The sequence below is a fragment of the Tachyglossus aculeatus genome, chromosome X1 (genome assembly GCF_015852505.1).
Source record: "Tachyglossus aculeatus isolate mTacAcu1 chromosome X1, mTacAcu1.pri, whole genome shotgun sequence".
Classification (NCBI taxonomy): Eukaryota; Metazoa; Chordata; class Mammalia; order Monotremata; family Tachyglossidae; genus Tachyglossus; species Tachyglossus aculeatus.
In genome coordinates this window covers 17,364,982-17,437,070 of record NC_052101.1, presented here as the reverse complement: position 1 = coordinate 17,437,070, position 72,089 = coordinate 17,364,982, and the positions used below count along the sequence as shown (strand labels likewise).

Here is a 72,089-nt window from a genome sequence, read left to right as displayed (position 1 = left end):
CCATCTGGTATCATAATCCTCTCCACAGAATCATTGCGGACTGAAGACATTCTTTTGCACTAAGATAGGAAATTATTAAAATAGCTCCTGCAGGCACTCATTCCTTTGACAATTATCAGATTCTGTCCAGTCAACAGAATTTTTCACCTCACACTATGAAGTCATTCGGGAACCACTCAAGAAGTTCCCAGGAGAGCCTATGAAAGAGTTTACCTATGGCTTTGGGCTGGCCTACCTTAGCTTTCTGATTAATTTTTAAAGAGTAATAGTTTCAGAAAAACTTGAAGTGAGCCTGCTATATTCTAAAATAGCAGCAGGAGCTGAATTTTCCATGCAATTTTGAATCCTCCTTCTACCCAGAAGTACACAAATGCCCCCTAGTATTTATTAAGAACCTTTTTATGTTCACAGCACTGGGAAGAAGAGTGGCCTAGTGGAAAGAGTACAAGCCTAGGAGTCAGAGGACCTTGTTCTAAAACAGGCTCTGCCATTTATCTTCTGTGTGACCTTAGGCAAGTCATTAACATTCTCTGTACCTCAGTTACCTCGTCTGTGAGCCCTATATGGGACAGGGACTTTGTTCATCCTGATTATGCTTTATGTACTCCAGCAATACAGTGTGTGGCACATAAAAAGTGCTTAACAAATACCATTTTTTAAAAAGCACATGGATGAAAATAAGGCAAAGTCCCTGGCCCTCTAGAAGCTCACAATCTAAGGTTAAGAGGGATAGCGGATCCACAATAAACACTCGGAATGCTGTAACAATAACAACAAAAAAGCTCATCAAAAGACAAAGATGAGAATAAATAGCTTGGATTTTACAGCTTCATGCTCCTCACAGGGAGGGCTGTTCAGTGTCCAACACTCCCAACAGCTACTGCCACAAGTACCCTGGCCCCCATGTCCTAAAAGTTCAGAAGGCCTCAGGCTGCTGGTTGGTCCTTATCCTGCCACAGTGGAAAGTTCAGGGAGGGGTCTGATACTGGGGGAAATGGAGGCTTCAGGGTGTCTTCTGAGCAACAAGGTTTGCAGTCCAGTATTAGAGAAGCAGGGAGGTCTTGAGCTGCCCAAAATTTGACCAAAGTTTACATGTCCTGAGGGATGCTCTGACTTTTCTTCCTTTGGCTTTGAACTTTTCTTTAAAAGCTCCCTTGAATATATTCCTTTTTCCCCCTTGTGTTGTATTACAGGGTATAATATCATGAATTTACATAACATCTAAATTCATGAAGAATCTTTCTTCCAAAAAGCCCAGGTGCATTTCTGTTTGCCTATTTTCCACATTAAGTCCTCTCCGAACACAAACTATAAATCAATAAATCTCATGACAACTCACTTCACTGGTAATGATCTATCAGTGCTAAGAAATAATCTTGGTTTTCTCTCAGGAAGAAAGCATATATTCTTTAGAGTTCACTTGTGATCCACAGATTTCATTGCAGTAAAAATTAATTGAAGTAGAAGCAGAACTCTATTCCTCTAGACTGTAAGCTCCCTGTGGGCAGAGAATATACTTAACAATTTTGTTGTACTATACTCATCCAAGCACTTAGTAAGTGCTCACAGTAAGTGCTCAATAAATACCATTGATTGATGACTGATTCAGCTGGCACATAACCTCCACTCACAGATCTCAAAATCCTACGATAAATATTGAGTCCCTGTGAGTATATGGATAGTTTAGGTCATCCCTTTTTTTTAATGATGGATAAACTAAGACATGAAGAATAGAAAACTCTTGTCCAGTTCAGTACTCAGACAACAATGGAACTTAAGATTCAGGTCTTCCAGGTCTCAGGTTTACACTCCACCAGACAAACCAGCTGAAGGGATCTCTGCTTTGAATGAATCTATTTTGGAGACAGCTGCATTCCTCCAATCCAGTTCCGCAATTTCCCCTTCTTAAAACTCTGTCTCAGTTTGTCTTTGAAATAGTTTCAATATTAAAATTCAATTCAGTCTTTGCCTTTCTCTGAACAGCAGTTCATAATTATTCGCCACCCCTGAAACGCCTAGAACGTCTGCATGTATAATGTATCGTGCATGTGCTTTTTGGAATATGTTTTTCACCATAGAGAAAGCCTTGGAAATATGACAGTCTTCAAGTTTCTATGACTGAATTTTAAGTACAGTATCTTTTTTGTACATTAACTATTGACCTCGGGCATCTACTCTAGCTTTAAAGTCTACAAAATTATTATTCAATTTACATTCTGAGGGCTGCGGTAAAGTCATTCCTCCCCAGTGCTGGGGCCGACTTGTCCTGGGATACCCATTTTGCTTACAAAGTTAGTCAGCTGAGACTCCTAAAGTTCATGATTTTCATTAACCTTTTGACTGTCAAATTTCACAGAAACACTGATCTGTCAGAACCTGCAATCTGTGGACTGTGGACAGTCACCTGAATTGCTGAAACTGCTTTGTTTAGTGTTTTTTTTTTTCAATGGGGAGAGCTCTAGATGGAGGAGAACTTATCACAATAATAGTACACTAGGAAGTTATTTGCAAAAAAAATATTACCAAATAAATACACAGAATGGCTATCAGGTGGATTATCCCTGCATACAATTTAAAGAAGGAAAACTACTTTGTAATAAGAAAATTATTTTTATATCTCTGATCTCACCTGCTGCATTTTCCTTCCTTTCTGCTGATAATTTCAACAGATTTTTATGAAGAGCAATTCCAGACCTCATTATTGTTCCAAGCACTGACATTCTAGTAGGAAATGAAAAATGGCCATAACCTTCCTTCCCGCTCATAAAGTCCAAGAAGTAGGTGGAACAGATCAGAGAATCTTTTGACAAAGTATTTTTTTATTCTTTTCCATAAATCTTCCAAGCGAGAATAAGGAAGGAGTATTTCAAACTCAATTCCGAAAATATTTCAGTTGGAAAACCTCCGCATGAAGAATGAAGAGTTTGTCAATTAATGTATTTGGAGGCATTTAGATGATTCTGCAAAGCTGTTATTGATAATAATAATAATTATTAAGCACTTACTATGTGCCAAGCACTGTTCTAAGCTCTGGGGTAGATATAAGGTAATCACGTTGTCCCACGTGGGGCTCAGTCTTAATCCCCATTTAACAGATGAGGTAACTGAGGCACAGAGAAGTTAAGTGGCTTGCCCAAGGTCACACAGCAAACAATTGGTGGAGCTGGGATTAGAACCCTTGTCCTCTGACTCCCAAGCCTGTGCTCTTGCCACTTAAATACTGGATTAATGGGGATCCCAACTATAATAATAATAATTAATAATTATGGGTCTTTTTAAGCACTTAATTTTGTCAAACACTGTTCAAAGTTCTGGAGTACAAATGAATCAGGTTGTACATAGTTCTTGTCCCACTTGGGGCTCACAGTCTAAGTAGGAGGAATAACAGGTATTGAATCTCCATATTATAGTTGAGGAAACTGAGGCACAAATAAGTTAAGTGACTTATCCAAGGTCAAACAGCAAGTAAATGGCAAGCAAGCAAGAGTCAAGGTTAGAATCCAGGTCCTCCTGTTTTCCTATTAGGCCACACTGCTTGCCACCTTAGGGAAACATATCTGAGTAGGAAAATCAAAGATAAAAGAGGATCTTTATTACCATTCCTTATATTTTCTTCCAAAGTAGTACAAAAACACTAAACATTAAAGAAATAATTAATCCTCAGAGCATGGTTTGGCTTTTGTTGGAGCTTAATAGCTTAAAGAGTTGCAGCTCTTCTCTTCTAGGAGTTTGAAGAGCTTTAGATATCATTCATTAATGCTATCATAATCTCTAGAAGAATAAACTCTATCAGCTCCATTTTTCAGAGGAAGAGAAATTGTAGAGCTAAAGTCAAAAAACTACCATCTTTCTACTTAATTGTGTTTTTTATTAAGTGCTATGTGTCAATCACTGTAACAAGCACTGAAGTAGATACAAAATCATCAGGTCCTGTGTGGGGCTTCTCACTATCTTTCAACTCTTACATTCAAGCCACTGCTAAATCCTGCCAATTCTTACTACACAATGTTTCCTATATTTACATATTCTTCTCCACCAGGGTTGCTACAAACCTGGTCCAGGCTCTCGTCATAATACATGGGTGTGATTTAGTGGAATGTGCACAGGGCTGGGAATCAGAGACCCTGAGTTTTAATCTCCCCACCACCACTTTCCTGCTGTGTGATCTCGGGCAGGTCACAACTTCTCTGTGCCCCATTCCCTCATCTGCAAATTGGGGATTCAACATCTGCTCTCTCTCCTACATACTCCATGAGCCTCATGTGGGACCTGATTATCCTGTGTCTTTTTCAGTGCTTAGTACAGTGCTTGGTATATAGTAAGCACTTAATTACCACTGTTATTATTATTATTATTATTACAGACATCCCTAAAGCCACAATTGCTCACTTTTGTGTACTTCTCTGACTCCCAACAAAATATTCTTTGATGGTACTGCAGTTGATAGGGGACTTTGTTCCTCTCAAGTCAACCTACTCACTGTCTCCTTGTCCCTCTGGCTCCTGACCTCTCACTCACACCCTCTTAATTGGAATTCTCTCCCCCTGCACATCTGACAGACCACTGCCCTCCCAATCTTCAAGACCCTTCTGAAATCACATCACTTCCAGGAAACCTTCCCTGATTGAGCTTTCATTCCCCTACCCTCTAAACTCACCCACTCCCAACTGCCACTTCAACACTTCTGCAACACTTGGGTTCTTGCCCCCATTCCATCTCTCCTATATACCTGTTTCTGCACAGTATTATTCACTCCTACCTGTAATTTATTTTAATGTCAGTCTCCTCCCACTAGATTGTAAACTCCTTGAGGGCAGAAATCATGCAAGCTAATTTAATTATACTCTCCCAAACCTTGAAAATGGTTCCCTGCACACACTAGGTGTTTATTAAATACAACTGATTCACTGATTGAATGGGTACATACCTTGCCACCATTATTTTTAAAAATGCAATCTTCAATGTGGTGGCAAAAATATTGCTGCTGCTTCTGCACACAACAATCCCAGAATAAACAATCCCATAATGCTAGTGTAACCCAACACTAAAAGACAACCTGAAGTTCTGAAAACTTTGAATAATTTTAACCTGATTCATGCTTTCAAATTATGTGATAATCTGTACATCTAATTGTTTCCCAGTTTACCCTTACTGACAGGTTTAAGAGGCTGCATTATTTGGATTCTGGTAACTATTGAAATGCTGCTTAAACACAAATGGTGTTTATTTTAATTATTATTTTAATAATAGCCTTTTTTATTTTAGCACCAAATAAAAAGCAATTATTGGCCTGATTCTTAAAAAAAAACACACACACATACACCTCAAACAAATCCTAATAAGGTTTATAGCACATTGGGAAATTAGGATTCATCGCTATCAACCGACTAATAATGAATAAATAGGGTCCACTAATTTTCATTGTTCTTTCTGGATAACAGACCACGAAGGCTTTTGTGCTTGAAAATTAGCACCTGCCAATATTGTAGGATATGTAGAGATGGCTAAAGGAAAAGGGATTCAGCATTCCCCTGCAGTCCCTCTTCTAAATACTTTTACCCATTGTTAAATGTACAATTTTTTTTTGTTTGTCTTATGCTGTCAAGTTATTTCCAACCCATAGTGACTTTATGGGCACATCTCTTCCAGAATGCCCCACTTCCACCTGCTAACATTCTGGTGGTGTTATCCATAGAGTTTTCTTAGTAAAAATACAGAAGTGGTTTACCATTACCTTCTTCAGCATGGTAATCTTGATTCTCCACCCTTGTCTCTCTCCCACACTGCTACTGCCCAGCACAGGTGAGTTTTGATTTGTAGCATATGGCCTTCCACTTGCTAGCCACTGCCCAAGCTGGGAATGGAATGGGTAGGCCTCTGCATCTCCCTCTCACAGTCGAGACTGGTAGAGTAATGGAAACTTTCCACCTGCGATCCTGAGAGGAGAAATGCACAGTACCAACTAAAAATTAGAAAAGAGCTTACAGACAGAAAGGCCTGACAAGTATTACAGACAGCATTTAACTTTTTATACTCAGCATATTGGAAGGCGAGGAGCTGGCTGTGTAGATGGGACCTACGTTTTGTCAGGCTCCTTGCAGTTTACAGTGCACAGTCACAGCTGCGGCCACAGCAGTAGTCATGAGTCTTTCTGAGGTTCTGTGAAGGAGGCACACCAGAGGCTACAGGTCCATAGTTTGAAAATTTTCAACTTACTCCATAAGATGTCCCAGAAAACCTTGGATGAATGACTGTTTTTTACTAGGCATTACCCTTGCCTTTGGGAAATGCTCCTAGGGTAGAGACATGGAACAAACAAGATGAGTCACCAGAAGGGTCTGGCATTTAGCAGGAATGATACAGATGGAGAAACAGTTTCAAGTGAAGTCATCATCTCACAATCATATTTACACAACTTGGTGATTTATTCTGTGTAACAGTACTGTGAGACGTGCCTGATGTGCCTGATGCCATTTTTACATCCAGGTGCCCAAGGAGACCCAGTGTCCAGCCATTGTCATCAGGAGGCTAGTGCCATTGTCACGGCTAGAAACTTGATATCCTGGCCTCCGTCCATCAGTTAAGTCCACAAAACAGCGATCTCTCCAAATCATAGAGCTATTGGGATCCTTGGGAGGATAAGAGTTGAAAACAAAAACCGCATCAGGCACTGCAAGCATCAAACGCTTCATCACTTTCTAGACTGTGAGCCTGTTGTTGGGTAGGGACTGCCTCTATATGTTGCCGATTTGTACTTCTCAAGAGCTTAGTACAGTGCTCTGCACGCAGTAAGCGCTCAATAAATATGATTTAATCAATGAATTTATGTAATAATAATAATAACTATTATTATTAAGAGCTTGCTATTTGGAAAATATTAGGATAAATACAATATAAGCTAATCAGCCACAATCACTATGCAACAGAGAACTAGAGGTAGAGAGAATAAGTATCTTATCCCTATTTCGTAGATGAGGAAACTGAGGTCCAGAGAGGCTTAGTGTCTGCCTAAAGTCACACAGCAGGCCAGAGGCAAAACTGGGACTAGAACCCGGGTTTCCTCATCCCCAGTTCCATGCTCTTTCCACTAAACCATACTGCCAATTCTCTGCCCCTGACAAATTATCACAGACTGTTGGAAATGTCACTCCATAGCACTTACATACCTATCCATATACTCTGATGCTTCCCATATCTAATTTATTTTAACGTCAGTCTCCCCTACTAGATTCTAAAGTCCTTGAGGACAGGGGTCATGTCTACCCACTATATTGTATTTTCAGTCTCCCAAGTGGTTAATACAGTGTTCTGCCCACGGTAAGTGTTCAATACCATTGATTGATTGATCCATGGTTCATTTATCTCAATAAAAGATTTTCCTTTATAATTTTTCCTCTTTACTTATTAGAGGACTGTATTTGTGTGTGCTTGTGGTGCTGAAAAGGTTAATAGGCACAAAGTATCTATGAGTTTGTGTTCGAAATGTGTGTTATGAATTTCAGGGAAGTTCATGGTTGCTGAAGACTTCCTTTGGTAATTCTAGAAATATATACAAATAGCCCACAAAATTAGAACTCTCTCAGCTAACCTACTCGACATACCCTGCTACCAACCTCTAGCTTCTTTCACTTGAAATGCTTAAAAGTAGATGACTAGGCCAGAGCATGCTTCCCAAAGCATTCTGGGATTTGTAGTACAGCTATTCCCCTATATGGGGAATTTTACCTCACGGTACTCAACTCTCCTGTGTTTTAGAATTGCTGAGAGGGAAAGGAAAGCTACACAAGCTTGGAATGGTATCCCAGTGTTATGGTTTTTAATCAAAATAATGTGGTCAGCTTAATTCCAAGTCTCTGAAAAGTGAGGATATTTTTGCCCCTACTTGGTACATCAAGATCTATTTGGGGTAAGGACATTATTAGTAATTAAAATAACTTACTTAAGTACCCTTTTAGTGACTACTAACTCTTCAGTTCAGCTAACTCAGGAGTTCTGTCTCAAAGACTCTTTTCCCATTGGCCCTAAGATTCTCCACTAGGTCTCTCCCTCTCTTGATCCCCTATTTCTCTGCTCATACTCTTGCTACTCCCAAGTTTGCTCTTTTGTAACTCGCCTTCATTTTGCCCATTTCTGACCTCTTTCTCATGTTGATTACAGGATCTGTAGCTTTCTTCCCCTCCATTTCTGCCAGATCTCAGTCCTCCTCCTCCTTATTAATATCCCACCACTTCCAACAAGCCCTACCCAGTTAATCATCAGTATCTCCGATTCTTCAGCTCCCTCTTATACACAAGTACTCATTTATAATGCTCATCTTCAACAATTTGTGTATATGCTTATTTGATATTTACGTATATATCTCCCCTGTTAGAGTGAAACTTTCTTGTAGGCAAGAAGCATATCCTGCACTTCTGTTGTATATTCCAAGTAGTATAGCATATTGCAATTCAGTACATGCTTCCTGAGTACCATTACTACTACTCTTACTACTACTTATGACTAAATGTAAAATGTTCCTGTACTTAAGGATGAAATTGTCACACATTTTCTGCAAAATTGTGAATCAATAAAATTTGTTCAACATCGTTTCCAATCAGCCCTTCTCCTCTCTGAAACGAATACTCAAAATGCAGAGCCTGGATTGCATTTACTTTTATGTGGTGTCTCCATGTCACGAGTGATACTCAGCAAATTTACTGAGAACAGTATGGATTTTGACTTCAAAGAAGCAGCACGTTCCAGTATAATCATTAACGGACTTCCGGTGCCCAAATTCTGAACAGATTGACAAGGAACAATGTCTTGTCCCAAAGAAAAGATGCTAACTGCATTTCGGTGAATGGGTAAATGGATAATTTCCTCATGACAGGCTTTTCCAGATTCTACTAGGACTGCTGCTGCATATGCTATCACCATCCAGATTCCCATTGTCTCATAACATTCCTGCCCAAGATCAACCATTTTTCCATACCTTCTCACCAAACAGATCAGAAGAAAGCTCACGATTTATTAAATGGATCTAGTAATTTGATTGAAAATGGATTTAAAAGCTCCCATCGTGGCTCCCAGAAACTTTAATAAGCATACAGAAGTAGCCAGCTGGCTAATCCCAGGGAAATCCCTCCTCCCCTTCATTTTATAGAAAGATCCTGTGGTCAGGAAATATAAAGCTCTCAACACATTGACCACAACGAGGATTATAGCCTCATATGGTGTCGCTTTTCCCACTGTCTCTCTTACATGTTGTGCAACCTGCAGCCAGTCTATCAATACATCTGAAGTCACCTTCAGCCTCCGCTCACCAGGGAGAACATCAAGATTGACTGGACTAATGAGGTAGTCTAGAATTGAGACATTACACGTAAATCCATGAGTGTAATTAAGCTTAGCATGCATTCAAGTTTCAAAGAGCTCCATGGATTCATATTTTTATGGCTTTTGGCACCCTCATGAAAGGGCATGGGGAAACACTGAATTTCTGTTCTATGGTCACAGATGGACTTACGGCACAGTATAAGAAGTTAAAAAATATTTATAGGCTGTCCAGATGGCAAAGCGTAGGTTAAATTTTGTAGTTCCTCTTAAAAGGAAATGATGCTGACAGTGTTACCCTGGATTAAGTCACCACAGAGTGGCAATTGGAGCTGTTCTTCAATAGGAAGGCTTGGGTTAAACTCCCCTTCTCCCACAACTGGGCTCCTGGAGCCTCTGATAAAAGTGGCACTCCAGATTCCCCAATTCCAAACTTGAGCTCTGATCTCTGGAATCTGACTTCCCTTCCCCATCACAAAAAATCATTAAACTCCTTTCTCTGCCATTTTATTTGGTTGCATTCATCAAGCTGATGCTGGGTAGCCATACTGAGGAATGGACATTTTAAGCCATTTGGGTTAATGAACATTCTTGACTGAATTTTTCCCCTCTAATCAATCAATTGTATTTATTGAGCGCTTACTATGTGCAGAGCACTGTACTAAGCACTTAGTACTCTACTTGGAGAACTCTCCTTTCTGGAGAGTCCCCTGCTAATTCAGAGGTCAGCGCTTAGAACAGTGCTTTGCACGTAGTAAGTGCTTAATAAATGTCATCATTATTATAAAGGACTCTGTGGACTCAGAAACAACCCTGAAGAGAGAATGTATAGAAATATTGCATTAGGCTCTCCCCATCAAACAGAGGAACTGAGTCTCGGAACGAAATGTTCTTAGAAACTAAATTTTCTATGTGCCCTTTCATCATCAGCTCCTAAATCATTCTCCCTCCCTGTGGGCCAATATGAATTTTAACAGAAATTGAAGCCATATGTTTCTAATTAATTCACACTTAAACCATGAAAACATTGATCGTTGGGAGTTATTTCATTTCCTAAGAACCTATTTCTCCTGACCTGGGTTTTTCCCCCTGACTAAAGAACCAGAGGTGGCATTTGTACCAAAGGTTTAAGGTCTCAGACAGGTCCAGGTTTCCAAATTTTAACCTCAGGAATTTGGAGTAAGAGCTAACCAAGGCCCAAACAATTCTCCCAGCCCTGGAATGAATGACAGCTGGGGAGGTTCTAGTAATTGGATCAAGGATACAAATTCTCATTATCTACTGGAGTTAGAACCTGGGTGACAGGAGCTATGAGCTTTCATCATTTCTCCAACATTCTCACATGCCTTCCCCTCAGCCAGCTCAATACTCCTGTATGCTCATCTGTTCATTTATGTGGTTGACTTATTTAGCCATGTTATAGTATTTTTACTTAGTCTCACATTATTTTACCCATTTAACATTTATCTATTTATATATGTTTGCCTTTTCCATTAATAATAGTAATAATGATGGCATTTGTTAAGTGCCTGTTATGTGCAAAGGGCTATTCTAAGCACTGAGGGTGATACAAGGTGATCACATTGTCCCATGTGGGGCTCACAGTTTTAATTCCCATTTTACAGATGAGGTAACTGAGGCTCAGAGAAGTTAAGTGACTTGCACAAGGTCACACAGCAGACATGTGGGGGAGCAGGGATTAGAACTCATGACCTCTGACTCCCAAGCCCGTGCTCTTTCCACTGAGCCACACTGCTTCTCATTGGATAGCAAAAATAGGAAAGGCTCACATTTTGCTTTAGAAACATGGTTGATTGTGATCATCATAGCAATAATTAAACTCTCAAAGGATCCCACACATTTTTGAAAACATGGGCTCTCTACATTCTGCTCATAGTTAAGTTGCCTAGTGAGAAGAGCATGGGCCCGAGAATCAGAGGACATGGGGTGCAATCCCAGCTCTACCACTTGTCTGCTGTGTGACACTGGGCAAGTCACTTAACTCCTCTGTGCCCCAATTACCTCATTTATAAAATGGGCATTAAATCTTCCTCCCTCCAATTTAGACAATGAGCTCCACTTGGGACAGGGACTGTGTCCACTCTGATTATCTTGTATCTACTCCAGGGCTTAGTACAGTGCCTGATACATAGTAAGCACTTAACAAGTATCATTAAAAAAATGGTACCTGAGAAGTATGCAAGGCACAGAATATTTCCAGAAATGACGAGGTGAAAATTCCCAGGAAGAGAAACTGAATCAGGCTAAACTAATAATAATAATAATGATAATGGCATTTATTAAGCACTTACTATGTGTAAACCACTGTTCTAAGTGCTGGGGAGGTTACAAGGTGATCAGGTTGTCCCACGGGGGGCTCACAGTCTTAATTCCCATTTTACAGATGTGGTAACTGAGGCATAGAGAAGTTAATTGACTTGCCCAAAGTCACACAGCTGACAAAATTCAGAGCAGGACTTGAACCCATGACCTCTGACTCCAGAGCTCATGCTCTTTCCACTGAGCCACGCTGCTTCTCTAATTAACACCTCCCCAAATTCTTTGGGCATATGTGTCCAATCCCATGTGAGGATCAGGATGCAGGTGAAAATAAAAAGTTAAAGAACTTCACTACAGTACCATATTCAGTCAAACTCATAAACAGGGGCCTTATTGTGTACACACTATGACAGAGAAACACACACAGATGGAGACCATCACACTTAGTCATTCCATCAGGTAGTCTGTTGTGACCCTTTCTGAGGATGATTCCTGGATTTAACACCAAAGACTGTTGTTAAATTGTTGTTTACAGTCAGAACTCGGACACTCTAAGGACATCCAACTTGGACATCTGGAAAAGATGTCCTCATAGATTATGGCCACCAACCCATGTCTTTTAGATTTGATCCCCCTGAAAGGCACTGGGAGCATTTAGTGTTCAGTCAACTGGCCCTGAACTCATGGGGCCAGGTGCAGTTGGAAGGGATTTCCCCCTCTCTCTGATAGCAAGTCTCTCCAACCTAGTGGGTTCACCTCAAACAGACTACCCAGGCACTCCCTCTGGTTATGAACAGATATCCATTATCTTATTTGTGTAGAGATTTTAACAGAAATATATGTGTGTATGTGTGTAATATAATTTATAAACTAGAGAGGGGAATGAAAGCACTTGGTTCCAGTTTTTAAACTCATTCATAACCTAAATCTTGCAGTTGGTAACCTCTCCATGCCCAAAAACTTGTTTTACTCCCTTAACAGAACCATCAAGGCCTCACCATCAAAGCCCCGTAGACATTCAGTTTGTTAACCATAGTGTCTTTGTGAACAACCAGTTGCTAACTTGTTTCCCCTCCCAAAAACAGATAAGTTCTGACCCTTACATCCTTTCCAAAGCCTCTTTTATAAACTTTTCTGCTAACTCCTGCCTGATTCCTCCCCTATAATTTGATGTGCTCCAGATAATAATAATAATAGCAATAATAATAATAATAATAGCATTTATTAAATGATTACTATGTGCAAAGCACTGTTCTAAGCACTGGGGAGGTTACAAGGTCATCAGGTTGTCACACGGGGGGCTCACAGTCTTAATCCCCATTTTACAGATGAGGTACCTGAGGCCCAGAGAAGTTAAGTGACTTGCCCAAAGTCACGCAGCTGACAATTGGTGGAGCCAGGATTTGAACCCATGACCTCTGACTCACAAGCTCGTGCTCTTTCCACTGAGGCCACACTGGGGGAGTGACATCTTATGTACTATAGCTAGGCTGGGTCTTTAGGAGTGAGCAGTGTGCCATTCTAGAAGCTTCCCAAAATCCCTCCCTAGGTAACTGAGGATATGGGCTAGCCAGCCTGAAACATCCATTCATTCATTCAATCGCATTTACTGAGCACTTACTGTGTGCACCGACATTGTCCTTCTTTCCTCTTCTTCCTTCCCAATCACCCTCTTCTGTATGTTTCAACCCCACTTCTCAGTAGCGGTGTGGCTTAGTAGAGAAGTGGTGTGGCTTAGTGGAAAGAGCATGGGCTTGGGAGTCAGAGGTCATGAGTTCTAATCCTGACTCTGCCACTTATCAGCCGTGTGACTTTGAGAAAGTCACTTCACTTCTCTGTGCCTCAGTAACCTCACCTGGAAAATGGGGATTAAAACTGTGAGCCCCACGTGGGACAACCTGATTACCTTGTATCTACCCCAGTGCTTAGAACAGTGCTTGGCACATAGTGAGCACCTAACAAATACCATCATTATTATTATTACATTCGCATCAATTTGTGACTGTTATATTGTATTCTCCCAAGCACTTAGTACAGTATTCTGCATACAGTAAGTGCTCAATAAATACAATTGATTGATTGAAATTTAACTCTATTAAATTGTCATTGACTTCTATTTACACTGAGTTGTTTTCAGAATATCCACTCCCAATTGCCATTCCTCCCCTATATTCACATTCTTCTGAGCTGACAAGGTGGATCCTATCCATGTAAATCTCTTCTTGAAATTACTTGGTCTCCACAACTACTACCCTGCCCAGTTGCCTTTTGATATTAACATGGAAATATGAAGCCTAGGGTAAGATTCTCCTCAGTATCTATTCACTTCTTGGCAGAGTTGGACTATTACAGGAGAAAATTATAGTTTTCCAGTGGCCCACAAAGTAGCCAGCATTTTCCTGAAGGAGAGGAGAGGACCCAGTTGCTTAAAGGCTACCTCTGCCCTGATTCTCACCTTCATCTTTGTTACTCTTATTACCATTATTGTTATTATGGTATTCAAGTGTTTACTATGTGTCAAACATTGTTCTGAGCACTGTGGAGAAATTCCAGTTAATCAGGTTGGACACAGTTCCTGTTCCACATGGGGTTTACAGTCTAAGTAGGAAGGAGAAAATGTATTTAATCCCCATTTTACAGATGAAGAAAATTGAGGCACAAAGAATTCAAGTGACTTGTTCGAGGTCACAGTGCATGCAAGTGGCATATCCAGGATTAGAACCCAGATCCTCTGACTTCCCAGGACCATGCTCTTTCCACTGAGTCACACTCTCAATTATGATAGATAAGGAACACTGCCCACTCATTAATAATAATAGCAATTATAATGGTGCTCTTTAAGTGTTTATTATGTGCCAAACACTGTGTTAAATGCAGGGGTGGGCATGTCAGATCATACATAGTCCCTGTCCTACATGGGGCTCACAGTCTAACTCACTTGACACAATGAGCATTTTCTTGGAGGTTGCATGGAAGTAGCCCAACTCTGTTCCCCGGACACCTGTCTTTCTTTAAGATTAGCAGAGAGGCGATTTAAGTCTGCACAGCAAAAAAAAATTTAGGTAAGAACAGTGTCCAGAAGAGGAGCTAGTGATGGAGGCTGGGTAGAAGGAGGAAACAGAGCTGGGGAACAGATACTGAACAGAATCTTCTGTTAAGCAAGAAACCAGCTTAGTGGCTGGTGGTGCCAGCCTGTAGGCCAGAGGTGGGAGGGATGAGGGGAAGAAGGTATGGGTTTCAGTTCTAGATTTTCTTTGGATTTAGCAGTAAATGGATAAATTAGGGAGAAGAGTCTGTGTGAAAAAAAAGCAAATGGAATTGAAGAAGTGAAGATAAAGATGCTTTCAAAGGCCCCCAAAATACTTTGGGAATGTTTGAAAAAGACTATGCAATCACACACATACCCCACCCACTACGTGACCTCCATCCAGCTTTTAAATCCATCCAGATGACTTACCTTATTGCTTTTGGACCCACATCATTCCCACCCTACCCCTTTCATACAATCTCCATTCATATTCAGCCCCAGTTACCCACTTCCACAGATCTCATCTCCAACCTCAAGTCCCTTCCAAGGTTAAACCTGCACCAGTGACTCAACAACCACTCTAGAGCAGAACAATTCTCCCCAGAGCTATCAACTGCCCAAGGTTAGTCCCCAGTCAATCAATCAATCACATTTATTCAACACTTATTGTGTGCAAAGCACTGTATTAAGCACTTGGGGGAGTGCAGTGTAACAGCATTGATAGATATGTTCTCTGTCCACAGCAAGTTTATACCCCAGGGTGTTTTTCCCTATTACTGGCTGTTCCAACGTGAGACAATGGACTCAGAGATACTGCTCAGGACCAGAATCTGATTAACAGTTATTCTGCCCTGTAATTCCAAAGTTCTATATTCAAATCCTTTCTGACTTTCTCTTTAGTTGAGTTTTGTCCAGCAGGGTAATAACAGTTATGGTATTTGTTAAGCATTTACTATGTGCCAAGTGGTAGTCTTGTGGCTTAGCCTCCTCCTGTCTCCTATTTAGTGTTGAAAAAGGGACAAGGGCCTGTTACCTTGTCTCATTCTCATCTCTCATTGTTGACCCCTTTGCTCAATCTTCCCTTCTCCCCCATTATATCTGACAATCTACTATGCTCCCCACCTTCAAAGCACTTCTAAAATTACATGCTCTCCAGGAGGCCTTCCCTGATTAGTCTCATCTTCCCACATTATATCCCCCTACAACTACCACTTCAATATTTCTGCATCACCTACTCTTTTAGGCCCTCAAAACCTTAAGCACGTGGGCACTCACCCCACACCGATAGCACCAAAGTGCCTATCTTTAAATGCTGTTGCTATCCCCTACCTGTAATTGATTTTAATGTCTGCCACTCCCCTGTTAAATTGTAAATCCTTAAGGACAGGGATTGCATTTAATAACTCTATTGTGTTCTTCCAAATACTTAGTGCAGTGCTCTGCACAGAGAAAGCACTCAATAAATACTACTAATTGATTATCTAGTATTTCCAGCACATAAACCTTTGGCCAAGAGATCAACTCTAGAATCATAGAGCTGGAGGCCTGGGGATGAATGTTGAACCCTTCATCTGGTAGATCATGTCATATGACGACGATGATGATGATGATGTCATTTATTAAGTGCTTACCATGTGCAAAGCACTGTTCTAAACGCTGGGGGGATACAAGTTGATCAGGTTGTCCCACTGGGGGCTCACAGTCAATCCCCATTTTACAGATGAGGTACTGAGGCACAGAGAAGTTAAGTGCCACACAGCTGACAATTGGCAGATCCGGGATTTGAACCCATGACCACTGACTCCAAAGCCCGTGCTCTTTCCACTGAGCCGCGCTGTTTCTCTATGAAATGGACATGAACAGCATATGATTTGGTTTTTATAAACCTACCCCCAGTAGTTGGGATTTCAATAGTCTCATCTAATAGTCCAGGAGCCCACAGAGATGTGGAGATCTGGCAAACACCATCCCGGTTCTTAGATCCAAAAGAATGTTTGCAAGTTTTGTCTGTGAGGTATGTTTCCTCACGCCAGATAGGTTTGCTACCAAGTTCATCCATGGTGGTTTGAAAGGGTGCAAGCAGCTGAAACAAGCATCTCCGTCTTTGAGATTTTTTTTTAATTGAAAACAATGTAGGGATATAAATGTCTGTGCCCACAGCCAGGATAAAAAATGCAAAGCCCTAGCCACCTTGCCTTTAATTTTCTAACTGCTGTTTTGTAAGGCTGTGTCATGCTTCTCAGTTCAAACACGCTTTGCTCTTTATTATTCATGGATCTTTTTTCTCAGTCAGTGGTGTTGAATAATAAAACAGCCCAGGATCAAATGGGCCAATTCTCCACGCCTGACACCAACTGCTACTGTTCGCTGGGCTCTGCCAGGCGTTGCCTCTGATAATGAGTGGGATTTGGTTAAACAGTAAATTAATGAATAATGAAATATCCAGGTTGATCAGTTAGAGAGCACGCTTGCTTTGCCCCTGGCTAAATGCTTGGAGCAGAAATTACTCTCAAACGGCACTTGCCTGTCTGCTGGTCTGGATAACTATTTTACAGCCTATTGCTTGACAGAATGCTGGGGAGGGAGGTTGGAAGTATTAACAAAAAATGAGAAGAGCAAGAAGGACAATCTAGTTATCACCTTGTAGGTTACTAAGTAGTGTATGTAAGAACACTGTCACAAATATAATCTGGGGAAATGAGTTCCAAAGTTCCAAACACATGTTTAACATCAAGGAAAAATGATGAATGAATTTATGTGTACTGCCGGGAAGTGTGCATGCATGTGGGTTGGTGCATGCCCACTCACACGCACATACACATACCCACATCAGGCATATGTTGCAAATGGAGACTAGTTCGGTACATATTCAGGAATATATAAATTATATATTACAGTGGTACCTCACAAAAATCAGTCTCTCTATTGCCAATTTCGCACCTGAATGATTTACTTTTTACCACCCCAAATTTGCAAATACCAAGGAGGATTTACCAACAAACAGTTGAAGAAGAAAAAAATCAAAAGAATGAACAACTTAAAAAAATGACAAAGAATTGAAGTTTACTGACCATATACATCCATATCCATCATGTACTTTAAGCTGAAAAGCAAGAGACTGTGGGGTGAATGTGAAAACACCAGTTACCATGTGGAGACTGAATCATGTGTTTTCAAGAAGACCGTTTTTACTTTACAGAATTTGGGCATACAGCACCCCAAAACACAAATGAAGGGACATCCCTTATTTTCAGATGAAGTGCCAAAAGCATGGTCTAGAGGAAAGAATGTGCACTTGGGAGTCAGAGGTTGTGGGTTCTAATCCTGACTCTGCCACATATATGCTTTGTGACCTTGGGCAACTCTCTGTGCCTCAGTTACCTCATCTGTAAAATGGGAATTAAGACTGTGAGCTCTATGTGGGATAGGGACTGTGTCCAACATTGTATCTACCCCAGCACTTAGAACAGTGCTTGGCACATAGTAAGCACTTAACAAAACCACTAGTATTATTTATTTTTATTATTATTACTAATTCTGATCTCTCTTATGAGTTCATCTATCTGAATAAGAGCAGAACTGATAAATGTATATGTATATTCATTCTTTCAATCATATTTATTGAGCACTTACTGTGTGCAGAGCACTGTACTAAGCACTTGGGAAGTACAAGTTGGCAACATATAAAGACGGGCCCTTCCCAACAACGGGCTAACAGTCTAGAAGGGGGAGACAGACAACAAAAAACATGTAAACAGATATATTATATATATATATATATATATATATATATATACACTCTTTAAACAGTCTATATGTTCAACAATTCAGATTTATAATGAAGTGAATCTCTCAAGTCCTATGGTTCACAAAAGTTTATTGTTGAGCTTCAGTCTGCTTTAACTTGCCACCAGCACAAACTGCTGTACAACAAGGGGACCTTTTCAATGTCCTTCATTGGGAGGACATTTTCATTGTAATTTGAACACACTAAATGTACATCTAGACAGAGGATGTCACCTGCCAAAACTTTTTAAAAAAATTTAAAACATTAACCTCCCGTGGCCAATTTAGGCAGGATGAGGTGTCAGGCCTCAATATTAGTGCTATGGCTCATGGAACTGTATCCATGTAAGCATTCTGTATTAAATATGTACAGCTTCCTGGAATGTCCCTTGCCTCCTTGTGGGTAGAAATCATGTCTACCAATTCAATGTTTTGTACTTTCCCAAACCCTGAGTACAGTGTTCTGCCCATAGTAAGCATTCAATAAATACCACTGGTTGATTGCTATTCATCTACCCTCTCCTCCATCCATAAAAAGACAATATCCATAAGCTGTTTTTTTCTTTCCAATCAGCTAACTCACTAGACATAAACTTCTTCCTGCTGATTAGTATGGGAAGATTTCAGCCAAAAGAATGGTGCTTACTGCATCTTTGAGAAAGGCTTTGGACACATATTCTCTTTTGGAGCATCTCTCTAACAGCAGTTCAGTTACTATTTATCCCTTTTTGATGAAAACAAAACTCCTGCAATAATTTTCTTCTACAGATTGCCAAAACCTTTGAGAGTCTAAAGACTTTCCAGAACATGCAAGGAAAAATATTTGGGACCGCAACCAAGTATTTCTTACCCACCTGATTATTTGACACAGGAGAGACCTTCTGACGTTACCAGTGGAAAGAAGCAACCCATACAAACTTGTTTGCAAAGGATCCCCACACAGGTTAATGATGGGGGTGGGGGAAGAGAGAAGATGGAAGGCAGGGAGAGATGAGCAATATTAATTATGTAGAGCTACAGTATACATCAACCATACACAAAGCTTCCAGTGGCTCTGCATTCCCCAATTTCATTATGAAGCAAGGTCTTATTCAGTGGTAACTAAAAATGAAAAACTACCCCAAAAGCAAATGAAACCCATCTCTGGGATACATTACTTTCCAACTTTAGTAACCTAACACTCATGTTCTGTGTACAGAATGGATGAGGGAAGGGTAGGGGAGAGTCTCCCTTAGATGAATTTCTGGTTCTACTTTGATATTTAGTAGGGTAGAGGGCTGTGAGTGGGGAGAAGACATTGAGAAAGGTCTGGAAGATGTTTGGTTTAATACTGAGGTTGATTCCAACCCAATCACACATACCCTGATTGAAGGGTTTTTCAGACTGAAATTCCAACTCTCTCTTTCTTATGGTTCATGCTTCTTCCTTCCCCCATCCACACCTCAGAAAATCCACCTATTCCCAGGGTAGAATGAATTGCACAACTTATGGGAAACCTCCTGTCCTTAAGTAGAGAGGACTCACCAAGATGATAATGGAATCTGCTGTAGAGAATGGCAGACGAACCTCAGACCTGAGACTCTGGGACTGAGAATCACACAAAGGAATCCGTAATAGCCCTAGAGGTTTGCACAGTGCCACTCAGACTCTCCCTCACCTTTCCTCATCTCCCACTTCCTTCTGCATCTTCCCTGACTAGCTCACTTTGCTCTTCCCTCTCCCAGCCCCACAGCACTTATGTACATATCTGTAACTTATTTATTTGTACTGATGTCTGTCTCTCTCCCCACCCCCCACCCCAGCAGGCTGTAAGCTCATTGTGGGCAGGGAATGTGTCTGTTTATTGTTGTGTTGTACTCTCCTGAACACTTAGTATAGTGCTCTGCACTCAGTAAGCACTCAATAAATGCACCTGAATGAATGAATGCCTGGTGGAGCCTGGAGTGAGCTAGTAGCTGGGGGCACTAGCAGGAATCTCATTCCTAAAAGTCAAGGCCAATTGGACAAAAGAATCAAAAGCTCCTTTAATTTCCTCCTGTCCTGGGCTCAAGGGATCAGTCAAGGTCCCTGGGTTGCCTGATTTGTTTTGTTTGTTCGTTTGGGGTTTTTTTTGCTGTGACCCTTGGTTAGAGACTGGCTTTTCCGCTTCTTCCTGGCTGGACCTCCCGCCCCCATCCCATCTCTGAGGCGCAGCTCAATATCTTTTGGTTACCTTGATGATAAGCAGCCATGGCCTTATTGGGAGAGAGGAGAGATGGGAAGCACACTCCCAGGAGACCATGATCCCCAAAATGGGGCATCTGATCTTTGACTGTAAGTTGATTCTTCTAAGGTACTTTCCTTCCCTTCCCTTGCTTTCTGAACCAAATCCCAATGATGGTTCCATTGACAGGGACTCATATTGGGCTACAGAACCAGAAATGCAAGTGGTCTCCAGAAGTGCCAGCACTACCTCCTCTCAGCTTCCAGAACACCCTCAAACTTCCACTCCCCTGTTACTTACAATTGAAATTTGGAGTGATGTGTAACAAAACCAGGAGAGACAAAAACTTCACTTGAGGAAAAGGAAGTAGTAAGCAGAAGAAGGGAGAGGGGACCCTGGTAGAACCCAGAAATTATTTGTTTTGTTCATCAGGCATGGACTTCACTTGAGTGTGTGTTTTGTGTGTGTGTGTAAGTGTATGCAGATATGTATGTAAGGTATATATACTACCATTTTGTATCTAGCACAGAGCTTAGCACAGTGTCTGGTGCATAGTAAGAGCTTAATATATATGATCATCATCAACATCATTATCTGTATACATAATATACAATATCAATCCCCATTTTACAGATGAGGTAACTGAGACACAGAGAAGTTTAGTGACTTGCCCAAGGTTACAAAACTAAGTGGTAGTGCTGAAATTAAACCCATGTCTTTCTGGCTCCCAAGCCCATGCTCTGTCCACAAGCCCATGCTGCTTCTTTTGATTCCATCTCCCTCTGCCAATCCTTGAGTTAAATTCCCAGATTGGATGATTGGGAACCTAAATTTCTAAGGCCCCTGATAGTTGACTACACCTTTTAATGGAGCAAATTAATGCTCCAAGTGGTCTGTACTGTTCTATACTCAGACCACCCCCATCATGACTTCCCCAGCCCCCAGATTATTGAACCACTGGGGAGACCTAGGCAGGTAGTTCTCACTGATGGCTGGAGGGGCCCTGGGCTTTGAGCGTGTTTGTGAGCCCGGGGACTGAGGACCTGAATAAAAGGTCAAGGAGATGTTGGTGTCCCTCCTATTTCTACCATTTCATTTCTAGCCTCAGTCAGCTTCACTATTGCCACTGTTTCAGGGAAGAGAATTAAGTAACTGCTGATCCAGAAAGGAGCAACTGCCAATTGTGAGCAAGGATCAATGGAGATAAACATGGAACTGGTCCAACAAAATTGCATTCCATCTCTGACCCCAAGAGAATGTCGCTAGTAGATATTCCCTTGTCCCTCCATGACTACCCCCTGGAAGCCTCTTCAGGGGCTGTCCTAACCAAAAGAGAGACCCTGGCACTTTTCCATGGAAGTGTCTGAATTTAGTTTGGGATTGGCTGGAGAGAAAACATGGAGGGGTGCGTGTGTGTCCATGTGAGTGTGTGTGTGTGTGTGTGTGTGTGTGTGTGTGCATGTGTGTGTTTACATATATGCCTATGAATTTGTGTTTGTGGACAAACAATCCAAGGAAGGATCAAGTGCGCATCTTATAATAATAACAATAATGATGGCATTTGTTAAGCACTTACTATTTGCAAAGCACTGTTCTAAGTGCTGGAGAGGTTACCAGGTGATCAGGTTGTCTCACAGGGGGCTCACAGTCTTCATCCCCATTTTACAGATAAGGTAACTGTGGCACAGAGAAGTTAAGTGACTCACCCAAAGTCACATAGCTGACAAGTGGTGGAGCCGAGATTTGAACCCATGACCCCTGACTCCAAAGCCCATGCACTTTCCACTGAGCCATGCTGCTTCTCTACATCTATATATTATATATATACATATATATATATATATATATATATACGCATATATATTCGTGTGTGTCTCTGAAGCAGAGGGAGCATCAACTATGGCAAAATCTTCACCTGCAATTTAGAGAAGTGGGAAAAGAAATAAAGAGTGAAGGGAAAGGGGAGAAATCAATCAACCATATTTATTGAGCACTTACTGTGTGCACAACACTGTACTAAGCACTTGGGAGAATACAGTATAGCAGAGTTGGTAGTCACATTCCTGGCCCCCAGTGGCAAAGGAGGAAGAAGGAAAGACAGAGAAAGAAAAACTTCTCTTCTTTCCCCTTGCCACTCCAGCATTTAATCAGGGCAGAATGTAGTCTAAAGGGATGACACAACTAACTCCCCTCAGCAGGTCGTGGGGGTGAGGCTCCTTTTCATGAGACTAGATCACTAGAGACTGTGCCCTGGTAGAGAATCACAAAGGCCTGCAAAAGGACCCAGGTAATTTTACCAAATGGAACTTGCTTGGCACTCGCCCCCACAGGGAGGGGGAAGTCTTGTTTCACCTGTAGTGCAATCGCAATGCATGCCCAGTGATGTGGGATCCCTTATAATCCTGAAAGGTTTGGAATTGCCGTTCTCCTCTGGATCACTTCAGGCCAGCACCAAGCCTGAATGACTGAATGACTAGTCCACCCCTCCACTCTCTCTCGTCATCAGCCAAGAAGAGGCCTACTTTCTTCTTTCTCTTTCTCCCTTCTCCCTCCTTCCCTTTCCCTCTCTCCCATCTCCCTCTGGCCTTCAGCACCTTTTCCTCTCCCCTTCACCACCTTTCCCTCTTTCCTTCGGGCCCCATCTCCTTCGCTCTTCCCCTCCTCCTTCCCCACCCCTCCCCAAAAGTAGGTCAGTCGCGGACCTCCCCACAACCCTCTGATTTGCCCAGCAGGCGGGAGGACGGTTTGGCAGGCGGCCTTGCCCAGCGGCCTTGCTCAGCCAGCTCCCCGCGGGACCGAGACTTTTCGGGCTGTTGACAGGCAGGTTGTCAGGGCTGAGGCTGGAACGGGCCAGAGGGACTCCTGCCGGAAGGAACAGAGCGAAAAGCAAATCCAAATGACGCTAGACGGCTACCCTTTCGGGAAGGAGACACGAGAAAAGAATAACTTCTGCTGGGGACAAACAGGTGGGGAGAGGGAGGCTGGAGGAAATAGGGGAGTAGGGCTAGAAAGTGAGAAGCAGCGTGGCTCAGTGGAAAGGGCCCGGGCTTTGGAGTCAGAGGTCACGGGTTCAAATCCCAGCTCTGCCAATTTTCAGTTGTGTGACTTTGGGCAAGTCACTTAACTTCTCGGGGCCTCAGTTCTCTCATCTGTAAAATGGGGATTAAGATTGTGAGCCCCCCGCGGGACAACCTGATCACCTTGTAACCTCCTCAGCGCTTAGAACAATGCTTGGCACATAGTAAGCGCTTAATAAATGCCATCATTAATAATAATAATAATAATAGCATTTATAAGCGCTTACTATGTGCCAAGCACTGTTCTAAGCATAACGGGTTCTCAAGAAGAGCCCCAGGGAAAGATCCTGTCGGCTGCTTGTCACTCCTATTTTGTTTCGATCAGCTCACTTTCCTCTGTCTTTCGACAAGCAACGGACTAATGGTGATGATGATGATGATGGTATTTGTTAAGGGCTTACTACGTGCCGAGCACTGTTCTAAGCGCTGGAATAGATACAAGGCAATCAGGTTGTCCCACGTGGGGCTCACAGTCTTCGGCCCCATTTTCCAGATGAGGTAACTGAGGAACAGAGAAGTTAAGTGGCTTGCCCAAGGTCACACAGCAGACAAATGGCAGAGCCGGGACTAGAACCCACGACCTCTGACTCCCAAGCCCGTGCTCTACCCACTGAGTCACGCTGCTTCTCTAATAAGCGATGAAAACCCGGTCGGTAGATAACCTCCCCAGCGCTTAGAACAGTGCTTTGCACATAGTAAGCGCTTAAAAAATGCCATCAGTATTATTATAAGCAGGCAGGCCCCCAGAGAGACAGACACCCAGACGGACAGACGAAGACAACTTAGATTCTAGATACTACATTTTCCTTTGGCTGTGACTCGCCAGCTAACGTTTACATTACCGAAGAAACTCGAAAGAACAGGTCTGTCCGTCTTTCCGTTTCCCCAACTCATCCTCCCGAAAATAACTCGGATTCGGGCTTTATAAAGGGCAGCGGTCCCTATGGAGTCCCGGGCTCTGGAGCCCCGGGGGTGAAATATGGATGAACAAGCAGCATGGTATAATGGATAGAGCACAGGCCTGAAAGTCAGAAGGTCATGGATTCTAATCCTGCTCCTCCCCTTGTCTGCTGTGTGACCTCGGACAAGTTATTTCACTTCTCTGTGCCTCAGCTACCTCCTCGATAAAATGGGGATTGAAACTGTGAGCCCCACGTGGGACAAGGGACTGTGTCCAACCTGAATTGCTTGTATCCACCCCAGCGCTTAGTACAGTGTCTGGCACATAGTAAGAGCTGAACAAATACCATCATCGTCATTATTATTATTATTATTAGCCCCTTTCCCTGCGCAAAGGCTCAGCGTGAGGATGCCCACCTCCCCCCGTCTCCCTGGGACACGTCACTAGACCAAGGGTGTTGTCCCCTGACATCTCCTAATAATAATAATGTTGGTATTTGTTAAGCGCTTACTATATGCAGAGCCCTGTTCTAAGCGCTAGGGTAGATACAGGGTAATCAGATTGTCCCACGTGGGGCTTAGTCTTAATCCCCATTTTACAGATGAGGTAAGGAAAACCAGCCCATGTCTCGTCTCTCCAGAGACCCTCTGGGGGGAAATAAAACACTCGCGAAGCTTCAGTTCACTGACTGTTAAAGGCAAAATAAATCAGAGCATACAGTTTATATGAGTTTTTATTGTAAATCTGTTTAGAAATAGAGGAATAAAAAATTATTAACACTTTCGAGTCTGAGAAGCAATATTTATTGGATTTATTTTTTTTATTTTTTTTTAACGAAGACATTTCCTGTGTTTCCCAATCCCAGTTCGGTTGGGAAAAAGAAATTAAAAAAAACAAAACTTCTTGGCTATACTTTAATCTGTCTGCAAACTGAAGCAGTACCCACATTCAGAAAACTGAAGATGGAAATACAACGAAACACAACAATCTCTTTTATTCATGTAAATCAGATCAACACTGGACAAGAAACCAATTTCTACCCAATACCATAACAGCTTGTCTATAAAGAACAGAAAAATTCAGATAGGATACTATCTAGGATCAAGCGGCTTTTTCCACCCATTCACAGAGGTATAGATTCACAGATAAATAACCCCAAACTAGATGCTCGCCATATTTACAGATTCCCATTAAATTAAGCATAAATAAATATATACAAACTTAACATTGTTACCCTTCCAGGTTTCTTCTCATGAAGAGTCAATAAACTGATATTTCTCGATCGACTAGGAGCGGATAGGTCTAAATCCAGGAGAGAGGGATCGCTTTTGGAATACTGTGTAAAGAAAAGAAAGGCGGCTTTCTACCCAGTCCACTTTTTCAAAGGAATTTTCGTCTTTTTCTCTGGGTGATGTGATTTGATCTTATTTTGTTATCATGAACTGGCACAGGAGGGGCAACGGCAGTAGGCTCTTGAGGACCGTCCGATTTTGAGCACATTTTCGTTCCGAATGATTCACGGCTCGTACAAGTTATCCGAAGTGGTTAAAAATTCTCCGAAAACTAGAGCAAAGGGCGCGTCGCCCTTCCCAGGGAGACCTAGCAGAGATTTCCCTGGGGGAAATGCCGGCTTTAGTCTTTCAAGCAAAGATTCGGAGGATGCGAAAAATGCGTTTGGGATGAAGCTGTGTCTTTAAATTAAAAAAACAAAAGTTAGCGGGGATTTCGGGGGCTTCGATAGGGAATGGGCTGAGATGAAACTCCGTGGGGTGGTTTGGTGCGGGGCGGGTTTACCCCCAAACGCGGCGCTTTCAAACTGGATCGGAAGGGAGGGTTCAGGCTGAGAACTAGGGGAGCTGGGGGAGGGGAGGTGGAGGAGTTGCAGCTAGTCTTGGAGTGGGAAGGGGCACACAGGGAAAGTCTGGAACCCCCTAGCACTCTCCCCCCCCCGGGCCTTAGGTATCTAACTAAGCATTGCGCCCGCTCTGCGAAATAGTTGGAAATGGAGTAAACTGAAAGAGAGGAGGAGTTGTGGGGAAGGGAGAGTGAGGAATTATGCTATGACCCACCTGTTTGGTTTGGAAACGAGGCTTTTAAAGGCTTGCCTGAGACGTTTCCCTTGAGTTAAAAGCCAAGCGACCGCGTTAATCTCACTGTTTATTGATGTACGGGCCTGAGGAAACCAGATCTTTCAATAACGTAATTATCAGATAAATGTCAGAAGAACTCGGCAAAAGAAAGCTACAAGTGCAAGAAGGATGGAGGGCGGAGGGAGGGAGAGAGAGCGCGCGTGGGCGAGAGAGAGAGGGAGAGAGAGAAGGGAGATGGAGAGACGAAGAAGAAGAAGATGAAGAAGAAAGAGAAGGAGGAAGATGAGGAGGAGGAGAGAGAAGAAAAGAAGAAGGAGAATAGAACAAGAAGGAAAGAACAAGAAAAAGGAGCAAAAGAAAGTAAGAGCAAACAGAAAAAGGAAAGAAAGGGGCGACTCCAAAAGGAGGATTAAATGAAAGATCTGGTTTTTCACGCAATAGAGGGGCAGGAATGAGCCAGAAGGGATGACCTAGAAGAGGGAGGTCGACCCGGTTTAGGCCGGGGATTCGCCATTAGGGACGATCCCAGCCTCGCAATGATCAAAGATGCCCCTTTAGCGGCAAACGGATGATGAGTCTGAGGGGGACACAAGGCTGACGGAATCTGTCCCAGTGAGAGCCCCTGACCCTTACGACAGAAGCCTAGCTAGCCTAAATGCTAAGGAAGATGCCCGCCGCGCTGGCCCCTGGGGTCCAAAGCTAAGGGACCCAGGAATCCGGCAAATGGGAGGGAGGTCTCAAAGGGCCTAAAGGCCCTAAAGGGACGGAGGGTGGGGAGTGGAGTCGAGAAAGGAACTGGGGGGAAAGGGGAGGGAGGGAAAGGCAAGAGAGAGGTCCGGCCCTACCAGCCACGCATCCTACATCCTCTCAACAGAACACGCTTTCCAAAGGTCGGACAGTACCTTAAGGGCAATGCGTGTCCGTTAGGTTTCTCCCACGTCACACACGGGGGGACAGGTTGCCCTGCAAGGAAAGGAGACGATGATTTTTCACTGGTCCAGCTGGGGCGGGCCTAGGTGGGGTGGGGAGTTGGGGAGGGCGATCAGGATGCATCTGTTTTAGCCTCTCTCCGTACAGCCGGGCTAGCGAGGGCTAGCGAGGCTGTCACTCTGTTCTCTACCAACCAGCAGCCTGCAAGCGTCCCTCCGCCTCGGGGAGCCTAGAGTACGGCTTTGGGGGTGGGAGAGGGAGCGGAGACCGGGAGGAAAGTGAGGATTTGGCTGATCTGGTTCGAAAGAGGCTTGAAAGGGCGACCCCTGATTTGAAATCCGAGCCCAGGCGATCGCCCAGTGCCCCCTCTCTGAAGGATTCCGTGGAAGAGGGGAGCGTTGGCGGAAGACTCACCCCCAACGCTTTGGTGGTTGTGGATACTGATTCTAATTATTCAGCAAGTAGTCAACTCGGGGGCAAGAACATTTGGGTTTTTCATCTTAGAGGAAGGCCGGAAGAAGAACACTGTAATAACAGTGCTCCTGAAGAGGGGGAGGAGGAGAAGGCATGAATGGGGTGTGGTGTGTGTATTTGTGTATGCGCGCGCGCTCATATTCAACTCAAATTCATACCCCCCCACACCCTCACCCCTGCCCCCAAGGGCATTTTCTTCACTCTCCTGGTAGTGCCAGAGAAACAATGGCTATTTCAAGATCATGCTCGGAATAAGACGGAGAAAGGAGCTGTTCTGCCTTAAGTGAGAGGTTTTAAATGCATGAAACTCTACCCTCTGGGAATAGTCCAAAACGGATCCAGACGGTAAAAATCAAAGCTTAAATGCAATTCCTTTCACTTTGCATTATTTTACCATCTATATGCCCAAACAAGTGCATGTCCGGGGGGGGGGGGGGGGAGGTGGATCGTATTCATAAAGCATCCTGTAATATAGCAATTATTGCAAAAACACTGGGGCACGCACCCGCCACCCCGCTCCCCGCCACGTTGCTTTTCGTTGTAAAACAAAAATCACAAAGTGTCTTAATAACTTCATCTAGAGAAATATAATCCATCAGCATGGGGATCGTACGTCAAAAACTCTGGGCTCCCCTGACCCACCCACCCAAATAAAATTGCATTTAACCCCCCACCCCTGACCCTAATCCCGCACTTCCCCTCCCAGTAGAGTACCTATTCTGAACACCCTGGTGCTCGTATAACTGTTTTAGAAACCCCGCCCCAATTCTGTCTCAGAACTGTATCTCGGAATAGGTTTCTTCCTAAACATTCTCTTTGAGCTTCTTTAAAGAAGTGCACCTGCAGAATTCTGAAACCCCGGCTTTGATGAATAGAGAAATCAGAACTTTCTTTCTTTTTTTTTTTTGTTTCTCTGTACCTTATAGGTTGTGGAGAAAGCCCAAGTCGTCTTTGAAGAAGCTCATAAACCATGCGGGCAACGCTTTGGGAAACAGAAGAAAATGAGATGGCACACACCCCTCCGAAAGCATACGCACTAATCAAATGATTCTTTATGTCTCTTTCGCTACAGGGCTCAGAATGGGTGGGTCGATCGCACGAGGATTGGAACAAATGAAAAGATTCTTGGTAGGCTGATTCGGGCCTTCCTGGGGAAGAAAAACACTTCTCAAAGGGATAGCGCCTCTCATTGGTCCTTGTTTTCCCGAGTAGCTCTGGACGTCGCGACCATCCCCTCCGCCCCTTCCCGCCCCCCGCCCTCCTCAGCCCCCATTCCTGACCATTTGAGCAGTAATCGGGGCGCCAACAATTTAAGCAAGAAGGGCATTGGGTGTGAGAGCGTTCAAACAGTGTGGGGGAAGTCCCAGATACAATAGTTTCATTCCCGAAGATTTTCCTAGGAGAAAAAGAACGAGAGAGAGAGAGAGAGAGACAAATACACACAGAGACGGAGAGATAGAGAGAGACATAGAGAGACAGGGAGAGAGACAAAGAAAGACAGATTTTTCTAAAAAATATAGGTCGGGCACCTCAGCCAACCGGATCTCAAAGCACTGAAACCAATGTTTCTACGATTTTCTTCCAATAAGTTATTGTTTTCTTACGTTTTGTCTTAAGTTTATTTTCCAAAGAAAAAAATAATGATTTTTCTTTCATTTGCATTACTATTAAGATCGAAAGAACCGAAGTGGAAAATCCGGGCGGTAGTCTCCAAGTGTATCTTGAAATTAACACCGGGCGCCGGTGGTGACGCTCCGTCGTGGGCCTCTGATTTGATATTTATTTTTTTAGTTTTCTTTCTTTCTCTTTTTTTGTTAATTTTTGTTTGTGTGTATTCTACCTAATATAATTCTTCCAAAGCCAATCCAATATTTTAAAGCTAAAATTAAAATGTTTTTTTTCTTTTTTTCGCTTTTATTTAAAATTTGTTTTGTTTTGTTTTTTTAGTTTCATTTTCTGTGTTTTTCCTCCTTGTCTCCAGTTTTACTACCTGGTCCTTCCCCAGACGTATGTCTGTTAGTGGTGTTGTTGTTCAAGAACACCTTGTCCATGCCTTTGAGAGCCTCTGTCAGGTAGTTCTGCAGAGCTGTGAGGGCAGCGCAGATGGCTGGAGCCCCAAAGCCGTGGGTGATGAGGCTGAAGTGAGTCAAGCAACTCTGAATGCCCGGTTCCAAAATGGGGCTAGGCCTGCTGTTCCCGATGGGGGTCCTGTCCTGGGCCAACAGATCTGTGAATTCCTTACAAAGTTGCCTGCGTGGGGAGGAACACACAATTATCATTGTTTTGGCACTATCACCGTCACCGGCACTATGGTCTGCATTTTCATCCTCATCCTCAACACTTCTCAACAATTCCCAACATTATCACCACTGTCCTCATCATCTCTTCATAATTCATTCATTCAATCGTATTTGTTGTGCGCTTACTGGGTGCAGAGCACTGTACTAAGCGCTTGGGAAAGACAAGAAGTACAAGAAGCAGCGTGGCTCAGTGGAAAGAGGACGGGCTTTAGAGTCGGAGGTCAGGGGTTCAAATCCCGGCTCTGGCAACTGTCAGCTATGTGACTTTGGACAAGTCACTTAACTTCTCTGGGCCTCAGTTATCTCATCTGTAAAATGGGGATTAAAATTGTGAGCCCCCCGAGGGACAACCTGATCACCTTGTAACATCCCCAGCGCTTAGAACAGTGCTTTCCACATAATAAGCGTTTAACAAATACCATCGTTATTACAAGTCGGCAACATACAGAGACGGTCCCTACCCAACAACCGGTAATAATAATGATGGTATTCGTTAAGCGCTTACTATGGGCCAAGCACTGTTCTAAGCGCTGGGGTAGATAGAAGGTAATCAGGTTGCCCTACGTGGGGCTCACAGTCTTAATCCCCATTTTACAGATGAGGTAACTAAGGCACAGAGAAGTTAAGTGACTTGCCCAAAGTCACACAGCTGATAAGTGGAGAGCGGGATTAGAACCCACGTCCTCTGACTCCAGAGCCCGTGCTCTTACCACTAAACCACGCTGCTTCTATGATAATGGTATTTTTAAGCGCTTACTATGTGCACTGTACTAAGCGCTGGGTGGGCACAAGCAAATTGAGTAGGACACAGTCCCTGCCCCACGTAGGGCTCTCGGTCTCAATCCCCATTTACCCAGATGAGGTAACTGAGGCCCAGAGAAGTGAAGTAACTTGCCCAAGGTCACACAGAACACAAGTGGCGGAGCCGGGATTAGAACCCATGACCTTCTGACACCAAGGTCGGTACTCTATCCACAACGCCATGCAGGGCACCACTGCCTACATTCCCATTATCATCATTATCGTCTTTATCTTTAGTATCATGGTCCTTGTCACTGTTGATGTCATCATAATAATCATGGCTGTCTTCATTGCCATCGTCATTATCATTCATTCACTCATTCAATCGTATTTATTGAGCGCTTACTGTGTGCAGAGCAATGTACTAAGCGCTTGGGAAGTACAAGTTGGCAACATATAGAGATCGTCACCACAATTTCCATTGTCTACATTGCCATCGTCATCGTGGTTATAGCCCTGTTCATTACCATTATATCACCATAATCCTCATCACTGTCAATGTCATTATAGTTATAATAATAATAATAATGACATTTTTTAAACACTTACTATGTGCCAAGCACTGTTCTAACCGCTGGGGTAGATATGAGGTAATCAGGTTGTCCCACGTGGGGCTCACGGTCTTAATTCCCATTTTACAGATGAGGAAACTGAGGCACAGAGAAGTCAAGTGACTCGCCCCAAGTCACACAGCTGATCGGTGGCGGAGTCAGGATTAGAACCCACGACCTATGACTCCCAAGCCCGTACTCTTTCCACTAAACCACGCTGCTTCTTTGTCGTTATGATCATGATCATCATCATCATCACTAAGAAACCCCAAAATAAGATACTGGTGGTCATGATAAGTGATGTACTAAAGTGAGTGAATCTTTTCTGCTTCCTTTCCAAAGCTATTCCTGCAATCGAGCCGCTAGATTTGAAGAGGGGTGTGTGTGAGTAAGTATGTGTGCGTGTGTGTGTGTGTGTGTGTGTGTGTGTGTGTGTGTGTGTTGGAACTTTTAAACAAAACGAACAATATTCTAGTACTAGCTAAAAGAACAAGAAGGAAACCCTCGTTCAGCACTAGATTAGGTCAATCTCAAAAAGAAAAGGAAAGGAAGAAAAATTTGCTAACCCTGAAGGTCGCCAGATACTGATTATGTTCACGGGCGGGCATTGCAGATAGGGCAAAGAAAGCAGGGAGAGGCAGGGCTGGACAGAACTAGGGAGGACTGGGCTGGGAAGGATGGAGAAGGAAGGGCAGGATGGGCAGGGTAAATCAAGGTGGGGCAGGACAGACGGGGCTGGGTAGGGCGAGAAGGGAGAGCAGAACTGGATAGGAAGGGCATTCCTGAAGCGATTGTCTCTCTGAAGGATTCGGTTGTGCTTCAGGAGCAGAGCTGGGGAATTCCTGAGAAGATTTCAGGTGTTCTGAGAGGTGGTGGAGTGAAAGGTGACCTGTAGAAAGTGGGTGCCAGCACCGGGAGAACTTCAGAGTTAATAGTTTCTCCCTGCGCCCTTCCCCCGGGAAGGAGACGGTACCCAGCGCAGGGAGGGGGCGTCGGGAGACCCCTGGGGTCTGCAACAGCTGAAGATGGGAGGTGGGGAGAGGCGAGAGGGAAGAGGAAAGAGAAAGATGAAGACGAAGCGGCGTTGAGAGCAGTTTGGCCTAATGGATAGGGCACGAGCCTACAAGTCAGAGGGCATGAGTTCTAATCCAGCTCTACCACTTGTCTGCTGTGACTTTTTTTAATGGAATTTGTTAAGCGCTTATATATGCCAAATACTGTGCTAAGGGCGGGGTTAGGTACAGGTTAATTAGGTCGAACAAAGTTCCTGTCTATGGGGCTCATGGATTTAGTAGAAGGGAGAACAGTTATTTAATAATGATGGGATTTGTTAAGGGTTTCCTATGTGTCAAGCACTGTTCTAAGTGCTGGGGTAAATGTAAGATAGTCAGGTTGGACACAGTCCCTGTCCCACATGGGTCTCACAGTCTTAATCCCCATTTTGTAGATGAGGGAACTGAGGCACAGAGAAGTGAAGTGACCTGCCCATGGTCACACAGCAGAAAAGTGGCGGAGTCGGAATTAGAACCCAGGTCCTTCTGATTCCCAGGCCGGTGCTCTATCCACTAGGCCACTCTGCTTCTCAACTCTGTTTCATCTTTCCCTTTCCTCTTCTTCCCTCTCATCACTCACCAACCCCTCATCTTCAGCAGTTCCAGATCCCAGCAGCTTCCTGATGACCCCGCCCAGTGCTTGACCTGGAGCAAATCATTTATCTGTCTCTGTTACCTCATCTGAAAAATGGGAGTTTAGACTGTGAGCTCCATGTGGGACAGGGACAGTGTCCATCCTGATTATCTTGTATCTACCCCAGCGCTTAATTCAGTTCCTGACGCATAGTAAAAGCTTAACAAATACCATTAAAAAAAATGAAATTTGGGAAAGTGTGGTGTTCCTAGATGTTTACCCTTAAAGTGGGGTTTTTCCCTTCCCTTTTCTCCCCTCCCTTTTCCCCTTCCCAGACACAAAGTCTCAGATGAAGACTGTATTCTGAGCCAGCAGGGAGCAGGTCAAGTCCTTCTCTTTTTTTCTTAAGGTAATTATTAAGTGTTTACTATGTGCCAGGCCCTGTACTAAGCGCTAAAGTAAACACAAGCTAATAATAATAATAATGGCATTTGTTAAACGCTTACTATGTGTCAAGCGCTGTTCTAAGTACTGGGGTAGATACAAGGTAATTAGGTTGCCCCACGTGGGGCCCACAGTCTTAATCCCCATTTTACAGATGAGGTAACTGAGGCACAGAGAAGTTAAGTGGCTTGTTCCAGGTCACACAGCAGTCAAGTGGTGGAACCGGGATCAGAACCCACGTCTTCTGACTCCAAAACCCGTGCTCTGTCCCTTAAACAAGTTGGACACAGTCCAACTCCCACAAGAGACTCACAGTATTAATCCCCATTTTACGGATGAGGTAACTGAGTCACAGAGAAGTGAAGTGACTTCCCCCAGAGAAGTGGCGGAGCCCGGATTAGAACCTAGTTCCTTCTGCCACCCATGCCCGTGCTTTAGCCACTAGACAACGATGCTTCTCCTCACACTATCCTCACAATCTTCCTCTCAACCTTTCCTGAGGAGTGAGTTAGCTAGGCGGGTCGTCTGACGTCCTGATGAGAGCTATTGCCCAGGCCCGGGTCCCAGCACTGCGGCAGAAAGAAGTCACTCGAGGGAATACATAAGAGGACTGAATCGCCCTCTCTCAGCGGCAACATTCATTCATTCAATCGTATTTATTGAGCGCTTACTGTGTGCAGAGCACACAGCACTAAGCGCTTGGGAAGTACAAGTTGGCAACATATAGAGACGGTTCCTACCCAACAGCGGGCTCACAGTCTAGAAGGGGGAGACAGACAACGAAACAAAACATATTAACAAAATAAATAGAATAGTAAATATGTACAAGTAAAATAAATAGAGTAATAAATAACAATAATAATAATGATGGCATTTGTTAAGCGCTTACTATGTGCAGAGCACTGTTCTAAGCGCTGGGGGGATACAAGGTGATTAAGTTGTCCCACGTGGGGCTCACAGTCTTAATCCCCAGGTTCAGAGAAATTAAGTGACTTGCCCAAGGTCACATAGCAGACATGTGGCGGAGTCGGGATTCGAACCCATGACCTCTGACTCCAAAGCCCGAGCTCTTTCCATTGAACCACGCTGCTTCTCAAACATATATACACGTTCTGTGGGGAGGAGAAGGAGGTAAGGCGGGGTGGATGGGCAGGGGGAGGAGGGGGAGAGGAAGGAGGGGGCTCAGTCCGGGAGAAGGAGAGGGCTCAGTCTGGTAACATCACCCTCCGGGAGAGCTGTTGAAATTCGTCTTGTAACATTTTTTTTTCCTCGATTCCTCCCCCGGCACCGCTCCTATCTCCTTCTCTCCGTGCCTCTGTCCCTCTCGTTCTCAATCCTCTTCTCTTCCTTTCCCCCTCTCCCTGGGATTCATTAATCGTCACCCAGGTCCGGAACTCGGTTCACTTGGGTTCTCTTCTCGCTGTCATTACTTCCCTGGGTCCTTCCCTCCTTAACAGAGAATCCGCGGAATCATAGGGCAAAGACGTGGTAGAGAAAGGGGAGGGAAAAATAGAGGAGAGGGACAGAAACAGAGACCGAAACAGACAGTCACAGAAACAGAGCCACAGAGAGAAGGAGTTTTGGCAGTGAAATTAAGGGGGTTCATTTATTCAATCGTATTTATTGAGCGCTTACTGTGTACAGAGCACTGTACTAAACGCTTGGAAAGTACAATTCGGCAACCAGAGACAGTCCCTACCCAACAACGGGCTCACAGTTTAGAATCGAAAGGGAGAGGGAAGGAAAACGGAAAGGAGGGAGGGGCGAAGGGAAGAACAGAAGCTAAAGAGAGTGTCAGGCTCTAATACCTCCAGCTGCTGTCTCTTTCCTACACACCCTAAAGTGGAGGCAACGACAGGTTGTCAGCTACCGTCCTGACGTTCTTATCCCCTAACCCCTGTGTCAGAGAGGAAACTTTGAATTTGGGAGAACAAACGGTAATGACTCAGACCTCTCACATCTTCAAAGCCCTTAGAGGGGTCTGTAAGCAATTAAAGTTCTGGGACATTAATATCTTTTGACCCTGCGGAAAGGGGGCAATCAAATTCAAATCACGGCTCGAAAACATCTGGACAAATTTGAGCAAATGATTTTTCAGGCCTCCATATATTTCTTTAAATTACGCTGTCAACGGAACAAACCGCGTCCTAGACCACTAAATAAATGATCGCTATTTGGACCGTGGCTGCGAGATAGGCGTGCGGGAGCCTGCTGAGACCCGCCCCCACCCCTTCCCAAGCCCACTTCCCCGCCCCCGATGGCCAGAACCTCTCATGAACCACCAAACTAGATGACACGGAAGCCAAAGATGGGCGTAAATCAAATAAATAGAAAACCCGCTGCAAAAGTTCAAATGAGCTCGAAATCTAAATTTAGCAAGAGATTTACTGCCCCCTTCCCCCTGCCCCTGCCCGTAAAAGCAGGAGTGAACTGTGCAAGTCTGAGGAAGATGATAAACAGTAAGCGTTGGCAACGCAGTCATTAGGTGACACAGGTACATGGTATACAAGTCACACGGTGGGTGTATATTACGTGTAAACACAGAGCTGTGGGTTTTCACACGTGGACGGGCTCATCCCAAGGAGATACACAGAGAGTTCGAGTCCAAACCCACCCAGAAACACACACACACACACAGACACACACAGACAGGCGCACACACACACACACACACACACACACACACACACACGAAGACTGGAACCAAGAGACTCGCATAGCGTAGTGTAAAGAGCACGGGCCTAGGAGTCAAAAGGTCATGGGTTCTAATCCCGGCTCTGCCACTTGTCTGCTGTGTGACTTTAAGAAGCCACTTAACTTCTCTAAGCCTCAATTACCTCATCTGTAAAATGGGGATTAAGACTGTGGGCTCCACGTGGGACAACCTGATTGGCACATAGTAAGCGCTTAACAAATATCATAATTATTATTATTATTAATATTAATAAATAGCTATCCGAGGAGTCAACCAGAATTTGGATATCCCTTCTCCAGCCACCCAGGGCAAAGACACCCAACTGCCATCACCCAACCAGAAACACCCATCCAGCTATACTCAACCAATGATGACAGGCGTGCCCAATCAGAATCACCCAGAGACACCCTCCAGAGGCTTCGAGAAAGGGAGACTGCGAAAGACGACATCCTACATCCCACAGAGTCACAGAACCATCCTCCCCATCACCCTTCTGTCTATCTAAGGAGGCCTCCGCAAGGTTTGCCGCGCAAGTCCAAGAAGGGGAAGGAATTCTCCAGCCAGGAGGGTAGGCCTGAACCGTAGCAGACGCTCCCCCACCCCGCGTCCAAAAAGGCAGAGCCAAGCGCAAGGGGCTCGGCTCCTCAAGAAGAAAGGGAGCCGACACTCACTTGGTAGCCAGAAGCATGTTCTTCCTGGAGTGTAGGTCGCTGGGATCGGTATGCTGCCGATTGAGATACTCCGAGACGGCTTTGGCTGGAAATTCCGTTTCACAAATGTACCCGAAATCCCGAGCTAAATGGACGGCTTCTCCTGAAACACAGGCACAGGGGACAGGGATCACTATGGGGTGAAGAGCTTCCAAGCCTCCAGTGAGACTGGGCGCGTGGGGTCGGCTAACGGAGACATCCAGCGCTTAGAACAGTGCTTGGCACATAGAGCTTAACAAATACCATTATTATTATTATCCATCCTGGGGGGGAGGGCCAAACATCATCTCCAACTCCTCCCCCGTTTTCTAAGTAGTCCGAACCCCCTCTTTCCCAGCAAATCCCCCATGACCGGATTAAATTACGGCATCCCTCTTACTCATGAACGATTGTCTTTCGAAAAAATGGCCCTGGTTCTGACTCCGATTCCAAGGGCCTCTGCCCGGACTAGCCAGGTTTCTCACAGCCAGAGATTCGTGCCAGTCAACCCGCACTGAAACGGGAGAGGGGCCTGACCCCTCTAGGACCCAAACCCCAGGGGCTCCGGGGCCATTGCATTGCTTTCGAACGAGAAGGACTTCCTTTGCAACGTCACTAAGGGGGTGGTTGGTTTTGGGGCAGTGTTCCTGGGTTTTCGCCCTCTTCCATGGAAACCTGGCAAAGGCCCATCAACGCCCCACCCTGCTCCCCTCTAGAGAAATATCTTCCTAGCTAGGTGGAATGCGTGAGAATCCCGTTCTGGCCAGAGGGGCTCGCCCATCAGGAACGGGTACCCCGCAGACCCAACGGGAAATGGTTTTGGCTCGGCAATGGGCTGGATTCCGACTCCGGGACGCAATCACTGATGACAAATCCCGACCTGGCTTTCCCCCTGATTAGTCAGGCCGTGGGATCGATATACACTCCACCTCAAATCCAACAGAGAGTTACTCTCCCTGCCCTTCAAAGCCTTATTGAAGGCACAACTCCTCCAAGAGGCCTTCCCAGATTAAGCCCCCTCCCTTTCCTCTTCTCCCACTCTCTTCGGCGTCGCCCTGACTTACTCCTTTTGTTCTTCCCCTCTCCCAACCCCACGGCATTTATGTACATGCCGTAACTTATTTATTTGTATTGATGTCTATCTCCCCGCCTCTAGACTGTAAGCTCGCTGTGGGCAGGGAATGTGTCTGTTAATAGTTATACTGTACTCTCCCTAACTTTTAGTACAGTGCTCTGCACACGGTAAGCGCTCAATAAGTACGACTGAATGAATGAATCTCCCGCCCCTGTCCCTACCAAGCGACAGACAAATGGTAGACAGGATACAACCCCGAGTCGCCTGCAGCCGAACTCACATTCGAATCACAATTAGGAAATCCCAGGGCCCGCAGCATCACCAGGTCCTGTCAGAGAGCAGCTAGCCGCTAGCCACTGATAGGCAAGCCTTCGCCTTTCTCCAGCCCTGGTGATATTAGTTTCTTCAGTCACTTCGGCCAGTGATTTCGAGCGGATGGCACGGCCGGGGTGTGAAATGTCATCCCCCAGCCGTAGCGAGGGGACCCCGTTCCCAGTGGGGAATCCACCTGCAGGCCCTCGCTTACCTTCCACCAGGCTGGTGAGTAAAGTAACATTTGCGGCTTTGCGTCTGCCGGCGGGTAAATTCAGACCGATTTTCTCGAGCCTCTCTCGCAAAGATCGCCCCCCGTTTTTCGATTTGGCTCTGAAATAGCAAGAATTACCATTCTGATTAACCTCCGAGGGTTCCTGAAACAAAGTTTAGACGTAGCAATCTAAAGACCACTGGAGCTTGAAGAGGTTTTAACTTGAGGTTAGCAAACCCCCAAGCCTCCCCCCTCCCCTTTCTGGTTGCTTGAGAAGAGTTTGCTGAGTTGGCTGGATTTATGCAACGCAAGACACACACACAAACACACCGGCTGGGAGGTTTGATCTTTTCTTCCGAAAACAAATGACCGCAGAAACCGACTCACTAGTATGTCGTGCATGCACTGAGACGCAGGCTCTGACCTCAGGGTCAATTGAGCCGTTGGGACGAGGGCAAAGAGACAGTAATGCTTAGTGGAAAGAGCACGGGCTTGGGAGTCAGAGGACGTGAGTTCTAATCCCGCTCCACCAATTGTCTGCCGTGTGACCTTGGGGTAGCCACTCAACTTCTCTGTGTCTCAGTTACCTCATCTGAAAAATGGGGATTAAGACTGTGAGCCCCAAGTGGGACAACCTGATTACCTTGTATCTACTCTAGCGCTTAGAACAGTGCTTGGCACTTAGTAAGCGCTTAACAAATGAAATTATTATTATTATTATTATTATTATTATTATTATTATTATTATTATTATTATTAAAGAGCCGGGTATGGCAGGGCAAAAGAAACCACCTGCCCTATTCCTCCTCACCCTGCTCCCATGCCCAGAAAGGAGAGGAAAGAAGACCTGGACTCGAAAGCACAGTCTAAAATAGAAAGGTATTGGCTGCGGATGGAAACTCATGCGGATTAGGGTGGGGGCGGGGATTGGAGGGAGAGAAAGCCTGGATAGATTTGGATTGGTTGATATGGGAGAGGGGATGAGAGGGGAGAGTTCCCTTGAAGAGGAGCCCCACCCCCCAGCCCATAAATGGTCCAGAGTCTTTGGGTTACCGGTAAAGTGGCAGGTTCCCTAACTTATTTAAGCACAAACTCATTTACATATCCTATTTTCCTTCTTCCTTTTATCCGCAAAATGATTTCAGTTTCCCTCACTAGATTGTAAACTCCTTAAGGGAAGGGACCTTGTCTACTAACTCTATTTTCCCAAGCACTTAGAATAGCGCTCTGCAAACAGTAGCTGCTTAATAAATAGCATTGATTGATGGATTTGGCAAGGAGTCAGTGGCCCGGAGTCTCTTTGGAAAAGAGATCTTTACAGGCAGTTCCAATCTCTTGGGCTCTCCGGAAGTTATTCTGAGATGAATCTCTACGGGCAAAATCTTCCTGAGGCCCGGTAACAGATTCACCCTCCCTGGTCCTTCGGGACAGCCTTGAAATTCTTGTGTGCGGGTGAGCATGTGTGTATGTGTGTGTGTGTGTGTGTGTGTGTGTGTGAGAGAGAGAGAGAGAGAGAGAGAGAGAGAGAAGAAGGGAGAGAGAGAGAGAGAGAGAGAGAGAGAGAGAGAGGTTAGGAGAGAGACAGAGAGGTTTGTTCAGCTTAGGTGCCCTGATTGGTTTAGACATTCTCCTGTCTGGTAATAGGAAGCTGGCCCAGTTGACTTTTCAAGGCCTCTCTTAGTTAGCTCTAGTAGTTGTTGGAGGAGAGACAAAGAAAAGAGAAATAGAAAACAAGCAATAAGGCAGGAGGCAGAAAATCTAAACGGAGTTGATTCCAGGGTATTTCATGTGTGGCTCCAAGCAGCCACATCCTGGGAACTGTGATTGATTTTCAGACCTTCCGTCCCCAGCCCATCCTCCATCACCCAGAGCCAAGGGATCCCCCTTCCGGGGAGACCGACCCAACTGAAGGGCCGGAGTTTACCTTCTGAGGACTCCCCCGAGGAGGGAAGCATTCAGGCATTCAGGAGGGGACAGTCTCCTTTGCACCTCCCCTACGGTCACTTTGTACTTGGAAGTGGAGCTGAGCAAGGACAAACGGCCAGGGACCGAGCAGAACACCTCGCCCGTGTTCACGGACATCCCTCCCAGGAAGCCGTCCTTATTCATCATCAGAGAAGTCACAGACTTGGGAGGAACCGGAACTGGGAAGACAGGAAAACACACACACACAACAAAAGTGACCGAGAAGTCGAGATGCCCGGTTGCTTTCTGCTGGATTTGTCAATGATCATTACTTCCCAGTGCGGGGAGCAGGAGGGACACGAAGGATTTGCCCTTTGTTACTCTTTAGAATTCAAGCCTCTAGGTAAAATTCCACTCCCTGTCCATGGAATAAACTGTCTCTTGGAAAGATACCGTGTATGACTGCATAGGGACAGATGGGTAGACATCCTGATCATGGTACTATCATTTCCCACTGCCTATGCTCACCTCTCTGCATCCTAAACGTTCAGGGACCACAGAGAGGCCCCTCCGGACCAATTCTCCCAAGAGAGCTGATCAGTTCCCCCCCCTCCGCTGGACTCCCCTTTTCATCTAGGTTGGAACCTAAAAAAAAAAAAAAACGGAACTGGGGCCGGAGTGGTGGGAAGGAAAAGGGCTGAGTGGGGTGCAGTTCCTTTTACGACGAACTGATGGGTGGTAAAGAGCACAGGACTGGAAGTTAGGAGAACTGGGTTCTAATACCGGCTCCACCACTGCCCTATTGTGTGACTATGGTCAAATTCACTTCACTTCTCTGTGCCTCCGTTTCATCATCTGTAAAATGGGATTCAATTCCTGTTTCCTCTCCCCCTTAAAATATGAGCCCTATATGGGACAGAGACAAAGACAACGCTTAGCTTAGTTCTGGACACAGCAAGCGTTTAGTAAATTCATTCATTTATTCAATCCTATTTATTGAGCACTTACTGTGTGCAGAGCACTGACCTAAGTGCTTGGAAAGTACAATAAATACCACGATTTCATTAGTAGTAGTAGTAGTAGTAGTAGTAGTAGTAGTAGTAGTAGTAGTAGTAATAGTAGCAGTAGTGATAATAATAATAATGGAAAGACCATCCAGACCACTTCGACTTCTTAGTAATACCGAACAGACTCACCTAAACCTACTCCAAACGCCTCGACCCCCTACCCCCTTTGCAAGGAAAGCAATTCCCCGCTGACAGGAGCGTTGTTTACCAATTAACCTAAATAACTAGAGCATAATTGTTTGGAGCAGTTATGATTTACAACAGGTGCGCTAATCAATCAACCAGACAATCACTTAAATGAAACTGCAAAGCGGGGCTGCCCAGCCCTGGTGGTTATGTTTCTGCAGGTAATTGATAACAAACCGTACTTAAGAGATGTTTTATGCTCGAGTTAATAGGAACTGACAGCCGCTTGCCACCTCTGCTCAGAAGCCATCAACCTCAGCAGCTTGAATCTTCCTTTAGAACGCGACTTTTCAAACTATCTGGGGCGTTGAAGGAGGATGGGAGTTCGAAGGCAACGACCAAGGAAACTAAAGCATAAAACACTTAGCTCACAGGGGCTTCTCCTCTCTCTCCCCCCTCCTCTCCCCTCTACCGAGCTCGGAAGTGGCTCCTCCCTCTCTTTAGAGTCTCAGAACCTTCTGCGTCTCATAGTGCGGGATCTGTCACTAGCATTCTAAAATGGAATTGGTTGTTAACCGTCCGAGCAAAGATACTCAAACATAGGGGAAGGAACTTCCCCTTCCCTTAAGTTCTGAGACCCCCACACCTTCTCCTTGCTGTCTCCTAGGTGCCTCGTCCCCTTCTGACTTCACCTTCCCTGGCTTGCCCCATGTCTGACTCCTCTCCATTGAGGACTGTAGGCTGTGGCCTTCTCTCCCACCCGAGACTTGACCAGTCGGAGAATGAGGACCCCAATATGCTTTACCAAGTGTTGACTGCTGGGCAACTGCCAACTTCATAACCTCAGTGGTATGGAATAGAAACAACAGACCTTAACTATTTCTGTTATAGTTTATTCTTTCCCACCGCCAGAGAGCCCTACCATCAAAGGTTCATAACAGCTTAAAGAGTCTCCTAAAGACAGGTAGTTTGCAAACATAATACTCCATGTGGATTGAACATTGGCCCTGCTGTAAACAAACTATAGGAGAAGGTTTTCCTGGATTGAATAACAAGGGTAGGGAAAGAGAGAGGAAGCTTTGAAAGTTTTATGAGGATTCTCATTGCTCCCTCACTTTACACTGTCCAAGGATTTCCCCATTGCCCCCGTTCTCGGCTCCAAGAGCTCCCGTCCAACTGAGTTTTTTCCCCGAGTTACTTTTTCTGCTCTGACAGGAACGCCTTATTTTCCACAGATCTCTTTCCCTTAACGGGTCTCCATTCCCTGCAGTAACCGCCTCCCTCCCCAGCTAGACACAAACTCCTAAATGCATCGTTAGAACTGAGTCCCCCTTATTCTAGGCTGATACCGCTTACAAGGCAGATTGGAGTCGGTGAAGACGTTATAGAAGTGATCCGACTTCCAAACTCCCCCTTCCACCCCCTCCCACTCTCCCTTCACCCAACAAACTGGCCCAACGATCCGGAAAGGAGAAATGTACGTAATCCTCAGAAGGCTTCTCTCCGGTTTTAAAATGCATTCACGGCCCGCCGCTTGTTGCAGCATTCAGCAGATATACACGCTTGCAATTTTAAAACCCGACCCTGCCTAATAGAAATGTGCGGTTGGAAGTTCGTTGAGAGTTCTCCATGCGAATTCTCCTAGACATTTCTGTAGTTCATACTGGGGAAAAAACTGGGAAAAAGTGGAAAGAGGGAGTAATGTTCTTTATTTCCTGTTCTCCCTCCCTCTTAGTCTGTGGTCGTATCTACCCCAGCGTGTAGTACTGTGTTTGGTACCGAATAAGCGCTTAATAGTTGACACAGTGAGATGGTGTGCAATATGGAAATTCCTGCCACCGGAAGATAAAATCAACTGCGACCCTCTTGAAAATCCTAGTATATACTTTTAGGTTTGTTTGTTTCTTTTATTAAATTGTAAACTCTTTTCGTACAGGGGTTGTTTCTTTTACTTTTATGGCATGCTTCCAAGCTCCTAGTACAATGCTCTGCTCACTGCTGAACCACAATAGTAGTACTAACAGTATTTATTAAGCGTTTACTGTGAGCAGAACACTGAAGTAAGCCCTGGGGGAAAATCACAGGTGGAAATTAGACATGGTCCCCGGCCCCCAGGGGGCTGGCAATCTTATAATAATGATAATAATAATAATAATCCTATTGAGTGATTGAGAGTTGAGGTTCACACTTTCCCAATGGCCCGAGAAGGCAGCATCTCAAAGAACTTTAGTGTCAGAGTCATTCCTACCTGCCTCCTAATTTAGACGTTGTCAATTACCTGATTTACCTGTGGAGAAGATATTTCCCTCTCTCCCGGGGTGTACGGATAGGATGTATGCGCCGGTATACGTTATCGCTTGGATACATTTAATCTAAACCGACTATAACATTGCATAAAGATTGGAGGGATGGGTTTAGTGACAGACACAACGGAAGCTGTTTTATTGGGTTTTGCTCTTCCAACTGCTTTAAGTTTTCGACCTATTTCAGATTCAGAAGAGTTTTCCTGGTTATATCCACCTCTCTCACCACGCAGACTTTGAATCTCCCTCCCCACGCCAGTGGGATTTCTCTTTGAAAATTTTGGTCTTTTAGACTGTGAGCCCACTGTTGGGTAGGGACTGTCTCTATATGTTGCCAACTTGTACTTCCCAAGTGCTTTGTACAGTGTTCTGCACACAGTAAGCGCTCAATAAATACGATTGATTGATTGATTTGGTCCACCTACTCCTTCCTCCCGCTGTGGTAGGGGGCTGCATAACCTAATATTTCATGCTCTTTTCCTTTTCCGTTCCCTTCAGGTTCTCGCCAAGTCGCAAGAGCGCCGGTGCCCGGTTGATTTGGTAGTAATTATGAGCACACTGTTTCTGAGAACGGGCTCTCTTGAGGAGGGAGATGGCTCGAAGACGACAGCCTGAAATGGCGAGGAGATGGAGCGTGGCCAGTCAGCAGGGAGCTCTCGCATCTTTACATGTTTACAATCTTCAGTGCATACATTAAACTGAACCCTTTTTTTTGGTCCCGGTTCTCTGTTGGATTGCTTTGCCCAACTTTAAGATCTCTCCCGGCCAACAACAACAACAACAAAAAGGAATTTAACCCTAATCCCTACCTCCTCCCACCAACACACACACACAACCTCGGTTCCAGCATCGATCAGTATTTCATTCCGGGGACCCAAGCTTCCAGAAAGCAAGAGATGATTCAAGAGATGATTCTCAGAAATACTACTCATTCTTGGACGGCACTGGGCACCCGCTTGAGACAATAACTAGCTCCTACCCCCCCCCCCCCCTTCTCTCTCTGGGTGTGAGCAGGTCTGGCTCTGACAGACCCTCCCTTCCCACCCCTTTGGGTCCGGACCCTGAGCTTCCTTCAAGTTCTTAGTTGCGGCTTGGCAGGCCAGGAGAGTGGAAGAGAGATCAAGTCAATCCAGGGGACCAGTGCCCAGGGAAGCGTCTTTTAAACTAATGGACCCGAGTTCCCAAAGAGTGGATGCCAGATATTTTCTCCAGCTTCAGCCTCTCGGCTAAGGTTCCTCCATCAATGGAGACAAACCCTAGGGATTTTCTGTCCCCTCCCACTCCCCCAGGTTGAAGATATTCCTTTCCTGGTTCAACCAATTCACCACGGATGGAACCCAGATTCTAAGAGCATAAAGTCCTTAAAAATCTCCAGTGGCTACCAATCAACCTACGCATCAGGCAAAAACTCCTCACCCTCGGCTTCAAGGCTCTCCATCACCTCGCCCTCTCCTACCTCACCTTCCTTCTCTCCTTCTATAGCTCAGCCCGCACCCTCCGCTCCTCTGCCACTAATCTTCTCACTGTGCCTCTTTCTCGCCTGTCCCGCCGTCGACCCCCGGCCCACGTCATCCCCCTGGCCTGAAATGCCCTCCCTATGCACATCCGCCAAGCTAGCTCTCTTCCTTCCTTCAGAGCCCTACTGAGAGCTCACCTCCCCCAGGAGGCCTTCCCAGACTGAGCCTCCTCCTTCCTCTCCTCCTCCCCCTCCCCAACCCCCCCGCCTTACCTCCTTCCCCTCCCCACAGCACCTGTATATATGTATATATGTTTTTACATATTTATTACTCTATTTATTTGTACATATTTATTCTATTTATTTTATTTTGTTAATATGTTCTGTTTTGTTGACTGCCTCCCCCTTCTAGACTGTGAGCCCGCTGTTAGGTAGGGACCGTCTCTATATGTTGCCAACTTGTACTTCTCAAGCGTTTAGTACAGTGCTCTGCACACAGTAAGTGCTCAATAAATACGATTGAATGAATGAATGAAAGTCCAGGGCAGGAGAGTGGGGGAAATAGGAAGGGAGCTGGGGAGGTGAACAGATTCCCTAGGAAAAAAAAAAAACTTGGATTGAGTCACTTTCTACAGTAAATATTCTTACTTTCGCGACCTAGAACGTTGCCACAATCAATATTGGCATTTAGCTGAGTGTGGGATTTGGGTGGCACCTGGGGAATGCAGGGAGGGGGGCAGGAGAAAGAGAGAGAGAGACGGGGGGGGGGGGAGGGAGAGATTGTCTAGCGATGGCTCCGTTTGGTGCTTTCATTTTAAAATTCAGGCAGCAATGGGAAAGGGTCCATTGGAGGCACCCTAAATAAATACTTGAAAATTATCTTTGGGAAGGCAGGGTGGAAGAAGGTAATGTAGAAGGTTAAACCAAAACCAGCCCAAAAAAATAGTTTTAAGGTCACCGACCATGCCCCAGAGACACAGGCTTCGAACTCTGAGCTCAGACCACGCAAGGGTCTCCAATGGGTCACCTCCTATTTCTGTGGTCCGGGGGCCAATCCAATGATTCTTCAGCCCGCTGAGGCGACGGATTCCTCTTTAAAGGCGAGATTATGCATATAGGATGGTGGCGATTATTTAGAGGAACTGGGTCTCCCGCCCCCGCATCCCTCAACCTTCCTCATCTTAATGGAACTAAGAGTTAAGAATGATTTTTTAATGTCTCGTTGGATTTTTAGGCTGTTAATGTACCGCATCCTTCTCATTATTACTTTATTGATTGCTCATTGACCAGCCCCCTTCAAATCGTATTAACCACCCTCTGCCAGTTTAGATTAGGAGAGTTTAAAAAGCACCTTTCATTACCCCCCCTTGCCCCCCTCCCGCAAAGGAGTTCAGACTTGGCAGCTTAATGTTCGTTCTAATGGGGTAGCTAAAAGCCACGGGGCCACGGTCCCTGCCTATTGCATTAATAGCTCAAAGGGGGCCAATACAGAAAATTAGACTTAAACGAGCTCTGGAGATCTTCAAATGAAAGACCCATTTATCACGCTGGCTACCTTCACTCTTCTCGTTTGCTCTCTCTACTGGGAACAACTCATTTCCTCTTAACTAAATTACTTCAGAAATGTCAGCCTAAGCCCTGATAGCAAACATAGCCAGAGAGCGGCCCTAATCTACGGCGAAGTAGGCGCACGAAGCTCCATCGGACAGGTCTGGACTGTTCTGCACCGACTTTCCCCCGTTGGGAGTGCCAGGAAAGCTTTGGAGGCCACGCCCACGCCCACCGTACCCGGCTCAGGAGATTTCCATCAAAAAAAGTCACTGGGAATGCCTAAGAGAATAGGCCGTTGGCTTTATCCTTATTACTGAGTTGGATTTTTTTTTAACCTGCCAAAATGTCCTTATTTATTAGGCAATACGTGGACTGTGCCCATGCCTCCGCCAGAGATTGCCATTTGGGATGCTTCATTCTGAAAATACCTCTCCTGTCTTCTTTTGCTTTCCCGTCCTCCCAAACGCCAGGGAACTCGGAGGTGGGGGAGGGGAGCGTTTCTGAGAGGCGGTGGGGACATGACAAAACAGGGCAACTAAAATCTCCGACCAGGCTTGAAAGGCAGTATAGTGATAACATGGAGGTCATATCTCCAACCTGTCTTGAAAAGGTCCCGGAGAGCCTTCGTTTTGTTTTATAACATTTTTTAAGAGCTTGCTATGTGTCAAGCATTGTTCTAAGCACTGGGATAGATACAAGTTAATCTGGTTGGACGCAATCCCTGGCCCACATGGGGCGCACAATCTTCTTTTTTTCAGTTGTCTATTCGGCGGGTAAGATGTCTGATTGTGAAAGACGAAAAATTATCTTTACCCTGGATAATTTCTCCAGAATTTATGAAAAATACCCACTTAGCTTAACATTTCACACGCTTCTTTTCATTAAAGCAATCAAAATTAAAACCTGGAAAGTTGATATCAAGCTCGGATTATCTCTCAATCTTTGAGAGTTAAACGGCTATTTTAAAACGATAATCTAGAAACCCACTACTGTAAATCAGTATCTCGGCAACTTTTCTGAATCGGTTCTAAATCTGCCTTCCTCCTCATCAATTCATCGATTAGAATAGTTTCTATGAATTAAGCTCCCAGAGCTAACCAGTATAAATATCTTCCCGCCCTACTAGTTTTACATCTTGTAATTTGTTCAGCTGCTTGAAATCTCAAAATCGCTATACGCAGTCCTCGTCAAAAGCCTCTTTTTAAAGTCATGTCTCAAGTCTAGGGGGTTCTCCCTTTGATCTTCCGCTGAAGAAAGAAAGGGAAAAAAAGGAGTCTGGACGATCCAGTAAGCTCACTGACACCGACCGGACTTAAAAACGGGGTAACCCCTGCCACAAATCAACGAGCAATTAACTTAGAAGAAAAGACAGGAGAGAACACCCTGGAGAAGAACTTTGAGGTGGGGAAAATACTCTGTCCACATTCCCCTCCCGCACTCTGGAGCCGAAATTGGCCCCAGAAACAGAAACCCTAAATGATAGACAGAAAAAGTGAGGAAGAGACAGAGAGAGAGAAAGACTAAGAAAGAGAACAAACAAACACGATTGAAAGGATATTTCGCTTTTCCGAAAAGTCTGGCTCTTCTGAACGGGAATGTCAAGGCAAGAGGTTTCATATCTCTCCCCCAGAGCTAAAAGAATTGCTACTTCTGCCTCGTTAAAAAGAAGAAAACTAGGAATACATCACCCCATCTCAAATTCTGATTTCACAATCCTTTTAGTATCCTCGCCTTCAAAGCGACATTTTATGGCTTCCACTTTCCTTGCAGAGTCTTTCCTTGCAGAGTATTGGTGGAATTCAGGAAGATAGGATAGATGAGAGGCGCTTGAAAATGGGTGGTTTGGACAGTAACAAACTCCATTATCGTTAGGGAACATCTACAGGAGCAAACTGTCTTTCGTAAAAGCAGCTCTTTGGTTATGGCAAAAGTCAGGTTTACAAATTTGACTTTCTAAATTGGGGGCGGGGGAGGGAGTGTGTCAGCAGCGCACCTTAACACCCTAATCGCTGAGTCTTCTCTCAGTAACTGTCAGAGAAATGTAAAAAAAAAAAAAAGCAGCTGCAATACGCCCGAAATGAGTTATTGTAATTACATTTAATTAGTTTAATTAGTTCATTATTTTGCTTACAGCTGTACAAGAGACTGCAAACATTTGTTAATATCACACGCCCTTTAACAGTATGGGGTGATTCTGCAGTCACACTAAATCATGTATGCATATGTGTAACGAGTGGAAATTCCGGCAGAGGCTGCGCATATTTACCAAACCTATTTGCCACAACAGAAAAAGGAGAAATAAGGCATAAATCTATAAATGGAATCTCCTCATCCTTAAACTCCGGGAATGGAAGTCAAGGAATCAAGGGAGGGTAAAAGGAGGGTTGCAGTGACTCTTTTAATAATGATGTTATTTGTTAAGCGCTTACTACGTGCCAAGCACTGTCCCTAGCACCTTCGCCAAACCAGGACTTGTCAATCCTGAACTGGATACAATTTGCTTGTTTTAGGTAGAACTGAAAAGAATTCGTCACTTTGAAGGCGACGCTGTAGGTTTGAACCGAACGCAACACCTACACCCAGAAATAAAATACTACTGGAAAGTTCTCTCTATATATACATCTCTCTCTCTCTCTTTCTCTCACTCTCTCTTCCTCACCCCCTCCTTCCTTCTTCCTCACTACCTGTATCACCCTCTTTTCTTAACACAAGATGTTTGAACAGTGACCATTTCTTACTGAGCAATGAATTCACGCGAAGTGCAAACAGATCGGGAAGCTACAGAGTAGATTCGCAGTAAGTTTGTCCATCTTATATTGGGGTAGTCCATACCTTTTTTAATGACAGACTGGTCCAATAGATTCATGCCGCCGTTATTGCCATCTTCAACTGACTGTGAATATAAAAACATCACTATTCAAATGGACTGGATATTAAAAAATCGCGCACATAAATCATGTCATTACAAACTGGTGTCCTGTTATTTCCATTTATATTAATTCACTAGGGGAGGGATTTTTATATTATTATCCCCCCCAAAATCGACATGGAAATGAAATTCATCCCAATTATATAGCTTTCTAAATGAAAAAAAAAGTGAGAAAGGCGCTATCTGGGGTACAATAGTGATTTTTTGTTATTATCTATAACAGTTATTATCTGGGTGGTTTTGCATTCAATAAATCTTTATATTTTGCGTCCTTTAAGAAAATGCCCGATTCACCAGAATCTGAAAGATCTATAGGGCGATGCAGACGAACGCTTTTAAGGAAAATTTATTTCCCCCCTCTCCCCCGCTGTATCTTAATAACTCAAAGGCCATTTGCTTTTTATATTTAATAGTTGACATTATGGGAGTTTAATTAAAATCTGAGCAGTTCTTGGTGGAATGCAAATGTCAACACACAGGAGCAGGTTGGTATACTACTGGACCTCTCAACTCTGCGGGTTAATGCCTGTTCTCAAGGCCCCGGCGACTGAATCATTGCCCGAAGAGAAAAGTATGAGTCTGGACAATTTAGTCTTTCTCTACCCTACATAGACGCGCCTTCCTTTCCCCTCCCCGCGAATCAGCCCACCTGTTAGGAAGGCGTTAACTCCTGAACTGAGGTAAACAAAAGAACACAATCAGCCATGCTTCTCGTACTCAGCTCTCCACCACAGTCACTCCGAATAATATTCTTCCCAGCAAAACCTTACCAAGGAACCGGAGTTTTAAAGGGGACCGTTTAGAACAGATTTCCGAGGGAAGGAGCGATTTCGGGGACTGTCAGTTAGTTTGGAGACTCGCTCATACCATAACATGGGAGAAGATGGTATGTAAATGAAATTGCCCGGATTCACACATTCACTCAAGAACACACTGACTTTTGAGCTTGTTTCTCTCAGGAGAAAAACAATCCGTTTCTTTGTTAATTGGATCCGGAGAAGGCTAGGACCCTAAGTAGAAAACACTATGCTTCATACGGCAAGAATGTGTCCACTGTCCACTGTATAGAACAATTAGGAACTCTGAGCTTCGCTTCTCTCCTCTAGAGACTGGGGAGGGGTGTGTGTGTGTGTGTGTACGATAAACAAGAGTTCTCCAACCTAAGTCCAACGACATACTAAAAGAGAGAATGATCTAATCATGCGGACGTTGGTGGGGGAGGGATAGAAGGAGGGGAAATGAGAGGTTGCTTTGGTTTGCGTTTTAAAGCAGACAGTCTTCTGTTCTTAAAACCGTGAGGAAACTTGCTCTTCTCCTGACAAACGGGTTTTAAATAATGTGAAGATGAATATTTAAGGTTATCTCATCTTATCTCAATTCATCTTCTCGTGCAAGATCCCGAGTGCACATTCATGGGCTTCAGGCGGACGCATGTACAGACAGAGACACAACCACAGACACACAGATGCAGACATACGAAGAAACGCATATGCGTGCGAGGCATTGCACATTGCACACACACAAATTAATCTAGTTATCTATAACTCCCTATGTGTGTATATATATATATATATATATATATATACATATATAGTGGGTGTGTGTATATCTATATATAGATATATCTATATCTATCTATCTCTATATGTATATCCACACGCTTCATCAGCAACGTGGGTTAGTTGTTGTACTTAATGAGAAGACTCTTGTCTGATTTTCTATCTAATTACGGCCGCCTGCTGGGTTTTTGTACAGGATATTCACGCAGCATGCTGGCACTTAATAGTCACAGAGAGGATCGTAAAGATTTAATTAGGACTGCATGCGGAAACGTGGAAAAACAACTCAGACTTTTAATTACTAGACTTCTTTAGTTAAAAGTGATACCAGGGGTTGCTTTAAAAGCCTTAGGAGGGTGTGAGTTTGGGGAATTTAGGGGGCAAGTTAACTTCCCCATCTTTAATGCAGAGATGCTAGTGGTGGAGTAGGAGGTGGAGGGAGAGGGAAAGAGGGTGAAGAGATATCCATAGCCTCAACAAACATGGAAGGATATATTTGCGGGTGCATGTATGAATACATATATATGCTGTGTGCGCGTTTGTGTGTATGATCGGGTGTGAAAGTGTTTGTGGGTGTGAATGCATATATAAATGTGCGTGTATAAGTGTGTGGGTAAGAGGGTGGTGTGTGTCTGTGAATGTATGTGCTTTCTTGCTCTCCTTTTTTGGAATAGGAACACAATGGGTGAAATGTAGCATACACAGAACTCAAACAACGATTTGCTGGTTTAATAGCCCCTGAGAGTAAATTGAAATAGAAATTGACAGGGTTTTATAGTTTCATTTAAGAAAATATTAGAAGCATTTGGTTAATTAGCTCTTTTTCGGTCGGGGAGGTTGCCCTATGTGCGTGGGTGACAATGTGGTGGTTGGGGGGGGGGCAGTGGAGAGAGGGAGGCGGGGAAGCACGCGAGCGCCTCTGTGTGTGTGTGTGTGTGTGTGTGTGTGTGTGTGTGTGTGTGTGTGCATGTGTGTATGTGCCTGTCTGTGAGTTACCACTAAAACGCAGCATGTTTGCAGCAGGTGAGAAGTCTGGACCCAGACAGCAGACGAAACGCGACGCCACAAAAATCATTCTCAATAATAATTATTGTATTGATAAGCGCTTACTGTGTGCCAAGCACTGTTCTAAGCGCTGGGGTAGATACAAGGTAATCAGATTGCCCCAAGTGGGGCCCGCAGTCTTAATCCCCATTTTACAGATGTGGTAACTGAGTCACAGAGAAGTTAAGTGGCTTGCCCAAGGTCACATAGCAGACAAGTGGAAGAGCTGGGATTAGAACCCATGTCCGTGCTCTTTCCACTAAACCACGCTCCTTCTCACTAAGGCAGATTTGGGAATGACAAATGATCAAACTTTCGGTGAGATGTGGCAGATGCTCATGAATCCGATGCCATGTTCACAATAAGTAGTAGGCTCTTATTCAACGAATAAAATAATAGTAATAATAACATTAGTGATTTAGTAATAACGTATCTTATGGAATATCATTGCGTTTTCACTTGCATAAACTCGGTTCATATACAGCAGGCCATATGCTACCGAAGGGATCGATATTTTCCAATGCTGGGATTAGGTTTTTCTGTCTCCCAAGGTCCTCCTCTTGTCCCCCCTAACCCCACCCCACCTTTCTCTTCCTCTCTTTGTCGACTACCCTGCCTTCTCTTTCTCGTCAATCACACGCCTGGGAAACCTCTGGCATCAAACTCGAGACCTAGAAACGCTCTTTCCTCTGACACCCGCCCTTCTTTAAGGGAATGGTGACGACCGGGAGGGTGGGAAATTACTCTTTTTCTAAATAAATAGCCCGAGAGAGTTGGCATTATCTCGAAAATCTCACGAAAGGATTTTCTTTTCCAGCTGAAGGACCTGGCTTCCCTGACCCGCCTGGCAAATTATGGATACCGAAATTCCTCTCTCTAATTGGTCCAAATTGGGATATTGGTGGGGCGTGGGGTGGGAGAGTGGGGAGATGGAGGGCTTGCTAAATTAGCCCCCAGGGCAAAATAATGCCTATTCACAAGGGTTGCCTACTAACTCTGATCTGATTATCTTGTAACTCCCGCAGCGCTTAGAAGAGCTCTTGGTACAAAGTAAGTGCTTAACAAATACCACAATTACTATTATTATCTCTAATAAGAGCAAGTTTTGCTTCCAGATAGAGACCCACTGTGCCCCATGCTCGCGACCAGCCGAATCCCTATCTGACAGTCCCTCACCCTCTCTCATCATGTGAGCTCTGATCCAACTTCATTAGCCTCCCAACCTTAGTGGGGCGGTGGTGGAGGGGAGGGGAGAACACCTTTTTCATTACGGGCTGAATTATCCACAATACAACTCAATTCTAATGCTTCTTTGCCCTGGTGCATTGATAATGGTGCTGCCACTAGAGAAGGGATTCCTGAAAATCTGAAAATAAATTAAACAGCCGATATACATTCTACACCCACAGCCTCACCTACTCAGAAAGTTTCACTAAATGATTTACTCTTACTTTTCAAGATAAAGGCTATCCCGATGCCAGCCTGAATAAAATGTTTCTTCCCTAATACGATATTCTAGCTCACGCAATATATCTGGGTAGAGGTAGCCATGCTCAGTTAATTCAGTAAAACTGTTCAGGTATTCTTACCCATAAAAATCTTTCAAGAGTCATAGAATTCAATGTGCTGGTACCTTTTTCAACAATAATAAACGAAGGACTGAAAAATCCTTTTTAAAACACCCCATTAATAAATAGCATAGGTCACAGACTGTATTTGATACTCTGTAGATAGTGAGAGAGCAAGAGGAAGGAGGTCATTTTCTTCACCTTCTCTCTCCCTCCCCCACTCCACATTTCCATTTATCTTCAGAAGCTTTAATAATAGAACGTAGAAAAATATATGCCGTTAAATTTGTGTCAATTAAATTCCAGTCAAACATGACCACCCGATCCTTTGACATTTTAAACGAGAGGCCAACGGAGACCTTTCGAATTCAACCAGATAGTTTAATGTATCTTTTCTCGTCGCGTTCTTTGTTAAGTTTGACACAGTCTAAGGCCCAGAACCAGATGGGGGTCGAACAGGGGAAATGATTATAGAGCTTTTGTTTTAAGAAAAAAAAAGTGAGGCCTTTCAACGAGGGACTGTGTGTGTGTGTGTGTGTGTGTGTGTGTGTGTGTGTGTGTGTGTGTTTGAGAGGAAGAAACTGGGAATATTGTTTCACAAATCGTTTATTTTAAAAAGGTTCCTAAATTTTTAGGCCTGGCTCAGCCGGCAACAGTTATACTGCAGACTATAGACTCTCTAGACTGTAAACTCGATGTGGGCAGGGAAGGTGTCTGTTATTTTGTTGTGTTGTTTTCTCCCAAGCGCTTAGTACAGTGTTCCCTGCCCACAGCAAGCCCCCAATAAGTACGACTGTTTGATTGTATGACTGATTGCCTAGGGGCCGGACGGTTCTGCAGGCCGAGACCAGGAATCCGTCTTCCGGGGGGAAGGTGTGTGTGGGTGTGTGAGTTTTGTGGGACCACACTAAGCCCTGGAGCACCAACTCTGCGGGAAAACCAGAATAAGAACTAACTCTGCGGGAAAACCAGAATAACCAACGCTGGCCTCGAGCCTGGGGATCGCAAGCTAAAGAGGTCTTTTCCCACGGGGATGCAGGGATTCCCGGTGGGGCTGCTGGGATCCCCCAAGGCAGTGGAGAGAAACCAGTGCCTTGCCAGGAGCCACCTCCGGGGCCACCAGATGCGGTGAAGAAGTCGAGCATCCTCCTTCCCCCACCGCCCGAGTGGTCCCCTTGGCCCCGGCTCGCCGGCGGCTCTTACCTGGACGTCTTCCATCCCCGGGTGGCCAATGCCGTGCAGGGCCAGACTGTCGCCCATTCCGGAGTCCAGCCCGTGGTGGGCCGAGTGGAGCAGGACATCTGGCCTCCGGACCGAGTGGTAATCCCGCCGGGGGTCAAGTCCCGACAGTTGAGGCAGGGCGGCCCTCGGCTGGGGCAGGAGAGAGCTGGTCTCCGACCCCACGTCTTGCCTCTGCCTCTGGCCCCAAGGATGCTGCTGGGGTTGGTGTAGAGGGTTCAGGGAGTACGGGTCATTGACATGCGAATACGGGTCCTGGCTCTGGTGGTAGGGGAGAGGCTGATAGGGGGGCGGGAAATAGGGCGGCTGGAAATCCGAGGACGGGGTGTGAGACAGCGGAGGAGCGCTGGAGTAGGGTCCCTGCGACACGGAGCCCAGCTGGGACAGCCTAGAGCTGTGGCTGGGGACGCCATCGTGCCGGTCCTGAAGGCCAAAATACAAACAAGAAGGGGAGAGAATCCGATGAAACGCGCCGAGGCGGGGGAGACGGGGCGCTAACCCTGAGACTCAGACCCCAAGTTCACTCAGACCGCAAAGCACACGGTTTCGGGATGTCCTAGAGATGCAGCGTAGGGGGAGCGGGGAGGGGAGGAAAAAAAGAAAAAAGAAAAAAAGAGACGCAAAACAAAATCCAGCAACGACTGAGCCCGCAGGGTTGAATAACAAACTGAAGAGGGAGGGGCGGGATGGGGGACACGAAAAAGCGGGGAGTGGGGGGAGGGGGTCCACACTGCACACATAGGAGGATGGTGTAGACGGGTGTGTGCTCTCCGAAGGGGTTTATCCGTTTTTCTAGCCGTCCAAACCGTAGTCACTGACAACCCCCGGAGGGTCCGTTTCCCGGCACCTCCTGCGGCGCGAGCTGCAGTAACTCATCCTTTCGATGGCAGCTCAGCCCTTGATGGAAGTGGGGCCGAGGGGCAGTGGGATTGTCTTTCTCTCTCCTAAAAGCTCCAAAGTGGTGGGTTTTCCCGGAGCTTGTGAGAGCTGACCCCCCGAACTCCAAATATTCGAAATAGGGGTACCGGGTTAGTAGAGGGCAGAACACTGGTATTTTTCTTTTGGGTGGGAAAATGGAGGTCTGGGAGTTGATGGGGGTTAGTTGGGGGACGGAGGGTGGGGGTGAGTGGGAAAGTAGATACAACTTAATCTGGAGGAGGAAAGTTAATGAAATGTCCAGGGGGAAGGGGAGATGAACTTCTCTCCTCAAGATGAATCTGCCACTTTAAAGTCAGTGTCCTTGTCTTTCCAGAAACGGCCACCCAAATCCCCCAAAAGCAATGGGCAGGAAAAAGTTTTTCCTCTCTCACTCCCCCCCCCCCACCTCTAACCCCAGCTGACTTCTCCAGCTCAAACCGAGAACACACAATGCGAAAGAGAGAAGCAGCAGCAGTCTCCTCCAATTATTGTGCTAAATTACCGAGGCAAAGGCGTTCAAAGAGAGAAAGAGAGAGAGAGAGAGAGAGAGAGAGAGAGAGAGAGAGAGAGAGAGAGAATGAGAACGTGGATCCGAACTCACCATGGCTGAATAGGTGTGGACTAACATCTGGAAAAAAAAGTCTGGTTACTGCTAAAAATAAAACAGTTGATCAAAAAATAAAATAAAATCAAGGAAAACGGCAGGGAAACGTGCTCGACCCAGGAACAGAGCTTGAGGTATTTCCAGGACTATCCATCAAAAAAAGGTTTCCCAAAATAAGACTGGCGATGTGTGTCACCCACAGAGAGACGTGAGTTCTCTCCCTCCTTCTATTTTTCTCTTTTTTCCCCCTCCCTTCGGTGAGTTTCCAGATGCAATCCGCTTCTACCCAAGGCTAGGCTCAGACTGCTTTGGGTGGACTTCCTCCCTCCGCCTGGCTACACCGCCTCATAATAATTGATATTCATGACTATTAATATTACACGACTACTTTAAAAGGAAAATGGAGAACAAATGGAGCGTGAAGCTGCAGCCCAGCTCGAGAGCTCCCCTACTATTGTAAATGACGTTCATTCAGTGGAGAATTACTAGATGTAATCAGACGAGGGGGGCTGGCAAAAAGCAGAGTTGGGGAAAGTTTAGCAAGGAAGAGGTATAACTTCAATGAACTGAGCCGAGGAGAAGTGTAAACCAGACACTGCTTCTTTGGAACAAGGAAATCGAACGGAGGCAGTGCTGGAGGCTAAAAAAAAAATCATATTTCCTTCTTTTCCATTTAATTATACATTCCTAGTAGGAGATACGGGTTGCCTTTGGTGCTTTGTTCAAGGTTCCCTAATCCTTTCTAAGAAAAAGGGTAACCGCTCTAATTTGCCTGTTTACAGTGGCAATTAGGCACTTTTGCTGAAATGTTGGAAATTACATGTATTTGTTCAATAAAAGGGGTAAAATCAACGTGGGTTTGGGTTCTGAATCAGTCTTCACGGGTTTGTGCGCCCCCCCCCCCACCTCCTTCGAGCTGAGAGAGGCCCCCAGTTTTCTGCCAGATGTAGCATTTATGCAATGAATCTTAAAGGAGACGGAATTGATCGTTTCGAGGCAAAGCCAGGGGCAACAGAAAAGCTTTTTTGATGTTGCAGGAACCCGTTCAACTGGCCGGACTGCCATTTCTGTTAAAGTTCAACCTTCCTCCCTTCTTAAACAGACTCACTCCGGACCTGGCTTTGTCCGGAGCCGGTTACGAAGGCACTTTAGGGATATTATCTGGCTTGGTTTTTCACCCCTTCCTAATGGCCAATTTGACGAAGCCCAACGCCGGATTGGATCACTTTCCATCCAGCCAAGGACTCGGGGACCCCAAAACGCTTTCCGTTTTGGACCGGGACAGCTTTCCAGACCATCCTGCCACCTCTTGGGTAGCTCTGGAGCGTTAGATTTCAGCCTTGTTCCAGTGGGTTCCCAGAGAGACCGAGTCACCGCCGCTTCGGACTCAACCCCCCCGGGGCCCCCTGCGTTCCCAGGGGGAATTAATGTACAATCCCTTCGCCCCCACCGCCCTCTGCTCCACGACCATCACCACCAGAAGGCAAAAACAAAAGCCAGACAAGAATGACCCTCACCCTACCCCTCCCGCCCTACCTCTTCGTCCCTCTGTCTTCCTTCTTGGGAGAGGTGGAGGTCAGGGGCACCCCCTTTTAGAGCCTGGGGTGTGGTCGGGGAATGCAAGGACAAGGGGACTCCCCAGCACCCGAGCCGGACCAGGACGGACCTCTCCGTTCTCAGCTCCGGAAGGGAGAAACAGTGAAAGACCCGGACGGGGCCAGTGGTCCGGAGTTTGGGAAAGCCGAGACGTGCCCGGAAGATGAAGGGCCAGGCATCCCTACTGCTTTAGTGTTCGGACCTCCGCCCGTACGGTCCGTTCAAGGTGCCCCGACAGAGTCCTGGCGCTCTTTCTGCGCTTCTTCCTTCCTACTTTTTCTTTCTCTCATTTATTTCCCCCTTTTCTCTCTTCCTTTCATCTTTCCCCTTCCTTTGAACCATTCTTACTTTCCCTCTCCTCTCTTTCTCTTCCTCTCTCGTCTTCTTTCTTTCTCTCCCTCTCTTCTCTTTTTCTCTCTCTTCTCTTTCGTTATTTCTTTCTCTCTCGCCTTTCTTTCTGCTTCGTTCATCAAGTTCTCTGTTTTCTCTCTTTCGTTTTTTATTTATATCCCCTCTTTCCCTCTTCCTTCCTTCTTAATTTTTTCGCTATTTTCTATTTTCTTTCGTTTTCTCTGTCACTCACGCTCGTTCCTTCTCTTTCTACATCTCTGTCCGTTTTCATCTTTCTCTCTCTTTTTCTTTCCTTGTTCCTTTCCTTTTTCTTTCCCTTTTCCTTTTTCTTCCTTTCTTATTTTCCTTCCTCTTCCTTTCTTTCTTTTCTCCCCCCTCCCTCCTTTCCTTCCATTCATTGTTCTTTCATTTTTATACTTTCGTTCTCCTGCTTAATTTGTCTCTTTCCTGTCCATCTCTCCAGAATCCCTCTTTCATTCTTTCTCTCTTGCGTTAAATCTGTTTTTTCCCCACCCGTTTCTTTCATCCTCTTTACCAAGGGTTCCCCCACTGAAAAGAGCAAATCTCCCCCAGAGGGGCCTTCTGTGCTCTGGCGTTGGGTCCGCTTTCCTCCTTTCCCCACGGCTGGGTTCAGTAAGAGCCGCGGTCATAGGACCCCGCTCCCGTGAGAAGCGGCTCCGTGAGCTCAGAGCAACTCAAAGTCTCTCCTGAAGTCGGATGAAAGCTACCCTGGGCAATGCCCCCTCGATGCCCACCGCGGCAAAGAGGCAATAAGAGAAGAGGCAAACAGTGCCGGCCCTTCTGAGTCCACGAACTTGTTCATTCCGAAGAAGTGTTGCTGATGGCCAGGGCGGCTTGGGATCCCGGACACGGGGCTTTAAGAGGGGAAATTCGGGTCCAGAAATGGTAAAATAGCTCACCATTATTAGGATGGATGCTCTGGTTCTCAATGTGGCAAATAGGCTAAAACGCATACACTAAATTATCTTCCTTTGACGGATCTATTTGTTCGTTCGTCAGCTCTATCTATCTATCTATCTGTCTATCTATCTATCTATCTATCTATCTATCTATCTATCTATCTATCTCTATCTATCTATCTATCTATCATCTATCTACCTATCATCTATCTATTTATCTATCTATCTATCTCTAGCTATCTCTGTTTCTTTCTTCCCCTCCATTTCTGCACCCCGTGGATATTCGGGAAATTTGTCTCAAAAAAGAGCCAGAAAATAAAAAACGAAAAAGTCCCGTCCGTTTGGGATGAGGCTTGCTTTTAAACGGACTCAAGCACTACTTGCTGATGTCGAGATCAGAGTCCCCCTCTCCCGAGCCCGGCTCTCTGTTCTCGAACGTTTGATCCCTATTGAATTCAATTCCATTCCGACCCCGTGCTAAAATATATCCCTAAAACTTCTTCCTGCTCTCCAGGTGCCTGAGCCTAGCTCGAAAAGCCGTCCTCGGGTGGGCGAAATCTCTCTCTCCCCTCTCCCCCTTCGCCGGCTTTGCAAAAGTTTCAAGACTTGGAGAAACAGAACAGAAATCTGCAAGGAAATTGTTGTTTTTATCTATCTGTTAGGGTCCCCAGAATCTCTATTTCTATATCTTTAAAACATAGAAGGTGTAGAGAGGGTTGTCTGCTCACCTCATAGATATCTTCGTACTTGACATTTTCAACCAGTTTCCAGAGCATGATGGCAGCCTGTTCTCTAGGAGGTGAGTGCATTCATGTGAAGAGCAGATGTCTGGATTCTCAGTACTGCTCTGTCTGTAATGATCCATCTATAATTGGAAATGGGGGACAGACACCAAATCCGACGTTCCTCTCCCATCGCAACTTATATCTGTTGTCTGAAACAATAGGACTGCAAGTAAACCTCAGTCGGATAGTAAAACATTATCTGTTACACGCACACACACACATACACACACACATGCACGCACACGCACACGCACACACACACTAACACCCACACCCACACCCTGAGCACAGAGGACTTTAGAAGCAACATTTTCTATTTATTATACAAATTCTGTGCCCCACTCCCTCCCTCGCATACTTATCTGGGTCTGAAGCCATGAGGGTTATTTAGTTCCACAGAGCGAATATCCCAAAGGCTACTGTTGGAAAAGATATCTATCCAGGGTGATGAATTTTTTTTAATCCTCTCTTTGTAAAACGATGAATCATTTGAACCATCTAGACTCTTCACCGTTTATAATGAGGAATTAGAGGAAGTCATTCGGCTGTTTTTGTAGGAAGAGTTCGAAAACCCTCCAAGAGACGTTGAAGCACAAAAGCCTCTATTCAGGGAAGGGGTAGGCTGTCGGATAGGGGACTGTTGGTTTTGGAGGGTCAATCTTTGGATTCTGGAGGTCCCTGTGTTTATGGCCCCCAAATCACAGAACTTGGAGAACCTTGCCCAGCTCAACGCTGAGCCCGGTCTACATTCATTCATTCAATCGTATTTATTGAGCGCTTACTGTGTGCAGAGCGCTTAGTACAGACTCCGGCCCTTTTGTCCGAGAAACCATGAGCTGTTTCATATGCCTTGCCTGCGTGTGAGCCAGACTCCAGAGATCAGACGCCTGTTTGGACACCCCCCTTTAGAGCGCTGGCTCGCCCAGATCTGGCCATGGTTTATATGGAGTTACAGCTCCCAGAAGATTTTGAAATCATGGAACAGATATCTTTTGCCTCAGACAGTCAGATCCACCCTAGCTCTGAACGTCTCAGTGGCTTCCCAGAAAGAAAGGAATGAGCCTACCAACTCTTTTGCATTGCACTCTTCCGAGCGTTTAGTATAGTGCTCAGTAGGCGCTCAATAAATACAGTTGACTGATTGACTGGTATTGTCTAGTCAAACCAATCCGGACCCTGGGTCCTCTGTAATACAGGGGACTTCAAGGTGTTCTCTAAAAACACGGTAGAATGCGGATCTATATGCTCGTTGTGAGCGGGGAAGGTGTCTAACAACTCTGTTATATTGTTGTACGGTACACTTCCAAGCGGTTAGTACAGTGCTCTGCACATAGTAAGCGCTCAATAAATATGATTGATTGATTGATGGAAATAGAACCTCTAAATTTCTATTCTCAATTGCTGTCACCCCCTTCTCTAGCCCTCCACCCTTCACTTCACCCAATTTAAGCAGGAAGTGGAGATCCTCAGATTCCACTCGCCCCCCACTCCTCTCCCATCTCATCCCCTCTCCTCCTGCAGAGGGTGTGAGCAACCCCTCAATCAGAGAGGACTCCCCCCCTTTCCTCCTCCCTCCCTTCCTTCCTGCACTCCCCACCCTCGGCTCCTCAGCCCTGGGGCCAGAGAAGAAATAACAAGAGGGAATCAGAAAGGAAACAGGGCAATTTGGGGGTGGAAGTTATTAAAGCTGATACGAACAGATTGCCTTTAAATCGGCCAGTGCAGAACCACGGGAGGAAGAAGAAGAGGAAAGAGAAGCGGGGGGATGGAAGGACGAGGGAGCAGTGGACAAGAAGGAAGATGGCAAGAGGGGAAAAGACGAGGAGATGGAAGAGGAGGAGAATGAAGAAGAGAAAGGAAGAGAAGGAGGAGGCAGGAAGGGAGAAGAAGGAGGAAGAGGGAGGAGGAGGGGGGAAAGGAAAAAGGGAAGGTGGAGGGTTCAGGTATTGATCTTCCGGGGGAAATGGGCTTCTTGGAACTAGGCGATGGTTATCAATTCAATAGAAAGGAAGACTTTTCAAGTGCCAAACAAGCTAATCAGCGGTGGACTTGATTTCCGATGAAGTCAAAGACATGTAAAGAATAAGACCCATATTACGGAAAAACAAAAACAAAAACCTCAGAAATAAATACCCTCCTGCCCGCCCAACCACCAAACCCGGATGATTTTTGCTGCTTTGCGGCAGGCTGACCCGTTCTCTCCCATAGCGGGAGGAAGATGAAATTATTCGTGGCGGTGTTGGAGTTCGGGCTCTAAAAACACATCGGGCTCAAACATCACGCCCCCCCTCTCCCCCTCGGCCTCTTTCCTCTCAGAGAGCTCAAAACCGTTCCCTGATCAATTCTTCCTGAGATAAGGATTATGGGTTATAAATTCGGATTCACCAGACTCATGTTTGTTAATGGAAATAATTTTCCTCTCCCTCCCCAATCAATAATTCGATTTCCCTCTTTGTCTGGTTGGTAATCCGAAACAAATGAACGGATTTGGAGAGCTCTGGTTTTTTCCATGCGTTTACAACTCCTGATATACTTTATTCTGGTATGTTATCGTTAGATTGATCCATTTGACACGTTTCTAAAACAAACACACTAGAAAATCTGATTCCAAATAAAGATAAGATGAGACACGGAGCAGCTTATTTCTTATCCAAAGACCCGGTCTTTCTAAAGCTGGGCGAACGTGTGATGTTAAATAGCACAAGCTTATATTTAATTTTAATTCGTTTGGCACTTAATATGAAGTCTAAATCGTTTACAAAATGTAAACTTTGTGAAATACGTTACAAATTGACTTAAAAGTTTCGGATCGCCGTCATATTTTTTTTCGTATTTATTTATCAAGAGAGCAACCATTATAATTTGATCTAAATAAGCGAAAATGGTAAAGACACACTTTGGGAATCACTAAATCCTAGAAAATTGTTTTTTTTTCAGAGTTGGTTTGAAAAAATCCGAGACATCACAATGCAGAAACTCTAAAAGTCCTTGAATGTGGCAATAGCGCCCTCTGTTGGGAGTTTGCGAAACCGTGCAATTACTGTAAAATACAGCATCGATGGTTGATAATTCCTCTGGTTTCACGGACTAGAGAAAAAAGCGGCTCCAGGAACCTACATTTTGAACTGAACCTATGCTCTCGATTGCTAACTTTAGCCGGATGTTTCGACGGACAGACCAAATTCAATTAAATGAAGATCCAAATGAATTGCAAAATATCAAAAATTTGGCCCTTCCTTTCCCCAACTTCTCAGCTGAAACTTTATAATCTGATATTCCATTACTGTAAAAATAGGAAAGGATGCTCCCCAAGAAAAGGGTAATTGAAAGGAATATTAAGCCAAACGGATTTGCAAGATTGGCTGTCTATTGCTTCTTAGGAAGGGAAAGAAACTTCGAATAACGCAATTCAAAATGTAATAACTTATGCGGGTTCTCCTGTCCAATACGTAGACAAATGTGGACTTTTGTACGCGGAATATAGGCCTAAAACGTGTGATATGTTCAAAGTCGTATGGCCTACATTTTGATTCGCTTTATCTTTTCCCGCCTCTCATTTACATAAATAAAACCAAAGTTTAAACCTAATTATTCCCCTCTTTCAACCTAGTCTTGAAGCCAAATCGGAATTCAAATATACAATATAAATGTACTCATATACTTTGAGCAATTCATCGATACATTCAATTTTAAACCACTCTGTCTGGTGGAGAGCCCTCTGCTGGTAGTTGTCATTTTAGACGAAAATGCATTTTTATCACCTTCTGAAACGAAAACTAGAATACCAGTCAAACGAAAAAAAACCAACAAAACTTTTTAGACTCATTTTCTCTAGATAATTTGAATTTATATAGGAATCATTCAGTTTCATTTTGCTCTTTCCTTTGCTACTCCTCTGCAGGTAATTTAACTTCATTTTCCCTCATCGCCTTCTGTCCTCTTTCCTTTCCGTTCTTCTACCACCTCTCCCCCTTCTCCCCACGCCTTCCCCCCAGACTTTGTGGTTGTTTGCTGGGCTAGTATTTATTTTGGGATGTGCTGTTGGAAACAAGGTATGTGGTCTTAGTACAGTGCTCTGCACTGTACCAAACTTAGTACAGTGCTCTGCACACAGTAAGCGCTCAATAAATACGATTGATTGATTGGTCCTGATGTTTGCTGAGGGAAGCTGAGTATCCCTTTTTACTTGTTCCAAAATATTGATTGCCCTTTGCAGTTTCTCCTTCCTCCAATATTTCTCTCTTTCTCCGAAACAAAGTTGAGAGAGGGAAAAAGAGAGAGGGGAGAAAATAGAGACAGAGAAAGACAAAGAGACAGTGAATGTTATATCACTGTACACTTTTGCTACTTTTCTAAGTGCTTAGTACAGTGCTCTGCACACAGTAGGTGCTCAATAAATATGATTGAATGAATGAATAGAGATGCAGTGTGAAATGATCAAGTGCTTAGAACAGTGACCAGTGCTTAAAACAGTGCTTGACACATAGTCAGCACTTAACAAATACCATAGTTATTATTATTATTATGCCCCAGCAAAAACATCTAGACCTCAGAGGGACACTTTTAACAGAGGGTCCAAGTCTCCTTTGCCAGATAAATAAACCTTAGACTTGTTCTCTGCCCCACCGAGCAATCTTCTTTGCATCCATACCCCAGCTGGCTTTTAAGTGCCTACTATGTGCCAGGCACTGTACTAAGTTCTGGGGTAGATATGAGATAATGAGGTTGGACACAGTCCCAGTTCCACTTGAAGCTCACAGTCTTAATCCCCATTTTACAGTTGAGGTTAACTGAGCCCAGAGAAGTGAAGTGACTTGCCCAAGGTCTCATAGCAGACAAGTGGCAGAGCCGGGAGCAGAACCCAGGTCCTCTGAATACCTGGCCTGTTCTCTTTCTGCTAGGCCACACTGCTTCTGCATGGTCCTTCCTGGTTCCATTCCATTATTCTTTCTGTAAAGGAAATAATGCTACCTTAGGCCTCAGGAGTTATAGCTGAATCTGCTTCTACATGGTCCTTCCTGGTTTCAGTCCATTATTCTTTCTGTAAAGGAAATAATGCTACCTTGGGCCTCAGGAGTTACAGCTGAATCTTAGTGCCAGTAGAAATCTGTCTGGAGTCTGCCCTGTGATTGTCTTTTGGGACATGTCTGCATTCGGTTGGGTAAAACTCCTTAAAACATCCATTGGGAAAGATTTTCCATACAGTCTGTAAGTCTTCCACGATATATACAGATCCAAGGCATGGGCTACCTAAGCGTCTAGATAATTTACTTGAATTGTGGAAAAATGCATATTAACATTTTGAACATTTATGAGGAATCCATCAATCAGTGGCATTTACTGAGCACTTACTGTGTGCAGAGAACTGTACTAAGCACTTGAGGAACCCATACTATTCTACCTATCGTACATGTTCATGTACAATGATCAGGTGAGAAGCATGAAGGAAGAGGAGTTAAGGTTCGTCCAATATAAGCAAAGGATCTGCTTGTTGCTCCAAATCGCTAACACAAGGAGAAGTTGGAGTGCCAAGTAAATATTTCTAACACAGATCACTCTGACATTTTACTAAATGTCTTGTGTGTGTGTTTGTTTGCATGTGTGTATGTGTGTCTGCCTGGGTCTGTAAAGGTGGACGTGTAGCATCAGCATTGCTGTCTTTAGTAGTTGTGTGTTAAGGCAAGTTGGCAAAAAGAGGCAGCCTGGCTAAGCCACGTGGAATCCTGGGCCACTGCCCTTGGCATTGTTTGGAGAGGGGAAGTAACCAGCAGCAGTGTGATCAATAGTGAGGTAACAACTCGTTGTTTCCAAATATCACAAGTTTAAATAATCACCTGTGAACCAACAAAAATTCCACATAAACTCTTAGGAGGATGTAGAGCAGAAATATGACCTTTAAAGTACGAATAAACACATGTGATGAAATAGAAAAATCAAAGTTGAATTTTTAGAGAAGCAGCGTGACTCAGTGGAAAGAGCATGGGCTTTGGAGTCAGATGTCATGGGTTCAAATCCCAGATCCGTCAATTGTCAGCTGTGTGTGACTTTGGGCAAGTCAGTTCACTTCTCTGTGCCTCAGTTACCTCATCTGTAAAATGGGGATTAAGACTGTGAGGCCCCCGTGGGACAACCTGATCACCTTGTAACCTCGCCAGTGCTTAGAACAGTGCTTTTGCACATAGTAAGCGCTTAATAAATGCCATCATTATTGTTATTATTATTATTATTATTATTATTATTATTAAGTGAAAGGGAAACTTCTAGAGAATGAATTTAGCTTAAAAGCTGCACAAAGAAAATGACCTAACATTAGACAAATTCACTAATTTGTTTCCTTTTTATAAAGTTAGAAAAGAACAATTTTCATTATGTAAAAATCTCATTTTATTAGCCATTTAAATATTAAATTGCCATCAATCTATCAATAATATTTGAGTGCCTACTGTGTGCAGAGCCTCTGGCCTGGTATAGCCTCCTTCCTCATGTCCGACAGACAATTATTCTCTTCCCCCTCAAAGTCTTATTTAGGGCACATCTCTTCCAAGAGGCCTGCCCTGACTAAACTCCCCTTTCTTCTTCTCCCACTCCCTTTTGCGCTGCCCTGACTAGCTCCCTTTTTTCATCACCCCTCCCAGCCCCACAGCACTTATGTATGTATCTTTCATTTATTTATTTATATTAACGTTTGTCTCCCCACCTCTATACTGTAAGCTCACTGTGGGCAGGGGATATGTCTGTTTATTATTGCATTGTACTTTTCCAAGCACTATGTACAGGACTCTGCACAAGGTAAGCCCTCAATAAATATGACTGAATGAATGAATGAATGAATTAATTAATTAACATTTAGAAGAGATGAAAGCCATGACACTTTCTCCTTTCTTGGTAATAGGGTCTTTTTATGTAAATTGACTTTGAATGTTATTTGGTAAATCTCATTTTTGTTTTGCATCCAATTTCTTAATTTCTCTTTCAACCTACAAGGAAAAACAGGAACTCAGGGGATTTTGGAGCATGTTATATGATCAATTGTGTCATCATCATCATCAATCGTATTTATTGAGCACTTACTGTGTGAAGAGCACTGTACTAAGCGCTTGGGAAGTACAAGTTGGCAACATATAGAGACAGTCCCTACCCAACAGTGGGCTCACAGTCTAAAAGTGTCATGGGCAAAGATCTGTGAGTTAACATTTTGGAAGTTGTTGGAAGGCTTCCTAGAATGGAGTAGTGATCTCTGGATAATCTGTTCTCCCCCAGACTTTCTCATCCCTGTAGACAACACCACCACCTTCCCTGCCTCAGAGGCCTGTAACCTTGCCATGATCCTAGCTCATCTTTCTCATTCAACCTGCATATTCAGTCTATCACCCAATCCCATATGTTCTACCTTCACAAAACCTCAATAATTAGTACCTGTCTCTCCATTCATTCATTCAATCATCTTAATTGAGCACTTACTGTGTGCAGAGCACTGTACTAAGCACTTGGGAAGTACAAGTTGGCAACGTATAGAGATGGTCCCTACCCAACAGCGGGCTCACAGTATTCATAAATTTCCAATGGTTGCTCATCCACCTGCACAACAAATAGAAACTTATTACCATCGGATTGTAGACTCTCAATCATTCATTCATTCAATCATATTTATTGAGCACTTACTGTGTGCAGAGTATTGTACTAAAGGCCTGGAAAAGTCAGTAAACATGCTCTGTGCCCACAACAAGTTTATCGTTTAGAGGGGGAGACAGATATTAATATAAATAAATTAAATTTTGGATATGTACACGAGTGCTATAGAGCTGAGGGCGAGGTGAGTAAAAGTTCAAATGCCAGTGCAAGAATGACACAAAAGGAAGTAGGAGAAGAAGAAATGAGGGCTTAGTCTAGGAAGGCCTCTTGGAGGAGGTGTGATTTTAATAAGCTTTGAATATGGGGAGAGTGAACATTTGTCAGATATGGAGAGGAAGGGAGTTCCAGGCCTGAGGCAGGATGTGGGAGAGGGGTCAGGAGTGAGATAGATGAGATGAAGGTACATTGAGTAGGATGGAACTAGAGGAGTGAAGTATGCAGGCTGGGTTGTAGTGGGAAATCATGGAGGTAACATAGGAGGGGGAAAGGTGATTGAGTGTTTTATTGGTTCTCTTGATGAAGAGGTGGATGGGCAGGCTTTTGAGGAGCCATGAACTGAATGGTTTTTGTAGAAAAATGATCTGAGCAGCAGAGTGAAGTATGGACTGAATTGGGAAGAGACAGGAAGCAGGGAAGTCAGCAAAGAGGCTGATGCAGTAATCAAGGTGGGAGAGGACAAGTGCTTGGATCAACGTGGTAGCAGTTTGGATAGAGTGGAAAGGGCTGATTTTATTCATTCATTCATTCAATCATATTTATTGAGTGCTTACTGTTTGCAGAGCACTGTACTAAGTGCTTGGGAAAGTACAGAACAATAATAAACAGTGACATTCCCTGCCGCAACGAGTTTACATTCTAGGGGAGGGCTTGTAGTCTTGAGGGATGTTTCAATAGTAATAATAATAGTAATGATGATGATGATGATACTTGTTAAACATTTACTATGTGCCAGAAACTGTACTAAGCACTGGGATGGGAACAAGCAAATCGAGCTGGACACAGTCCCTGTCCCACATGAGGTTTACAGTCTCAATCGCCATTTTACAGATGAGGTAACTGAGGCACAGAGAAGTAAAGTGACTTGCCCAAGGTCACACAGCAGACATGTGGCAGAGCCAGGATTAGAACCCATGACCTTCTGACTCCCAGAAGCTCTATCCACTACACCATACTGCTTCTCAATAATAATGATGGTATTTGTTAAGTGTTTATTATGTACCAGGCACTGTACTAAGCACTGGGGTGGAAACAAGCAAATCAAGTTTTAGTGATGTTGAGAATGTAGATCCAAAAGGATTTGGTGACAGATTGAATATGTGATTTAAATGAGATAGATGAGTCGAGGACAATCCTATGGGCTTGTAGGATAGGGAGGATAGTGGTATTGTCTACAGTGATGGGAAAGCTAGGGGAAGGACTGGGTTTGAATGGGAAGATAAGGAGTTCTATTATCTCTAGGATACAAGATAAACAGACCTGACACTGTTCCAAACCAGACCTAGTCCCTGCCCCACATAAGGCTCACAGTGAAAGAAGGAGAGAGAACAGGTATCTTTCCCCCATTTTACAGATGAGAAAACAGAGGCAAAGAGAGGTTAAGGGACTTGTCCAAAGTCACATAGCAGGCCAGTGTGGGATCTAGGATTAGAACCTAGGTCTCCGATTTCCAGTCCGATACTTTTTCAGTGAGGCCACACCAATTTTCTCTTTTAGGGGCCTAGGAGACAGACAAAGGTTCTTTAGTTTCCAAAACATTAAAACTTGGTGTTGCTTATTTACACTTGAAAGCGGTAAGTACAAGACTGACAAAAGAAATAGTTTTTCGAAAAGCACTGCTTCACACACAGCGGATGTTCAGCATATGGGTTTTGTTGTCCCGGGAAATTGGAAAGGCAGAAAATCCCACCAAGAAGGGTTTGGTCCATGATGAATAATTAGGGGAGAAAAATTAGGGAAGTTAGATGGGGTATCCCTAACCACTTGGATGGATATCCCAGAGGGATATTGCTCCTTTAGGAATTCTTTGGTATTATTGTCAGAGATAGAATACTGGACAGGATGGAGTATAGGTCTTACCCAGCATGTAATAGCTCAATAATAATAGTAATTATGGTACTTGTTAAGTGTTTACTATGTGCCAAGGCCTATTCTTAGTGCTGGGGTAGATACATGTTAACCAGGTTGGTCACAGTCCCTGTCACATGTGGGGCTCAAACTCTTAATCCCCATTTTACAGATGAGGTAACTGAGGCCCAGAGAAGTGAAGTGATTTTCCCAAGGTCACATAATAGACGTTTGGCGGAGCTGGGATTAGAACCCAGGTCCTTCTGACACCCAGGCCTAGGCTCTATCTACTAAGCCATGCTACTTCTTGTTAATGAGTTAATGAAAAAAATCATATGTGTGTGGAGAATGGTTGCAAATAATACCAGAATATGCAAATACATGCTCTTCAGTGAGCTAAAATGAAGTAATCGCAAGAGAGAAGACAGAAGAAATACTTTCAAGGTACAGTGAAGAGAAACTTCAGAAGTTGTGGCCACAGAAGGGTCAGTGGGGAAACAGCTGCTGCTGATGGGCCAGCTAGGAATGCAGCAACTGTCTTAGAGCAGAGGTTTTGAGACAATTCCAACACCAACATGAGGGAAAGAGAACAGCAGTAGACATCGTAGGTAAAAAAAAAATACATCAGAGCAGCAAGGGGCAATGTCTACAGGCACGCAATACAGACAGGATCCTCAGTTGCCCTGTGATCATTCATTCACGCCATCATTATTATTATCATTATTATTAATTCATTCAATCGCATTATTGAGGGCTTACTGTGTACACAGCACTGTACTAAACGCTTGGAAAGCACAATTAGGCAACAGATAGAGACAAACCCTACCAAACAACGGGCTCACAGTCCTACTAGCTCAACAGCCGTACATGCTGAAATGCAAGCTCAGGACTTAGACTTTCAGGACTGAGAACCTTCATGGAGAAATTACTTCTAGGGAGAGTGGTCTGGGCAGGGTCGCTTGCACTCTCTCATCCCTGGAAGTCATGCTCCCCCTCTAGACTGTAAGCTCACTGTGGGCAGGGAACATGTCTATCAACTCTGTTATAGCATACTCTCCAAAATGCTTAGTACAGTGCTTTGAGCTCAGTAAATGCTCAAAAAATACAGTTGATTGATGAAGGCAAAATGCAATGAGAGAGTAGGTGGTAAGTTTGCAACACATTATCAACTTGTACTTCCCAAGCGCTTAGTACAGTGCTCTGCACACAGTAAGCGCTCAATAAATACGATTGAATGAATTATGAAGAGTCCTTGAAAAATTTTTTATGTGCGGAACTCATTTATGGCCAAAATGGCCAGAAAATAATTTAAACGTGGTTCTCCAGTGTCATCCTCCAACAGATAGTCACCTGGCTAATCACTGCAGCCCTCTCTTCCCATAATACCAAGCTGATTTTCCAGATTCCTTCTGAGTTTATCTATCTCGCAGAATGCCTGCTAGGTTCTTTGGCCCAAAAACCTCCTTCACCACAGATGGCACAGTTTCTTTCTTTTTTTTTTTTTAAAAAAAAAAAGGTATTTGTTAAACGCTTATTATGTAGGCACCGTACAAAGTACTGGGGTAGATACAAGCTAATCACGTTGGACACAGTCCCTGTCCCACATAGGGCTCACAGTATTAATTCCCATTTTACAGATAAGGTAATTGAGGCACAGAGAAGTAAAGTGATTTTCTCAAGATCA

General features: G+C 44.5%; 1 protein-coding gene and 1 long non-coding RNA gene across 5 annotated transcripts; one reads left to right on the top strand and one right to left on the bottom strand.

Annotated features, from left to right (window-relative positions):
• Window positions 1-25,367: 25,367 nt before the first annotated feature.
• Window positions 25,368-61,757, bottom strand: TFAP2B (transcription factor AP-2 beta). Of its 4 annotated transcripts, XM_038771628.1 has the most exons (11): window positions 61,072-61,757; window positions 60,653-60,789; window positions 57,055-57,081; window positions 55,500-55,958; window positions 50,029-50,089; window positions 40,713-40,932; window positions 38,789-38,907; window positions 37,170-37,311; window positions 29,001-30,331; window positions 27,580-27,640; window positions 25,368-25,923 (listed from the first exon to the last, which is right to left on the bottom strand). In XM_038771628.1, the coding sequence occupies exons 2-9, from the start codon at window positions 60,731-60,733 to the stop codon at window positions 30,031-30,033; spliced, it is 1,410 nt and encodes a 469-aa protein (XP_038627556.1). In that variant the 5' UTR covers window positions 60,734-60,789; window positions 61,072-61,757; the 3' UTR covers window positions 25,368-25,923; window positions 27,580-27,640; window positions 29,001-30,030. The 4 variants fall into 4 exon arrangements, with proteins under 4 accessions (XP_038627556.1, XP_038627553.1, XP_038627554.1 ...); XM_038771625.1 differs by lacking the exon at window positions 61,072-61,757 and having other exon boundaries at window positions 60,653-60,936; XM_038771626.1 differs by lacking the exons at window positions 27,580-27,640; window positions 61,072-61,757 and having other exon boundaries at window positions 60,653-60,936.
• On the top strand, window positions 42,510-44,903 carry LOC119949794. The gene is made up of 2 exons (XR_005457315.1): window positions 42,510-42,735; window positions 44,688-44,903. It is a non-coding gene; the product is annotated as an uncharacterized LOC119949794 (long non-coding RNA).
• Window positions 61,758-72,089: the final 10,332 nt, after the last annotated feature.

Bases quoted from the DNA above. Each gene is read 5' to 3' on its own strand.
- TFAP2B (XM_038771628.1), bottom strand. From the start codon at position 60,733: ATGCACTCACCTCCTAGAGAACAGGCTGCCATCATGCTCTGGAAACTG. The intron at 55,959-57,054 runs GTGAGTTCGGAT...TTTGGCCTTCAG, and splicing joins TCCACACCTATTCAGCCATG to GACCGGCACGATGGCGTCCC. The intron at 38,908-40,712 runs GTAAACTCCGGC...TTGCTATTTCAG, and splicing joins CTCGGGGGAGTCCTCAGAAG to AGCCAAATCGAAAAACGGGG.